Below are 54,715 nucleotides of genomic sequence, written 5' to 3'. Positions count from 1 at the left end.
TGATTTGGCTGTTTTTATTTTTTTCATATATATATGTGTATATATATATATATATACATATACATATATATATATATGAATATATATATATATACACTGTTTATGAGTTTTGTTTTCATGTTCTGCCGAAGGAAATTTTTGTGGCTCAAAGGAAGCCCAGACATACTTTTCAATGCAAGCCAGGCTTGTTATGCTCTTTTCAGTGAGTGTGACCTGCACGCTCCCGCCTGGAGCTTCATCACGTCACACTCCCCCCGCTGCTGGCGCTGCTTAGCGGTCGAAAACAGTTGATTAAAACCTTTATCTTATTTCCAATTCTCCTCTCCCAGTATCACGCCGGCCCACTTGCAATTAGTTTGATTGACATCTTGCCGTGTGTGCACTCGCGCGCATTTCTGTGTGTGAACGTGAAAGGAGCCCCTGGCGAAGTATGCGGGCTGCCACTGAAGCACGGTGCTCTGCTCCTCCCAAGGAGTTACACACCTTTGTCAAATGGCCTGTGGCAATTCCCTGTCAGGGTGTGTTGGTCGAGCCCGCTGCGATGCTCTTGACAAACCAACACTTTGGAGTAGTTCAAGGATGTTTTTGTGGGCCCAGACGTCAGTGGCCACATGTGACTGATGCTTTTTGTAACTCCATGCACTTCCCACTGCCCTTTCTCCATCATTGTGGTGCTTCATGTTTGTGTTCGGACCGTCTCCTCCATTGGTGTGTGGAGCAATCTGGCAGCCAATAAGATCCTGTCAGGGTTCTGTCCAGGAACAAGTCCCTACAGTAGTTCGGGTCATTCAGAGACTGGATAGTTTAAGTGGCAGCATCTCCAGGCAGCTCATTTTAAAAGAAGTTCTCTCCGGATGCTCATCCTAGGTCATTGCTGTTTTGATCAAATGGCTAATGATAAGATTTGGCCAAAATAAGCTAAACTCCCCCCCCAAAAGGGATAATCCAAATTACCTCAAAAGGATATTTGCTGCCATTTTTCTCAAACCCGTCCATCCTCTCATAGATCAGTGAGGAACTCTGGGATTTGTTCATGGACTGGGACCTGGCCTGCATCGTTGTACTGAGAACATCTCGGTCCCATTCACTTCCAATGGCACAAAGATGGCCTTAGCATGAAGGTGTTTTCAGAGACACTCAGCCCAGGCCTGTCTTTGCATACTGTACATACTGGTGCTGTGGCCTCGGCAGGGGGAGAAATGGAGGTGCTATATTCCCATGCAGTGCTGTTTCTCCCATGTGTCCTCTGATCATACTAACTCCATTTTGTACACTATGTTATGCTGTAGAACATGAAAATAAAAACACCCTGCCTCAAGTCAAGTGTCCCGACACAAGTTAGTGAGGGGGTTCCTTCTCCTGCTCCCTCCTCAGTGATGGTTTTATTTTGGTGACTTGCACTGTTTCCTCAGTTTTGGGGTTCACGTCTGTAGATAAGAGCAAAAGGAAGAATTGCATAGAATATGAAATGAGTTCATTTGTGGTAGGAGCAATTTAATACGTCCGAACATGGGAATACTTTCAGTAAATCCCAAATAACAAAAAAAATCCAACATTCAAATTAAGCTCAACAGTTCATTCCTCAACTTGGAAGCAGCAGTTGACTCGAGGTCCATTTATTTGATTGTCCTGGAGCTTTTTGACCATATTGTACAGTCTTCATCAGCAAAGTTTATGAGTTTTCCTCGAACTATAGATGGATCAAACTTTCCATGATTCTGTCATTTCAGAACAACTAGGCAAATTTAATCTGCTGAAGTATCAGTAAAATATACTGAAAGTACCAAAAGTAAAAGTACTCATTACGCAGAACGACCCCTTTCACAATAATATATTTCATTATATATTATTGGATTATTGCTGCACATTGTTGCAACTGTTAAACATGGGGCTAATCTGAACTACGTCAGCAGCTGGGTAGCTAAATCAGTTCATTATAATTCATTAGTTGAAAATATTTTATATCGCTAATATGAATCTGCAAAGTAACCTAGTTACTTTCCACCACTGCTGATGAAGACCATGCAATTCGGTCTAAAGCTCCAGAGGGAGTGACTAAATAGGCCCTGAGTTGAAATTTGTTTTGTCAACTAACATCCACATTGTTTTGAATGTTGCATATTGTACATTAAACATGACAAGCTACTAATAGTGACATAGTCACCCGTAGTTGGATTTCTGCTCAAACATTTGCAAAAGTGAAAGAAATGAAATCATCTTCGCCGATATGAGAGTCCTGCACGTCTAAAACACGTTGTAGAAATTGGATAATTGACTTCCTTTTTGGCAAAACTGGCAGACAAAGCGGGATCATGACACTCATCATTTTACTCCCAAATTGACACCCTAATGGTGCCAAACATGCCATATGGTATCATGCTCCTGATCTGATCATCTAGTTTATTCATATTAGAGCAGAACTGAGCTCTCGGCCCTGAAACCTGCGGGGAGCCAGCAGCGAAACATGAGCTCAGGAACGGGCCGCCATTATAAACATGTTCGCACAGCAGAATTAAAACTGTGGCATCAAAGAGCCACAATAGGCGGTCTTGTTGCTCTAGTGAGGGTGATATGAATACTTATGAGGACTTTTTTTTCTGTCAAATGGAGCAGCAGTGGCTGGTGTGGCTTTTGTTCTCTGGTGTGTTTACCCCCTCTGCTGCCGCCTATTAAAGGGCTGAGCATTCAGCCGTGATTTATAAGCTGAGTAAAACAAGATAGCATTATTCTGCTTACGGACGGTATAAAAATCAGCTCTTGTGAGTTATGAGGGATCCTTGATGTATATGTCCTAACACACAAGACACACACACACGCACACACATTATGTCCATGCACGCTTGTCCAGCATAGCTACTGAGCAGTGATGGCTTTAACAGCAGTTCATGTGTTGACAGTTTTATAAGAATTCCTGCTTTATGTACCTGATCCTTACTGAGATCAATATTTTATACATGACAAGACTTGTTTGTGACAAGAGGCTGACACTTATTATACCTTATATCACCCAAGTAGAGTCAATATATGCTACAATATATACGGATTAAGCTGCAGTACAGTATATCTAAGCTACAGTATCAGTGTATCAGTATATTGATGTGATATCCCTGACTTTAATACTCTCAAAATTCCTTCTTATTTCCGTTTTTATTTTCACCGTCAGCTCAAGTTAAAGTGACGGGTTGTGCCTTTAGTCAGGAGTCGTCGTCCCCCCCCCACACACCTTTGTAGTTGCAGACCACCCACTTCTAGCAGGCAATAGAACTTGTGAGCAGATGCCCACAGGGTTGTTTTCTGCCCCACTGACCTGCAGCTCCCTCACACAGCCCCTCCTGTGTTCTGCAGACATACCACTCTACAGGCTGACAGCAGGCGGCGCTCTGTGGAGTCAGAAGTGTAATTAGACTTATTTTAAATTGTACTTAAAAGTACAGAAAATTGACCGTGCACAGTTGAGTGCGCCTGAGTAGTCATGGCATTGCCTTGCATGACCCGAAGTATAGATTGCGTAGCAGTGTGTCTGTGAAGTGTCCAGATCCTATCAACTCTAGGGCTAGTTTCCGTGGCAACCGTACTGACAGGCAGGTTTATGCGCCTCTGCTCCTAGCCACTGCCAGTGCCGGGGCGGGGCGATGTTGTCAATAAAAAGAGGAGGAGCCCTCCCTCCATCCTTCTTTCATTCATTCAGGAATGTGGAGGAGGAGGAGGAGGAGGGTTGAACAGAGGGTGAAATGGCTTCTGCAAACACTCGAGGTTTTCCTCTCAAACACTAATGATTAAAAAGACATGAAGTGTGTGTGTGTGTGTGTGTGTGTGTGTGTGTGTGTGTGTGTGTGTGTGTGTGTGTGTTTCCAGGAGCTGCTTCACCCTGGCTATGGTTATCTTAGGAGTCCTGAATGTGCCTTGATGAGCGTAGAGTTTCTAGAGTGGACCTCAGCAGTCGCCACATTATGTGTAGAAACTCTGCGTGGAGGTGCGTTGCTGTGATATGCAGGGCCACAGCAACGATGAAGGAATGTCTCTGGTGCTGGCTAGTCTGAGTTCTGCTTTCTTTACTTATAATTCAAAGATTTGTGATACAAAGAAATGTCCTGTGAGTTGCGTTCAAAGGCCCCTTTGGCCCTTTCTTGGTTTGAGAAAGATGTTGCAATGTCTAAGAGTGACTTTTTTACTCTTTGCTGTAAACTATTTTTTGATCCAAACTTACGATGATAATGTGTTTCGGTGTGTTTTTTCTGTCTGTTGTTTTTCCCTCTCTTTGTTTTCCCAAACATGACTCCTCTCTCCCTTTCGTACAAGGGCTTGTAGATAAATGTATGTCGATGTGAAGAATCGCTGTTGTGGTGCAATCTAGAAATGTTTGGGAAATCAAGGATGCCTCTTTCAGCAAACAGCATGTGAAACAGTCGCTGAGATGATCCATTTTTAGTGCGGAGCTGCTACGTGATTTCCACAGGAACCTGAAAAGGCCTCACTTGCTTTTTGTGTGAATAATAATAATGTGTTTTAACAGGCAGACAGAGAGAAGAAAAACACTCTCATCAGCCTGAATTCTATTATTGGATTTGAATATTAATTGACTAAACCTTAAAGAAAGTGTGCCACTCATTATTTCAGGGTATTTGTTCCACAGCTCCTTCAGTTTTAACTTGAATATGCAACAGAGAGAGGCGACCGGCCCCTCTCTTTAAACTGGACCATCTCATTGGCTGTTTTATCTGATTACAATCATGTAGACCTCAAGAACTCAATGACTGTCGCACTGGATTTTTACACTTTTTTCAAACGGTATATAAACTATATGCTCTGGTCTAACTGTATTTTTAATACTGCATGTGCATGCAAATAAGGAAATTATGGAGTATATGACTTTATATAAATGTGCTCTATTTGTGCTGTGGCGTCCATGACAGGGGTTGAGAGCAGCCGGGGTTGCCTCTTTCATTTTCTTCCATAAAGCCTGCGTCTCAGAGTGAGTGTTGCAGTGAGATGAAGTGTGAAGTCTCAGTTGCTCTTCCTCCACCCGCAGCACTAACCCTCTGATAGCTCGACTGAAAACACACTGAGAGCTTTAAAAAAGATATTTTCCATCTGTTTGTGATGGGAGGAGGCCGACCTCATGTGTCCTTGTTAAATATTAGGAGACACATGTAAGTGTGTATAGCAGTTTATACCACATACAGTGCAATACTTAAACTTTATTGTTACCTGTCACCCCCCCAACTGGCTCAAGAGGTAACTGCAAGGCCACTAACGGTGGACACAGTGATTATTTAAAAAAGCATTTCCCTAAATCATTTAGCATTTTAGCACTCTAGCATTTTAAATAGCTTGTGTATACGTGCACAAAGACGTCCCCTCGACAGTGGCTGCTCTCCACCCTGACGTGGCTGGTACAGTATGTTGCGTTTTATATCCTTTTGAAGCCTCTAAATGTTAATGTTTGAATATGTGTTTTCCGAACTGTAAACTAAATCGTAGATGCAACACATTGTCCTTGTCCAGATCTGTTCATGGACAGTGCATCAGGTGACACAGTTTGTGTTGTGAATTGTTAACACTACCTTGTCTGACATAAAAAAATGGGGTGGGGGGGGTGGAGGTGGAGTTGTGCCGAGGTGAAGCCGTGCTCATGGATGTTATATCATGAACGGAGGTCAGTTCAGCTCTGGGTTCAGTGTCAAAAGTATTGAGGAAACAGGTGGAGATTGACAGCGTGTGTGTGTGTGTGTGTGTGTGTGTGCGTGCGTGCGTGCGTGCGTGCGTGTGTGCTTAAATGTAAGGCTACAGCCAGCAGCCGCCTGAACAGTCGGTACAGAACAAGAAGGAAGTATGAAAGCTGTTTGAAATATTTCTTTACACAATGTAAGATCATTATAAATCTGTAAATTGATGGATCTCATCTCTCTCCCTTTTTCCACAATTGGGATAAAAAGCAGATGTTGGCCGGTACCAGCCAATGCTTCCTGCCAAACCAAATATTCTGCATCCCCTAAAATTTGTCTCCTCCAATCAGCATCATTTACATCACAGCTCTGATCCAGAAACAACAACCCTGCAGAAGAGAGTGTTTCATTTTAGTGAAGGTTGATTATGACACAAGAGTGCAGTGATATCTCAAACACTCTAAACAGGAATACTTCCTCCCGAAGCCTCTCCGTGCCTCTCCGCTTGTTTTCTGTTTACGTGGGGCAACTCAGTCTGGGAACCGGTTTAAATCTACGGGATGAGCTCCAGCATGAGTCCCGCAGGCCTACTTCCTCTGGGTCGTCAGGAGTAACCGTATGTTTTCATGGCTGCAGGATGAATGAGACAGCGTTTATCATTCTGTGCTGAAAGGGTTGAAGATGGGGTTGGGCTGATAGAGGAAATTAGGTCAGACAGTTTTGGGAGGTGCAAGCTGTTTCAAAGTTGGCAAGGCCCCCCCCCCTCTCTTTTCAGTCCACCTTTAAGCATCAAGCAAATGCAACACTTACATCAGTCTGCATCATCCTTCAAGGTCAATTTAGTAGGAAAGCATTTGAATATGCGACTAAACATCTCATCTGCAAACACTTGTCACCTGTTTTATCTTTCATGGAAACCTTTAAGGCAGGATGTCTGCTGATATTACACAACTCAGACCCCTCCACACACACACACAGACACACACAGTATGAGTGAAAGAGGTGTTAAAGCCAACAGTGTTAGATCATGTCATCGGGGTGATATGTGCTCACGCTGCTCAACATATGTCCCTGTGGTTTCAGGTCTCATCCTGTGATGATGAGAGGAGCTCGCTGGTGGAGGCCGCTCGCGTCTCGCCAGGCCGCTGCTCCGAACTAATATCAACTGTGTGTGTGTGTGTGTGTGTGTGTGTGTGTGTGTGTGTGTGTGTGTGTGTGTGTGTGTGTGTGTGTGTGTGTGCGCAGTATGAGATGATGGAGTGTGTGTTTCCACTGACCGCCCGAGGTATGTCCCATCTGCTCAGTGTAGCATTTACACCTCCTCCTGTTTGTCTGTTTGTGAGAGGAAAGTGTGAGCACAAAAGCTCACCGTGGGCGTGTGTGTGTGTGTGTGTGTGTGTGTGTGTGTGTGTGTGTGTGTGTGTGTGCGCGCGCGCGCCCACCTCTACCCCCTGATCAAGCCATTCCTGCGGCCATAAATGCACAAGCTGTCATACCTCACGCACTATCAACTAGTACATTGACATAACATTATAAAAACTCCCTCCTGCTGCTTTTCACACCAGCCAACGCCTGTGTGCTTCATTGTCATAAACACTGGCATCTTCAGAGCCCTCACCCTCCATCACATGACCAAAATGAAAAGTAAGTGAAGGGATTTATGATGCTTAACGTGAGGTCACATTACATTTGGTTTAAGCTCACTGACATTTTACATGGTGCAGTGATTGTGGTGATACTTTATGCACGTGCTGTGAGCAGGTTGAGGTGCAGAGGAGTCAGGGCATCAGTGAGTCAAGCTCACCAAAGATGTTTGGTGTTTTGGTGTTTAGTGGAGCAAGGGGAGCTGTTAATGTGTACGTGCGTATCCAAGTCATTGAATAATTGATGAGGGCGATGAGAAACGGCACATGTACAAAGGCTCCATCTGTGACCTCAGTTGATAAGAATCAGTGTTGAAATTGGCAGCTTCCCTTCACTGTGAGGGCGCAGCAGGTTTAAAGCGGGGGGGGGGCAACAAGCAATATAGCTTTTCACATCTGAAAACTCAAAACAGAGAGATTTCTGCAGTGGCTACAGCAGGGTCTGGCTTTGAGAAAGCCAACAATTAGAAAGCAAACTGACTCTGTCTGTTTGCTCCACAGCAGAAATCTCTCAAATGTCTCCATGTCAGTGGTCACAAGACCTGTTTTTCACCAGGGCCATAATCTGACCCGCTGGAGAGGAAAGAGGAAGAAACAAGAAGCAATTGTTGAAAAATACTCTCTTGCATGATCTGTGTCTCCCTGTCCCTCACAAAGAGTTAAAACTTTCAATTAATACTTTGACATTTTGGGAAACGTGCTTCTTTTCTTTCTGAACAGAGAGTTTGACTGGAAGATTGATCAAGTCTGGACGTTAAATATGAAGCTGTAGCCAACAACTGGTTAGCTTTGCGTAGCATACAGACTGGAAGCAGCCTGGCTCTGTTCAAAGTTCAGAAAACTGTCTGCCAACATGTCGAAACTGGACTTTTGTTTGAGCTGAGAGTTAGTTGAGCAGATTGATTCCACTCTCATGTTTGTTCACTAGCTGGCTAGCTTACCTTATGTTGTTTTCACACTTTGATTTTTGACAGATTAAACAAACAAGATAAACTAGTTTTGCAATTTTGATTGGTTGATTTTTCATCTTCGACAGAGCTAACGGTCTCCTAGCTGTTTCCAGTCTTACACTAAGCTAAGCTAAGCTAAGCTAACTGACTGCTTGTTGTAGCTTCATATATTTAATGTACAAACCTGACAACACATGACTCATAAGCGTAGTTCCCAAACCGTGAAACTATTTCTTTAAAGGGTACATCAAAATGCGTACACTTTCACTATATGCAGCAAGTAAGTCATTTGAGACAGTATCTGAAGGTTTTTCTTTATTTGCCTTCTGAGCTCACACATACAAAGCCATGTTTGAACTGAATGTTCTCTTTCTGCACATTTAAAACTAGTCCTGCTTCATCATAATACACACAAACAGTTGTCAGTGTCAAACACTGAGTTTATATAATGGCAAAGTAACTCAACACACCACACAAAGCACTTGCAATATGTAACTGCTCTGTCACAAACAGTATACTCCTATCGCACCAATGATGTTTTGTTATAGTCTTTTACACAATATTATCAAATGAATTCTATGAATATATGATGATTTTTCTACAAGAAGAATCGATGCACACTGACTGTTAACTCCTGTACCAGTTTTTTTTTTCTTTTCTTTTCTTACCCGATCTCTGTGTGTAGAAACTGCCATCGTTCTTGTTGTAAATGGTGTTTACTGACAAATTGCGTTCTGGTGCTGTTGTTGTTTGACTCGGTGTACAGTTTAGACCTCCTCCAGAGTGATCTGTGCGACTGGAACACTCTGGAGGCATCTGGTTATAACTGAATAAAGATTTTTTGGCAGCTGTTTGTTAGCTGCTGTCACTGTGTCTTTTCTCATCTCCGCTGAGTGCAAAGAACAAGGCTGTCATAACATTTAGTGTCAAAACAAACACACAAAAGTTACTCAAATTACGAGCATGATGAGTTACTGTCCCCAGCGATGGAATGTAACTAAGTACATTTATGCAAGTGAAGTATCTAAGGACAATTTCAATTTACTTGTGTTTTAGTTTCTAAATTTTCTGCTAGTCTAAACTTCTTCATTACATTTCTGAGGCAAATGTACATTTTACTGCATTAAATTGACATAACAGTGACACAGATTCAGATTTGAAATTAAAAATTGGCAAGTAGATAAAATATGAATCATTGTAACATATTAAACTACACAACCATGTATAAAGAGGTATATTATGTTTTTATGACTTCTACTACTTCTTTTATGCCTTACTATATTATGATGTTTTTTTTTTGTTTTTTTTACATTTTTATACCTTACTATACTATAGTTTTTTATGCCTTACTATACTATGATTTTTAATGCCTTGTTAAACTATGAAGTTTTTATGCTTTACTATATTATGACATTTACATGCCTTACTATACTATGACCTTTTTATGCCTTAGGCCCACTATACTTAAGCAATATTACACGAGGGAGTGTTGTACTGAATATCAGCACGGCTGTGATTCAGTCATAGATGACCACAGCCGTGTTGATATTCAGTACAACATTGCACAACCTCGAGTGTGATATTACTTTTATACAAGCCTACTTCTACAAGCGCCATATTAGTTGAATAAGCAACAACAGATGCGATATGATTTATTTGTTCACTTTGTCATTTATTTGGCAACATCAACACAAACAGTTCCGCAACTGGACCGTTGCTAGCAACCATGGATGTATGCTAGCAACACATGAAAATTGTCCTGACCTGCACAGTGCACACTAACTTGCTACTTTGTCTGTTACTTCAGGTGTGCGCTGAAGTATGCAGGTTTCTTCTCTTCATCCTCTTCTGACGACCATTCATCATTTAATTGTTGTGTAAATGTTGTTTCTGGAAAAATATATTCATCTATGCAACGTTTTACAATCTAAGATAGTTACACGTAGTTAAAAGTCCCAGTGCTCTTGTATTCTGTATCAGCACTCATGGAAAACCCCTCGTCAAATCAGATGACATTTTTCATACCTTATTATACTAAGACGTTTTAATGCCTTACGATAAAAATACGTTTTTTTTTGTTTTTTTTTGCCGTTTTTGTTTTTTTTTTTTTTGCCGTTTTTGTTATGTTTTTATGCCTTACTATACTATGACGATTTTAAGCCTTATACTATGACATACCATACTATGACATTATGACTTTTGTAGTAAATATCCAGTCAGAGATTACATAAATAAATAAAGATAATAATAATAATAATAGTAATAATAATAATAACAATGCAAAGAGCAAAGATAACACAACATAACAGAAATTCCTCATGTGAAATGACCCAAACTGTTTAAACTCTGGCAGAAAATGTTATGTTTATGTTGGAACCGTCACACCGTCAGGAACTGCACTTTTAGCTCCTCTTGGAAGGCAGCTTCTCCAGATATCTATTAAGTATAATAGCTGCCAGCTCTTAACTATGAGTCACTTCAGCCTTGATACTGAGAGAAATATAGTCATCATGTGCAGCTTGTATTCTTGGCTGCCCTCTTGTGTTCAAACTAGACAGTGCAGTTGAGGGAGGTTTAGTTTTGCCCTCAACCAGTTGCAGTTTTAACCACAGTCATTCAGTATAATCCCCTTTTTAAATACCCTGAAGGGTAATTTCCATATTAAACACACTGACACACTGAAAAATGCCACATCTTTCCATATCATAAACTACACAGTGGTATGTTGCACCTGAGGAACTCCCCTTGCAGTAAAAAAAATAACTGCCATTTTCCCCCCCTAACACAAACACAAAGACAGATAACACGGAGTCAGGTTACTTCAGAGGTATTTTTAATTAGATCCTAAATCCACTATTCGAAATAAGAACCCAACAAATAAGTGTGTATGTGTGTGTTATGTGTATGACTAATTACAAATAAAATCCCTATGGCTGAGATAAAAAGCCATAATGAAGTTTCTCAGTGATCTGGGTCATGGCTGGAAAGTGACATTACATGAGGACATGAGATACTGTATTACTGTTGAAACCCCACTGCTGCAAACAAAACATTGACGATTTGCTTCACTAATGGTTAACAAGACTGCTGTTGAGAGAGCTGATCCACATTCATGTTTAGCCAGTCGTCCACCAGCAGGGGAAGACTTGTACCAGGCCGATCATGCCCCAGCAGAGAGGAATGTCCCCCGTTTGGCTCTGTTTGACCTTCAAGTTTTATTTAACATCCATCAGTAGCCCCGTGCAACTAGACTAGTGTGTGGTGAGAGTAACTGTTCAGTAGTTTTATAGTGTCTCGGATATAATTGTATGAAGCAACATGAGATTGTAATGCCAGCTCAAGAAAATTGTGATTGATAGTAACATTGATATTACCTCATTCATACATTTAACATTTAGAAAAGGGGTTTGGTCTCTATGAAAGCAGCTTTTCCAGCAAATACTGTATATAATCCTGCGGTTTGCCAAGACTCTATCAAAAGAAGCAGATTTTGATCATTTTATGCAATATCCCAGAAACTTCTTAAAACAGTTTAACAGGGGAAAAAAGAAAAAAACTTGTATATTATTTGGTGTAAACTACTGTACTATATTATTATCCTGTATCAGTGTACAGAGTAACATCCAGTGGAGTATTCTCTTGGCCTTGGGGGAGGCTAGGTGTTAGCTCCCTCACAGAAACAATGGACAAGTGTTTAAATATTGATACTGGCTCAGGAAGAGACACATTTATTTCACTCTCACCTCGGGTCAAGGCTGAACCTTGACTGTGTGTTTGCGCTGCCTCTGTTCTCATGATCTTGGCTGTTTTCCTGTTAACTAAGTGTGGAGATTATTTTCTGTCAGGGTCTTAACAGGGGAAAAACGGGATGCTTTTTATTCTGAAATGCTTGTATTTTGAAGTCTGTTGGGAGCTCAGTAGTAGTTCAATACTGTGGGTTACATTTCACATATTGTTGTACTTATATGACACAAAAAGGCATACATTTATAATCTGAACACAGTGTTAGACTACTTTATGATTGTGTGGTGTCCTAAAATTAATACAGTTAAGAAAATGGAAGTCTTGATGGCCCCACAAAAGTAACCATAGTAAACCAAGAATAGCCCCAAAATGGTGGCACAAAACAAGGGCTTATAATAAAATCCAACATATAATAATAAAGGGCCATGCAGAAGCAATAAGCCAACAACTGCAAAGTAAAGTTTTTAAGAGTAAATCCTTCTCTAATCAAGTTTGTAAGTGTAATTCCTTCTATATTTGTGCGGTTTTCTAGACTCAAACAAACAAAATGTGAAAATGTGTTACTTAGATATAAAGAAAAAAAAATAGGAGAACATTTGGCATCTGAGTTTTTCTGGTTAGACAAAGGCGGAAAATAAGGAGTGAAGGAGGAAAATGAAAAGGAGAAAATGAAAGTCATACAGCATGGAGGATTTCTCCCACAGTGAGCCAGAATGGACTCAAAAATATACGACTGGCACGAGACCACATGCCTGCACCCATCCCAAGCTTTCCAGTTAACTAGTGAGCACACGTGTCAGACAAAAAGACCAGACAATTAGATCACAAAGACTGGGGTAAGTCATTTGTTTCCAATAAAAGGAGACTGGCACAAGGAGTTTAAGGGGTGAGAATTGATGGTCCAGAGGTTAGGGAGTCAAGTGAGGAGGGGTGGGGTGGGTGGAGGGGTTGGGGTGGGCGGGGGTGGGGGGGGGTGCGGTAGGTAGGTCTCAGTGCATCAGTGTCTCCTGGGTGGGCAAGTCTTCTGGCTGACTGAGCAAAGACTCAGTGGTTTGGCTGCTGGGTTCCTGGTCACCGGGGTCACTGGTGGACGCTGCTGGAGTCATCTTGGTCTGAAGGAAAGGAAAAAGAAAACAGGAGGAAAAATAATAGTTATTTATAGTTATCGTTGGTCTCGCCACGTGTGGCCACAGTGATTGCTGTTCAACAAAAGTTATAAAATCCTGCCTCATATGTTGCTTAAAAATCAATTCAAAAATCCCTATTTTCACTGACAACCATCTGTGACCTCTGGGAATATTTGATAAAGCTATGAATAGAAATATTATATATGGACCAACACATATATATATATATATATATATATATATATATAAATACTCATTGAAAGGGAGCTGTTTATAATCTGTTACCTTCAAAGTCTCCACTTTCTCCTCAAATGACTTGAAAGTTGGTGCGTTCCTGTGAAAGGCAAGAGAGAAAGACATAAAAGAGTAGGTGACAAGATCACAGATAGAGCAACACCGACTGAATTTATCAGACACGCTTGCACAAAAGTTTTGGAAAGTTAAGAGGTCATGTTATCTGATACTCGGCACAGACAATGCAGGATTTTCTAAACTGACCCCATTCCATTATGTTCTATTGACAAGGTGCTAAAAAGGTGTTGATTTCATAAAAACAGAATCAAGAGAAAGCAGAATGAAAAGGATGAGAGGAGAAAACAGTCAACATATTTCCCCCACGATCAGTTTTCAGCATCTTGAGAAGTTGCGTTTGATTCATGCTACTTCACTTCGAAAAATCCATATTTCCAAAGAACAGAGCCTTTTTGGTTCCTCAGAAACACAGATAGATATTCACATTTTGTGATATTTCTGTTGGACAATAATTCACTGGTTTGCACGAATTTCATGCTTCGAAGGGATAATCTCAAATAGAGCAGAAACATTTTTCAGAAACTATTTTTATTGTTTATTTTTAAGTATTTTTTTAACTATCGAATATGACATTTATCTACGATATCATTGTATTTGATCTTTTTTTTTAAGACCATACATCTAATTATGTAATTAATCAGAAGATTAATCGATAATGAAGATAATCAGTCATTGCCGCTCTAATCTCTCACAAGACCTATACCTCATCAAAATTACTAAAATCCAGAGAAATTAAGATGAAAAAGTCAGTGGTGTGCAGTCACACTTCAAACCAGTAAAGTTTGCTGGGCAGAAAACAAACCCGAGCAGCTAATAATCAATGGCGACATTTATCTCAGTATTTTCGACAAGATTTTTGCAAGACCTGACAAAACTACTGTTTGACTCTGAAGGATTATTAAAGCTGCAGCTTCACTGATAGCTGATAAAGTGGCTCATAGAAGTCATCGTTGTTGGTGTCCTCAAGCTACACACTTAGACCTTTTTTATGCAAAACACGTGTTATTCTACAACATGAAAATACAGAGCTGAAGGTAAACAACTTTTACTTTTCTACAAGAAGCAAACAGATATTGTGCAGCTTTTGCCTCTTTCATGTTTGATTCAACATGTGTGTAACTTGTGTGCTGTGCCAGTCACATTAACACAAACTAGCTTTGGTCTCCTTACCTCATAGCAGGCATACTAGCTGAGTGTTGTAATGAGCGCATGCTATCCGACAGCATTATGGAAAAGAAAGGGGGCATTAGTGGTGGTCTTAGCATAGTAAAGACAGTTTTACACAGAACAAACCAGAGACGGAAACACATTTGTAGGCACAACAAACAGTACAAACCCTCATTTATTCTGTTATATGGTAAAAGAGCAAGTATTCTACCAAGTGTATAAATCCTATAAATCCCGCTTTATCCTATTAAGATCGATTGTGTATTAACACAGTGGGTATGTGCTAATCCTTTGTATTATGGGGGAATATCTTGTCATCGAACAAACACACACACACATAACAACCACAGTACATGTACATACACATAAGCACACACTACCCCTTTGACCCCTGTCAGGACCCCCCCACACCCCCCTCAACCAGCTCTGTGTTGTAGCTCATCTGTGAGGCTGCATTTCTCAGCACACTGCAGCTTTCAGGGGCCTAATAATCTTGTTTGCAGCTCAGTAATCCAGAGAGAGGAAGGATGACAGGGGAGAAGACAGATTATGATCTTGGGGGGGGGGGGGGGTTGGGTTAGTTTTAAAGCCTAGTTATACCAGGAAATATTAACACATTATTGTGTTGTTACATATTACATGTCCTTGGCACTGTGAAGCTGAATAACAATTCAGTAGATGTATGGCTTTCAACATATATGCATTCTTTTAATTAGAAGAAGATAATAGAGAAAGCTGATGGCTGTGAAATGTAATGTCATGAAGATGAACAATTAAATCCTAATTTTTTTGGCATTTCAAAAATGTCAAACTATTCCTTTAATTTCAAAGTTGGGCATCTGAATCCTATTAAAATGAGTATTGTTAAGTGTTTAGTGTTATCAAATTATCTCTGAACAAAGCCAAATACAAAGTTGATGGCACAGACAGGAATGCTGCGGGTTAAAAAAAACAGGCAAGAAAGAGTTATATTATATAGCTACATGTGAGTGAAAGAAAAAAATGTCATGTCCTTTAGCATACGCTGTTACATCAACCTGTTCATGTCTTTCCTAGACGATATGATCATGCCACATCTGAGAAGCTGTGTGGAAAAAGCAATTTTTGAGCAATTTTTAGGAAATAAATCACTGGTTGCTTCTTAATTGAGCTGCAAAATCATGAACGGATGAACAATGGATACTTTCCTTTCTCAGAGATTCAGTGCTTCAAAGAAACATGATTTTTAAAGTTACTGGATATGTAGTCCCATTAATGTCTCCTCTCAGACTCACCTAACATCCTCGAGCTTCCGGCTGATGGCGGAGCCCACATTGGAAAAAGCTGCCGTGGCCTTCAGACTCGCCTGAGAGAGCGTTTCAGATGTCCTCTTATAGCTGAAAGAGAGAAGGGGAGACAGAGAGAATGAGGGAGAAGGGACGGGCAGGAAAAAGAGAGGATATGAGAGTGATGAAAAGAGACTGAGAGATCAAAGACTGGAGACAGGCATCAAGGTCAGAGCTAAATCTTTGTGTCGTTTTCATTTTAAAAACCCTGAGAGCATCAGAATGCTGCTCATTTCCTGTAGTGTAAATCCAGTACGAGTTTCACCCAGGCCACAGACAGCCTGTCAGACGCACTGACATCTTTTTCGTCGGTGTTCAGATGAGAAAGTACCTTCTCAACGCTGCTGACAGTTAACCATGTTTTCAGGGCATTCAGACGCAGAAACAATCTCATTATCAAACTGTGGTGGGCGAGTACTTACGCGGTGGAGGTGGTGACCTCCTGCCAGGTTTTGGTGATGTTCTGCTTCAACTCATTGAGAGGTGTGATGCCCAGCTTCCTCTTAATGTCTGCCAACTCCTTCTCCTTGGCCGCCAGCACCTGGGTCAGAGTTCGGATCTCATCCTCTACCTGGACACACACAGATACGCACACACATAAAACTATAACTCGTCATATTTGAAGTTTTGAATGTACATCAACCCCTTTTTCTCAGTTAAAGGATAAATCTGGGGCTATTCTATATTCTTCTTCGATCCCATACACCCTGTCCAGCTGCTATAAGCACTACCTAACACATGAAATCTCAACCATCTGCCCAAACAGCACAATTTTCTCCTGTTTGAGTAGTGCTGGTTAAAACTTAAGTGCTAAGCTGATTTAGGAAATTAATTTGCCTATATATATATAACTATATATTTGTTACCCACACGGACTAATGCATTGCAGATTTGAGTGTTTTCATGGGATTTGTTGACATGAAGTATAATATACAATAACCTGTCTGCCTTATCCTTCAACAAATCTCAACACCTGAAACAAGCTAAATGGTTGGATCATATATGGGAAGCCACAAAATGTAAAAAGCAAAACTGTATGTCAGCTTAGCCTTGTTTGAATTGAAAAGTCCCCCAAGGCCCCGCAGAAAAACTGCAATTCAAGTGATGCACATATACTGTAGTAATAATTCTAACCATTCTCCACTATATACAAGGAAAGCTCTGTCCAAGTACAATCAGTCATGTCCAACACCTGATCTTGACTCTTTGAACCATGGCTTGTTTAATCCCTGATCCCTCCTGACCTTGACCAACTCTTCCTGCAGCTCCTGCCGCTCTTCCTCTGTCATGGCAGGTGGAGGGGGGGAGGGACCGACGGACGTCACTGCATCTTCTCCCACCTCCGGGACTGAGTCCGGATGCTGCTGGAAACCTGGGAGGTAAAGTAAGAAAGATTTTAGATTCATCCATGCTTTTAACTTGGCAAGTCATGTGTATGTTTTTGAGTGTCTGAAGTGATATTTTTTTTAAATGACATGTTCACATGTAGGTGCCCATGTTTGCTGTGTGACAGCGAGGCTGATGTTGGTCGTCAAACTCAAGCTGTCTTCCTCTGGAGGATGAGGATGAAGAAATGCTGGTAGAAGCTGAATATGTTGAAGATATCAGCCAGTAAGACCAAAAAAAAAAATTAAGGATGATAAAATGAAGCTTTTCATGATCCAAAACACAAGCTTTCATTCTTAATGAGCAGCTGAATAAACACCATCTCCCTCTCACACACATGGTCATATTTTCACTTCACACACATTTACAGTATGCAGTGTACACACTTGTCTTTGATGTTGCCATCTCTGACAGAGCTGTGCCCAGTAGGAGCAGCAGTGCATCAATAATACAAAGAACTTTCTAGATGGAGACATCCTGGGCTCAGACAGCATGAGAACACAAGAGCAGAGGGGTTGTTAGGATCTGTCAGTCAAAAGGACAGCAGCGGGTGAGGATGTTTTGAGCTGGAATCAGGAGCCCCCCCCCCCCCCCCCCCCCCCCCGTCTCTGAGGTAATTTTTCTTTTTATCTAGTGTTTCCTTGTATTTCAAGGAGTAAAAGTCAAAATATAGAAACAAAGACAAAAACAGGAGAGTACTTAAAAAAAAGGAAAAAGAGAAACCCCAGGAGCTGAATAAAACAATAAAAGAGGAGGGAGACAAAAAAGGAACTGGTGGCGAATACGTTTCTGGCGTATACTGTGCTTTTATCTCAGCAGGAAAGGAAGCAGAACTATGATGTAAATTGAGAAGAGAGACAAAACAGAACAGAAAGCAGAGTTTATGAAATCATAGGCCTTGTAAAAGCCATTGAAATGCTGGTGTGATCGTAAAAAAAAAAAGTTACTAACCTCAGCCATAAAAATAGTATAACTACTACTGGGCCTGCTAGCAGTTTGTTAAGAAACATTTCGAATATGCACAGAATGTCCAAAAATATGCATAGCATTTTTATCACTGACAGCATAGAACTACAGCTTCATAGATTCCTCCTGGCCACATAGTTTCTTCCTGCTCACATAGTCAGAAACACCAAAGTAGGCATTTACAAACATTAAAGTAATTGACTGAAACTATGTTTCCACCACATCATTCCCAAGTATGCAACAGTAAGTCAACACCAGGGTTGAAAAGTCCTTTGCACATGTAGCCACACCCAGCAGTGATGTCACGGTGTACTGACACACCCTGTAGTACACTTCTACATCAATGCAAGTTCAACTTGGAGGTTAGCTGAAACAAAAATATTAGCTGGTGCTAAGGTGTTCTTTAGAGATCCATACTGTATTTCACCTGTATAACTTAATGTATGTATTTGTTTTTTTTCATGTTGAGGATGTTTTAACATAATTTGATCAAAGGAAAGGCCACTTGAAATCTATTCTGATACAAACCCCATATCCTCTCCTCCCACCTCATTCCACACACTAGGAACCCATCCTTTCTTCCATGTCACACACCAGTACTTCCAGTACTTTAAAAACATTTTAGCTGAGACAGATGTTGGTGAGGGCAGAGATACAAAAATTACAAGAACCTAGCGATATACACTCCCACGAAGACTACACTGGAATTTCCGCACAACTGTCTGGAGAGCTGCTGATGAATGTTTCTCAGCCTTCCAATCACATAGTTTTATCATAAGCTGAGAGCTGGACTGTGCCAATACTACTAAATAATTTTACAGAGGAAATAGAGGTGGGCATTACAGTAATTTAGGTGAGAAGAAATACAGAGGAAATTCTCTTTTCAGACCTCAGCCCTAAAACCACCCCCACAGTTGAAGTGTTAGACTTCATCTGCCCTCAAGCACTTTTCGCCTCATCTATCTCTCTGTCTTGTCTTACATTTGCCTTCTCTTCCAATTACTGGTGACACAGCAGTGCCGCATGATCACACGCACACACAAACACACACACACAAACACACACACACACACACACACACACACACACACACACACACACACACACACACACACACACACACACACACACTATACAGGCACACCTGCTTACAGAGAAAGAATTGTGTAATGGACACTTACCCTTATAATGGCTGTGCCTCTGTCATTAAAAGGTCTTATCTCCCTCCATATGAAACAGAACTACATTCTTTTATTTTGACGATCTATATTATGCTGCTCAGGGACTGAGTTTCTATGTGATAAGCTTCAAACAAAGGATTTTGTAAATACAGTGAAAGTCGAACACCGCCTGGGGGTGAGAAGAACAGGTTGTCTGCTGTGTAAAATTCTGTATTACATAGCTCCAGGCAGTGATGTGAGATCTGTATGTCTGAGTGTGGATGTTGCTCTGCATGAGTTAATGTATGCCTTGAAGCTGAGTTTCCATCACTACGTGTTCAGAGCGAGGGAGAAAAAAAACAAAGGGAGAGAGAAAGAGAGAAGTTTGGCTTGCTGCACCAAACTGAATATCCACCCACATTACTGCCCTTCCCCTCTGATTGAGCTCATTTCCTTTTAACATGTTCTACCCCATGACAACCTAAGCCTCTGTAGTTGTCAAATCTATCACAACTTAGAGAAGCAAGGTTTAAATCTGAAGCATGCCTGAAAAGAACAGCATTTTAAAAGACCTGCCAAACTGCCAGCACATAATTATTTGTTTTTGTGACAAGTCACTAGAAACGCCCTGCTTTTGTTAAGGTCCACTGAACTAAGGTAGCCTAATCATTTGGTAACTGCATTACAGTTACTGCTTTGTTATTGTGACTAAGCCTGGTTTGTTATCTATAAGCAGCAGAAAGAAATGTGGACTTGATAGATTAATTTCTTTAGTCTGGAAGCTGATATAAATTGTGTGGGTATAATACAATCACATTACATTGTTATATGTGTAAAAATACAAAATATAGACATATGCATAATCTGATCTACATTGAACATCCACACAACACAGCTAAAAAATTAAAGCTTTTTCATTTTCTGATGCGGCCTGGCAGACACTTCAAAGGCTACAAAGCACTCTGCACAAACAGAAAGTCACACTGGAATTGTTACGAAGACATTTCTGGATCTCTTCAATCCAAATGATAATGACATTAAGTTTCTTCTGATGTGCTGTTCTAAGTTTTATTATTGGATCAAACTTTGTTTGTGAGACAAAAGCGCAAGAGCTGAGACAGTCTGACGGAGAAACTCCACCATGGTCTAACATGTGATCCTGAGATACTGTACAGTATAATCATAAATAATAATATCTGGACTTATTCAACAGATCATAATGTGACAGAAATGTGAAGGTGGCTGAAATAGATGTGAAGAGTTTCAATGAAATTACAAAGTGGATATTATGTGGTCACTAATTTTTGAGAATGCATAAACAACATAGTACAGAGCAGTATGAGCTTTAGTGCAATCTATAAACATGTCACTCAACTCTCCTCCAGTTCACCATGATTTATTCACCAAATGTTTTTGCCTATCTTTTTATCCATAAATATTAGGACATTAAAGACACTGAAGTATACCATGTTTTAAAAACTGAGTAAGAACCCCCTGATAAAGGCAAGACAGCCAAAAACATTTGGTGAGTAAAGCAATAAATCAATTAAATAATCACAATAAAGCCATAGCAAGACATCGAATCTCATTTACTGGTACGATCATTTTCTAAATAACAAAAAATAGACTAGAAGTCTGAAAACTAAATGAAAGTAAACTGAAAATTGGCAAAAGTTCCTGTCACACACCACCACCAATTATCACTTGTTCCCTCCCCCTTCCAGTTTGTGCTCCCCCAAATTCTTCCCGTCCAATGAACCAAACCCATGTTTTGTCTAGCGCGCGCGCATGCTCGCGCTCACATGCTCGCGCTCACATGCTCGCGCTCACTCACTCACACACACACACACACACACACACACACACACACAACCCAGCTTTTCCCTTTCCTCCTTGTGATACCTCTGGTTTTGACAGCTGGCGAGCTGGGTGGCGTGTCACTGTAGGCCGGGGAGAGGTAGAGGTAGCTGGTGTTGACTCCTTGTTCAAAGTCAAACGGAGAGTGGTATTCCTCCAGAGGCTCCATGTTGACAGCTTGTCGTGTGCTGCTGGTCAGAGCGACTACCACCTCCCTGCCACCACCACTACCTAAGTAAAACCAGCCAAGTGCTGATTGTCTGCATGTGATCCAGGCGCGTGCTGGCCGTCTGCGTCTCCTTGTTTACAGCGCCCTGGAGTCTTGTGTGACAGCAACACACTCAATGACCAAGTGCGTGTATGAACGTGGGAGGAGGTTTTGTATCGGCTTTCAGGTGGTCAGAAGGTCAGAGTGAGCCAGTTTTCTATTTTCCATTTCTGCAGCAGGCCAAGGCGCTGTAAACCCTCTGCTCCTTTCTTGCTGTTAATAAGTTACCTGTCCCTTCAAGCAGCTGTTGCAGCAGGTACACACACTGTTGCTACACACACACTCCCATCTTCCTCTCCACTGTAATCCCAAAGTACAATTTTCAGTTTATCTTTCAAACATCCATTTGCGTAATCAGTGCCGTTCTCAGATGCTAGCCACTGTTAGCAGAGCTAGTGCTGCAGTGATATTGCGTGATAGTCCAGTTTCAATACTCTCAGGTCTCTCTGTCAATTCCCTCCCTCCCTCACTCAATTTCCGTCACCAAGTCTGTCATCCAAGTAGGAAATAAAAGAGGTCCCATTTGTGTGGGCTGGTCACATGATGTATGCGTGTGGGGGGGGGGGGGGGGGGGGGGGCATTAGATGGAAAGCATAATCTGCAGTGTCCCAGATTACGGCAAAGCGCTAATCCAGAGAGGCCAGTCCATCTTGGAGCAGCAGTAATGCTAGTCAGATAGAATGGAGGGGAGAGGATGCCAGAGGCTACACTTGCTATTGTGTATTAGAGGGAAAGTGCTCTATGTGGTAAAAAGAACATGTGCACGTGGCACTGTGTGTGTTTGCGTGTTCATAGTTGGGCTGCAACTAATGATTATTTTCTTCATCAATCAGTCAGATATCTATTTTGTTGAGTAATCAATCCATATATACAATGTCATTAAAAAAATCCCATTACAGTTTCTAAAACAAAAAGAGATCTATTCAAATTGGTAATATTCAAATCTGTACTAAAATAACCACCCACAAACTACAGTAGTAGCATGAAAGAAGTAGATGCAATAATAATATGCATAATAATGCATTCAATATCATAACTGATCTCAGAACTGGGGAAGCTGAGTCAAGGGCAGTTTGACAAACACACTTGTGTGTAGCTATTCACCCATGAAAGATCCCAGGATTATCCACAATGCACATGCGCAAACATCCGATATATGCAGCTCCTCCCTGCTTGATAAAGCAGAATCTTTGTCAATGGGACACAGCCATGTCCACAAAAATAAACTGAAACTGTAGATACAAATAATAATTGACTATTTTTAGTTTTAAAAGTTCAAATACTTGCCTTGCTTGTCCTGACAGCATGCCACTGGTTTAATGTAATAAGAGACAATGAAAACTAACAAATATATAGTTTTGACATTATCATCACAGCACAAGGACACAGATTTACTCAGATGTAAGCTTTTAAAAGGTAGATTCTTGATCTATATATGAAATGCAGTAGTTCTCATGACATGTCACATTAAAGTGCTTAAAGGAAAGGAATGAGGCTGGAATTCAAACTTCACAAAGTAAGAGAATGAATATAAGAATAAGTCCTGCCACATTTCATTCAAAGACATTTCTAGAGTGTCAATAGATAGCAGCATGCCAATGTGTGCAAGCACCTGCTGATACTCTCAAGGCTGCAGTGAAATGGGAAAGCAGCCTGGTGATATTCCCGCAGTAATTTTATGACTCAATGTCCTCAAAGAGCTTGAGAGCTTTGAAGGAGAAGATAGAAAAGAGAAATCGGGTTACTATTACGAGTAAGAGAACCACTGAAATTCAGATGTTAAATTGTCCTACGATAATGTGACACCTAAAGAGAGAGTCAAGCCAGAAACAAGACACAGAGTTTGCTCTGGTGACAAATGACCACTGGAAATGAAGTGGTAAGGATGAGAAAGTCATCATAGAAAACACCCACAAATTCACTGTCCACAAACTCAATATTCATAGTCAATGTACAGCAATTTTTTGACCTGCAGGGTCAGACTATGGCCTTCACTCTACATTGCTAAACATGCAGCTAATCCTCACAAATATTGATTCAAATGTCAAAAGAAAAACAAAAAGAGTACATCAGTACACGACACGCCAGTAAAAAAATATTCACAACTAATAAGTCCATTTTAAAACTAATGTCGATGGACCGTGTTCTGTACACTGAGTTCAGGCCTCCTCAGCCAACATTCCTCTGTTGTTTGGAGCCAGACGAGAATGTTTATGCGATCTTCTCTAGGAAATACCTAGCACTAAAAGAGGCAGATAGCACACTATCCTGGAAGTATTGAAGCACAGTAGGAAAGATTCCACAACCACCCATGTCAAAGGGAAGAGAATAGAGATTTCATCTTTCTACTAAAGCTATGTTAAAGCTAAGTTCTCTAAAATAAATTAAGTTACTCATTTATATATACAGATTGATGGAAATAACAATGTTCTGCAGAACTGCAATTTAACTTTGCACATCAACACACAATTCATTATCTATAAAGACACAGTATTATGCAGCATTTCAGTGATATGAAAATATCATTGCTGCGCAGCCTGCACATTTAAATTCATATTCTTCGGAACTGTTAAAGGGTCTACTTGATGTCCACACCAACTGAACCCAACTGAAACACACATATTCATCTGGAATTCTCAAATATTTCAGTGAATCTTTCAAAGAAGATATGTGACCAAGTAATTGCTCTGTAGTTTTAATGTATATGACAAAATGATCCTTCAAATGACTGATATATATAATAGCAGTAACATTAGTGCCACACAAACAGACTATAAATGAGGAATATGAATCTAACGTCAAGGCCTACTGTGTGTGCGACAGCCCTGTACAATGAAAGTTAGAGGCTGTGGGTCATGCAAGGCTAATTAATCTAACTGTACTGCGCCATGATCTGTAGAGTCAGGCTCTATTGCACTGTGCATTCATTCAGCCAGATCACCCCAGGAAGTGACATGCATACAGTCACTCATCGCAAACTATCAAGTGCCATTATACACACATGCACTAAAATAGGTCTAAATCAAGGACAATAAATCCTTACAAGCTTCTCTCCTCTCTCTCACTCCTAAGATGGTCTTTTGATTCATTTTTGTTCAGAAGCTTCAACCTTGTGCAACATTATTGCTCTGAGGCTGAAGTAATCTGAGATGAAGTAATATATAGGCCAAAAGTTTATTAACAATGGAGATAAATTAAATGATGTGAGGTGGAATAAATGCGCAACATTTCCACCTTGAACAGGCAGTGTAAAAGGGGCTACTGACTCATGAGAGATATTGGTAATGCTTAATTTGGGTAAATTATTAAATGTTAATGTAATATATTAATAAAAAATCATTTAATGTCACAATTTGCTTTGAAAACAATCTCTGACCAAAACTCCAATTTCAGCATGCTCTTGAACCAGATTGTTTCATAAATTTGATTTATAAACCAAAACAGATAAGAACAGAAAAACCAACCCTTGGCTCCCGTCCACTCAGACTGTAACCAGGAACAAACAGCTATTTTCAAGTGGCTAATGAAGCACAGCATGGGATCAATTACCTTCCTATTCATGGCATACCCTGTCACATGATTAGCCTAAAACAAGAGTCATGAGACATGGATGACTGGATGCAACGAGCGTGCCCACACACTTGCCATGAGATGTGCATCATGGGAAAACTGAGGTGAAGGGCAAAGAGTGGCTTCAACTCAGATGGAACAAAACCAGTGTCATGTCCTCATCTCACTTCTACATCATTATTAACAACCTCAGTCTTCATCTCACAAATGTGTTTCTTTCCAATCTGGACTCTCTGTAGGCAGGCATCTAGATAAAAGCTGATTAAAGGAATACTTTGACATTTTGGTAAATACCCTTACTGGTTTTATTGCCAAAAGTTAAACAAGAAATTCAATACAATTCTCATGTCTGTATAGTAAATAAGAGACTACTGCCAGCAGCTGGTTAGCTTATCTTAAAGATAAAGACTGGAAACTTCTTTAAACACAATGTTTGACATCTGCAAACTCACCCCAAATGTAAGTAATATAAATGTAAATGTAAATTTAAATGTAGGGGAAGTTTCCCTAATAGTATGTGCAGAGTCCCCCAACTGTCACATCATGGCTGAATGAGTCTACATAGTTCTCTTTCAATTACATAAAAAAACAGATTCAAGTTAAGTAGACACTGTTTCACTATATTACAAGAATTTTTAAAAAGGGTTATAATACAGTAGGATCTATTTTGTTTCAATCACATCTCAGCCATGCTCATTTTGCCTGGATTTAAGGTTTGGACAGCCTTGTTTCAAAAATATTTATGTTAAAAAACAACTGAGTTGAGGGGCAAACAGCAGACATCTCATAAAAAAGGAGCATTGTAAAACTATCTTCAGTGATGTGTGTGAGACAACAATGGAGGGATGTAGAAAATGGGGCCAGAAATTCCAGTCTCAGTTACAACAGTGTTCAGCAAAGAACCTGTAGGTCTCATTTATCAACACCTGGTGCATCTTTTAAAAAAAAGAGTGGATTTAGGACTGATTTCTACACTCACTATGTTCCATTTGACAGTGAGGCCCAACGTTTCTCTCAACAGTGTCATGTTGGGAGATACTCTTTGGGGCCAGAGCTACCAGACAGGTGAGAGCACAGTTTGGCCAAATCTCACAGTTGAATGAAAAATTCTCCATGAAGAAGCACCAAAAGCATGTTGATTCAATTTCCACTATTATATAAGTTTTATTTTTACTCAAAGTTTTTATTAACAAAGACTATAAAAGACTAATTTAGACTGGCTTTTCAAACATTTTACACAAACATTGACACTTTGCATTGTAATCTATATCTCAATGCTGTGCTGTGAACCCAGTAAGACGAGCATAGTGCAACATACGTAAAACATGCAATTCTGCTGACACTAGTGTTTGGAGCCAGCATGCAAGAAAGGCTAAAGTTCAATAAATGATCTGCATTGAACCCTTTAAGAGCTCCTTTCAAATGACTTGTGACAGCCATGACTGTTGTCAAAGATGTACAGCGAGGTCCAAAAGTCTGAGGCCACGTTTGGGAAAGTGGTCTCAGACCTCACTATATTTCTAGGTGAACTCAGTAATGGTTTTGGCAAACAGACATTCCCTTCCAACAATTAGACAAGCCAAAGACAATTGCTGACTTGTATTACACTTACAATGCTGAAACACTTTAACAAACAGTATTTAACATGTATTATGACAAATCAAGACAAATAAATATGTGCATAGTTGCTGCAATACTTTACAGTGCAATTGTCAATGAATTTACATAAGTATGCTTTTGCAGAAAGTAAACCAGTTCCATTTACTATAAGACATTTTTTTAGAAACATTAACAATGTGCTATAGTCACAGCTATAGTCATAGCCAAATATTTCAAAATTTATTATAGTTAAATCAGACCTTAAAACAGTGCTGGGTGAAAAATCAATACTTTTATTCATCATCTCTTATTCTGTCTTATTCTCATCTCGAGATAGGACCACAAGTCTAATCTCAAAGTGAAAGATTACTGTACTGTTACTGGATTTCTGTCAAAGTATTATTTTGTTCTAGTAAAACAAATGTCTAACTTGAACAAGTCAGCTGTACATACATGGTTGGGGGATGTTGTCTGTGACAGCTGAAAGCATCTAGTTGTGCCTCATTGAAATCTAATAAGGCAAAAATGTTGGCCACTACTCATGATCAATCTCATTAGACAACCAAGTTGAAAAACAAGATGGACTGGTAAGCCTGACTGTCACATTTTTGAACATCTGATTTGAGCCAAATTCATAAGCTTCTATCAGGAAAGCTTAAAGTTCCAGAAACAGGCAACATCCAAACAGACAAACGTTACAGATCAGGCATGACTTTTTTGCTATATTCTACTTTGTGTCATTTTCTGGAGTAAGATATTCTGGAGTATTTCAGGGGAATATTTAGTAAAAACTTTTTGGGCAATTTACAAAAACACTCTTGAACGTATGTTACTGGCAACTGTTCTGGAATACTCTATCCACAAATATTCAAATATCACAAATGCTTACAAATCAGTTCATGAAAAGTTCATCAATATATCACTTGGTGAAGGTGTGTGCTAGTCCCCAAAGATCACCTACAGTGCCAGACACTATACTAAAAAGTGAGAACTACTGAAGCAAAGGAATTCCCACTCAAGCAAGAATGGACCCATATGATCTAAAATCACCACTGGAAACTCCATTCAACTACAGGGGAAATCAAGCACAAAGAAAGAGCTGTTTCTTATCAAAACAGTCATCTAAACACACACACATACACAATCAAAATAGAGCAGACTCCACTCCCCTGACAGCTCCTTTGAGAAGCACCAGTCACAACATTCAATATACACACTGACCTCCCTCCTGCTAAAACCTACTAACTGAGCTCCTCTTCATCCTTTCATTTAATGTTATGTTTCACCTGTAATATTGACAAAAGATTGTGGAGAAACACTAAACACCAATTGGAATAAACTGATTAAACAAAAAAAAAGATTTTAAAAAGGTAAGATCATCGTGTAATGATATAATGTGATATAATGATATAGTGATATAGTAATGATATAGTGCCTTTTAAGTTTCAAATGCTGGTGACTGTGTAGGCTGATACCCAACAGCTTACAGTGACAGGGAAAAAATTAAGAAGAATGCAGGTACTGATGGGGACAGGATACAGCTACCATTGATACCTGCATAAAAGTATGACTCAGTGTAAAGAACTTCACTGCCTGTTTTCATGACAGTGTGACAATGAAAAGAGAACTCATCAGTTCCTATGATGATATTTAAATAGATACAATTACAACTAGGAAGGATCAAAATTGACTTCTGCTGACAGAAGAACTAAACTAACCTACACATTTGCTTTTTGTCTGACATTTTTATTTGTATTTCATATAGCAACCATTTCATAATTGTGCTGTTTCACTTGATGCAGCAACAAATGAGATGTATTGTGATTTTGATGAATACCAACCAGCAGCACTATCAAAAAGTATGTCCTTAACAGAAATCTGACATTTGCCATCTTTCTAACTGTGTTTCCAGGGCCATATAAGGCAACTTACAGAGCAACAAAAAGACAAGATATTTGCAGCCTGAACTGTCGGTGCATCAGTTGCAGACACACAGCGGAAAATAGTGTAATGTGGTAAGGGAAAACCTTAAAAGCATATACAAAGCACAGGAAACCTGCACTTCCAAAGAGGAACCATGGTCACAAGACAAGTTCACCCTCACGAACAGTGACTATGAAATTATTCACTTAAAAATACTATCAATATGAAATACTTCTCAACCAAATGAAACAAAACCAAACATTATGTGCTTCATAAACTTAGAAATTTACTGCAGGGCAACTGTATTGCAAAGTATTTTTGTTACTGTGTCCAGCCCCATGTGATGCACCTTTCCCTTCCACATTATTTTTCACCTTGGACCAAAAAAATAAATAAAAAATAAATAAAAAAACATGCAAACATCAGGAAATTATATTTCTGAAAATTAAGGGAAGTAAGGTCAGAGCTGTGCCCTTTTTACCTTACATCCCCTTGAGGTGAACAAATAAATCTATTTTCATAAACTAAACTGAGTCTCACATACAAGCTTAATTTGTTGCAAATGTCGAGTTTTCTTGTAATGTGGCAAAAACACATGCACTTCCCTGAGAAGCAGCTGTCGCAATAAGTAAGTAAACCTGGGTAAGGACGAGAGACTGGTGTAGAGGAATGAGAGAGCAGATGGCTGCCTAGCAGGAATGGATATGTCCATGTAGGTGTAGGAGAGGACAGGAGGAAGGAATGGCTGGTAGAATGCATTTATAGCCTTTCCTGTGGTTCATACACTCACGTCCTCTTGATACATGTATAATATTAAAGTACTTGGCAGTCCCACACATGTGCTTTTAGCCCTGTTTGACCTCACTCAAAAATCTGACAGCCCTCCAATATAGACTGATACAAAAGAGGAATGTACTACTTTTAAACAAAACTTGTGCTGTCATTGTTCTGTTAAAAAAAGGCCAGAAATGTAGACAGTGTGACCTGACTGGAATAGGTGTAGTGGGTACATCTAGAAAACAAGTAGTAAGCTGTCAAATGGCTATAACCTATCTGCACAGGTTAGATTCTCAGTTACATAACAACCAAATCTAATAACCAAATCTAAGAACAATCCCAATACCAACTCATTAAGAAGTGTTTTCAAACCCACGTCACATGTACCTTCCAGTGCCTGTCAAACTTTTAGCCTTTTTAAATATACTGAAACATAAATGACAACTTCCTCGTTTATGTTTTACTGATGTAGCATTTTGACACACACTGTGCAATATTGAACTTCCGTATTGTTTTTGGTAAAACATTTTGGCACTGTATTAGTGTATGCCAAATTTAAATTTGCTTCCAAAAGCCCCGTCGCTATCTATCACAAAAATGCACTTTATTCGAGTTTGAAAAGTAGCATATGTTGTCACGGACAAACTTCAGTCACTGCGCAAAGTTAGCTAGTTTGCTAACTTTCATGTGACACAAAAGCAGTTTGAAAACATTATCGGTTACAACACTGGCGCAATTAAACATTTCAGCAAGTCAGTTACCTTTCTCTGCATCCTCCATTGTACGGCTGGGCGTTGTTTCTGGTAGTTTTATGTCCAGAGTCTGCAGGTTGTTCACTTGGCTGTTGCAGACCTTCCTGTTCTCTCACTCATGTTGCCAGGCAGCTCGCCGTGCGGGGTGGGGTTCGCTGTGACGTCAGCACGCAGCAGTGTAAACAGAAGAGAGCACGTGGATCAAGTTTGAAACCGTCAACAAGGCGCAGCTGCACAGCATCGACACTTTGTTACTAGTTTTTTTTTTTTTTTTAAGTACAACACATGCTATTTTACTCAGCTAAGATATACTTTAAACCAATTCCAAAAAGATATTGATCTAAACTTTACATTCTGTTATAGCTCCCCCAGAGACTGCTGTTCATTCATTTTGGAATAATTCTGTTTTTTATCAACAGCCGTATTTATGGACAGTTTATTTTGGAAGAATGCACTGTTTGGCATCCTAGATGACATAATAACACACACGTATAATTCTCAACTGTACATTACTAGTCTTCTTATTTGATTGGCTTAGCATCTTATTCATGAACGCAAATTTACAGTTAAAAAGGTAAACGCATTGCTTTCCACAAGGGCAATCAAGCAGTAGGCCTACATTGACTCTATGCACTTTTGAAAAAAAAAAAAAAAAAAGGCTAGGCCTATTAAAACTATTATTTTTTTTTTTTTTAAATTGCATCCTCCCAAACTCAAAAATGCTGTTTTTCCCCATTTGCAAACCATACGTGCATGGTCATTTTGTGATACAAGAAAACTATATCTGTTTATGTTAATATGTCTGTATTTCAATAAAGAAGGATGAGGGGAAAAAACCCACAAACCTAAACATGCATATTCCTATCTGTCATACCTCAGTTATACATAGTTTTATCTTATGATCTTTACTTCACACTTCATCCAAGTTCTACACATGTAAAAACAGCACAATAATGCAAGTTAAGTGATAAAGAGGTTTTTTGAGAATAATTACAGAAATCCTTGTTGAGATACAATCTGAATTAACATGTCATACAAAGATATGCTATGCTGCTGTCTGACCAGCTGTAATCATGTACTGAAGTTAGAGTAAAAGTGGGAAGAATGTTTGGAATGCAGCTTTTATATGCCTACAAAATTCATCAGTTGATCTAATACTGCTGAATATATTTTTGTTAATTTCACATCGCTGCACTTGCTTCCCAAATTCTGTTTCTATTCTATTTTTGTTTTGACAGTTGCCAATAACATATCCCTGGATTGAAGTAAAACAAGTGGGTATGAAATCAGTCCAAAAAAATTACTGAATTTTTTTAAATTTTCTTTCATAAGCATTGGAACTGGAAGACAATGTTATTTCACAGTGAACTGGACTGACGGGTTTTCTTCCTGCACTTACAGTCAAATCACCACCAGAGAAACAAATCTAGCAGGAATATAGTAAATGATTTATTACCAAGCTGATGGCATAATAGTGGCAGAAACTCAATCACAGATTTCTACAAAGCACACTCAATTATTTAATTCCTAAGAGAATAATTTGACATACACCATCCAATCCACTGCAGGGAAATTAAATTTGCCAGATTCATTCCATTTGTAATGTCAAGTTGATAACCAATGCTTATATGACCTGGAGAAATCATACATGCTATACCTTATAACCCCTTTGGAAATTTAATCATTTCAGTGGGATGTAGCCTACAACCCCCTATCTTTTTTGTACCCAAAACCTGGGTTAAAACCCACTCTTGTTCACATGCTGTGTGCAAAACCCTTAATTGGACAGGACTGAAACTATACACCCAACTATGTCAAGCATTACAAACACAGAGACAGAGAGAGAGAGAGAGAGAGAGAGAGAGAGAGAGATGTTCACATGAAAGAGTGCCACCTGCTGGACCTAACCTTGATGACAGTGAACAGAAACATAGACTGGAGATACATGTTGATATGTTAGAATACTGTACTCTAGGCTACAACATCTAACCAGTTTCTTGAGGATGCAAATTTCGCATCTGAATGATTGCACATCACAAGACTTTGTTGAACTCCTGTTTTTTTTTATCATCTTATAGCTGTTTATACCTTTTTATTTATTAATTCATGTATCCTAGGACAAGTAAATCAAATAAACCATAATATCATGGTGGCATACACTCTAGATTAACCTCATTTACTTTAGACAAAGAAAAGGGTTTTTCCTGTAATGGAGTGTTAATATTAATGTTATTAATGTAATGGAATATATATTAATAGGCAATTTAGACCACACACACACACACACACACACACACTTACACATTCCGACCACCACAACACACACAGAACACAACACTATTATATATATATCATAAGTATATATATACTTTATATGTTTACTACTCTCTTAACAAAATCGTTCTATCTATATTATACATTTTTTTAATATATAATTTAATGGTCTTTCTTTTATAAATAAAATTTCTTATAGAAGTTCTCATAGAATTCATGTAGTAATAATAAGTTAACCCCTTTCAGAAGAGGGGCTTAAGTGGGGCACGCAAGTTAGCATTTATGATCTGAGAAGACAAGCAAAGCCAAAAGATCAAAAGCATGCGGAAAATGGGTGCAGCCTTCAAACACAAAAGACCCCTTGCTGATCAACAGCACCCCCATCTTCCTTTAAAGCCGTCCCCTCCCTCTCCAACCCCCCCTTTCTCTGATCGAGGTGCATTGTGGGGAAGAAAGTCGTTGCCATTCGACCTCTGCGGGGCCTGCGCGGACGCAGCGAGAACCCTGAAATTCATTATGCGTTTAAAACCTTTATTTATTTCCGCATAACCTACATACTCTCACCGGGAGGGCCAAAGCGGTGAAAAGAAACGACGACGGTCCATCTCTTTCGGAAAATACATCGTTTGCAAATACATTATTTTTGTCGGAGAGGAATACTGTTGAGAAAGTGAAGATTCTATTATATATTAAGAAAAATGTCCGGTGAGAGAAACCGCAGGTCGTTGGCTTTCCGAGGAGGTGGATTAGCTGGGTTAACGGGTTCCAGCGGTATCGGTGGGGGGAACTGTAACAGCTGGGAGGCCCCGGCCTGTCAAGACCGACATTTTAACGGGAACAGGCCGGATCAAGAGGAGGACAGGGATCTGGGGGCGAAAGGACCATCGCAAAAGAGAGTGGAGGGCGCTGGGTCTGTCAGCGATAGCACGGAACCCGAGGCGGAGGAAGAAGAGGACCCGGAAGGGGGCAGCTCGGCAGCCGGGGACGGCGACGATCGTGTCGGTTCGGTGGAAGGGGAGGACGGGTCCAGGGAGGGGAGTAGCTTGACAGCGGGGAACGGTCCCACCAACGCCGACAGCCAGGAGTCGGGAAGCGGTGCGACGGGAGGCGAGACGGGATCCAGGAAATCAGGGGTAGAGATGAGACCGCAGACGTTGCTTCAGAAACACTCACTATTCCATGCTTCGTGGTTACAAGAATTTCCATGGCTCAAATTTTGCCAGGAGACGGGACTCATGTCCTGTTCTTGGTGTCACAACATTGCCACTAAAAACAGCGACGAGCTTGTCAAAGGCAGTCGCAACTACAAACGGGCCTTGCTGCTAAGACATCACCTGTCTTCTGAGCACGGGAGAAATGACCCCACCAAACAGGTAACGTTAGCTCACGTTCATGACGCTTTCGCTTATTTACCTGCGTCGCATTAAATGCCTGCCAAACTTTTGTCAAAACATATGTCACTGTCTGTTTTGTTTGTCACTTATAAAGGCAGTTTATATATGTATAACTTGTAAAACACAAATAAGGCGATAATAGGCTATTACCTAAGCTTCACAATCCCTTCTCCTGGCTAATTAGCTAGCATCAGCCTGCTAACCTGAGCTAACAACTAGCCTAGCTAACTAGCCGCTTGTAGCTTTGCCCTGTAGCCGGAGTTAGATGGCTAGTGACGGTACTGGAAAGTCCCTAGCGAGGCTAACGTCGACTAAGAGAGTTAGTGAATGGCAAAAATGCACCCAACCACTTCTCAGTGTGAGTGACACAAATCTCTCTGATTCAGTTAATGGCTAAAATGTGAGCGTCTATCAAGTGTCAAGTTAGACGCACAAACCTCCTCCAGTATGACACCTGCTAGCTACTGTCACACCGGAGGCTGTTCGTCATGCTGGGCGATGAATTGCATGTCACAAGTGTTAATTATTTTCCGCCGCCTCAAAAGTCATTAACATGTAATGGACAATAGTAGTGTTGTAGAGTTCTTTGTTTTAGATGCACACTGTACAGCAAACCCTTTTGTTGCATCAGCAGCTGTCTTGATTGCTAGCTTGCTAGAGGTCACACAATGGCAAGGGCTCGACCCTAGCAGCCTTTGGGGAACCGCACCCCTACCCAACCCCCGCCTTTGGCCTCTCATGCAGTTCTGCTGGCTCGCAGTCCTGTGACCTCTGGCGCATTTCTTCCTCCACCACCTCCTCCTCCCTTTGGGGAGCTAAATTAGAGGCATTGTGCTAGAATGACCCCCCAAAATCCATAGATGGTGTCATTTGCAGGGCTGGACAAGAGGAGAAGTAAATCATGTTGCGCAGAGCCTGACAGCTTGCCTGGCCCATATGCAATCTCTTGAAAAGGCTTGAATGAGGGAAATTGATGTCAGTAAATAGAATGACATGGCATCACCTGACCCTGTCATCCACATATTTCTGGATTAATGGTCTCTAGTGTTCTACCTTTGGGGCATATTTTATGATTAAGGCGCCATCCTGTATACACAAGACTGGAACCGTATTACTCCTCTTTATTTACTTGGCATATAAAGTCTTTCTGGTTAGTTTAAGCTTGAGGTAAAGTTGTTGACAATATGTTATATAGTGTATTATATTGAATGCTTTTAATTGGAAGCAACCAAGCCACCTTTATATTTGGTGATCGCTGTCTTTATTGATGTGCATGAGGTCTTTTTATTGGTTCATTATTTTTATTGCAGTGTCTGCAACATTTCTATGGTACTCTTTCAGTGACCCCATAAAAATGGGAAGTGCAAATTTGCCTGAATGATCAGGCAAGGACATTTCTCCCATTAATATTATATTAGGAAAAACTTACTGTTACTTACTGTTCCTTGTACGTTGCCACATCCAGCTTCATATCCTGACAATGGTCTGAGCTGTCAGGGGAATTAAGTGCGGGATGCTATTTGACTCTAATTTGTGACTGAAGAGGATTGCACTACTACATTTAGTTCCTTCCTTTGTACACGCAATCACTAATCAGAATGACTTAAAGTGATCCGCTAACTTGTACACATCTCTAATTGGTAAGGAGAGCAGTAGGAGTGGATTAGGGGCTTGGTGTGGTTTTTCCCTAGCAACAAGGACCCCAGACACTGTACTGAGAGGTTATCCAGGCCATTTCAAAATGGATAGAGCTGGGGAGATAAAGTACTGCTGCTGCATTACTGGAAACAATTTAATTCTGATATGTATTGAATTATTTTCTGCTGTTTATGATATTCTGATAAGGGGAATTATGGTGTTACGAGGCAACGTCTTGTTCTATTCACCCATTCCTGACGTTAGTCAGGCCTCTGCTGCATTCGTTAAAGCTAACTCGATTAGCCCCAGCACACCAGGGCAGCTGTGGTAAATGTGGGTCTCCTTGGAGAAGGGGGCCGTTGTCCTTAATTCTCTAGATGCCGTCTTGTGCTCAGATTGTTCCTTATGCTCACTGGTAAAAGGTTAAGATGAGGCAGAAGTATACCATTGGTTCTCTGTAATCAGGTATGAGATCACATATCTGGGACAGTTTCATTCTCAAGCAACATTTTTTTCCTTTTATATTCACAAACTGGTAAAAGGTTGTGATGAGACAAAAGTAGTCCATTCCCACACCTATTTTCATACAGTAGCTGTGCGCATGATGTGGGGCCACCAAACTTGTTATACCCACATTCATTGCCACAACTGTGGCTACTACAGCTGTAGTTCCTTATACAATGTAACACACAGAGGTATATTGCATAATTATTGCATAAAGTTAGTTTCAGCTCTCCATGGCCACTCTCTCCATACACTCCCTTCTCTCTCACCCCCTCGCGTGTTCTCTTGTCTGTCTTTTTGTGCTTTGTTTGAACATCAACAACAAATTAAATTCCTGTCTTTAATAGAGGCACCTGCTCACCAATATCTGACCTATGTTCAACCAGGACAGGAGAAGGATGTTGTAGTCAGATTAGATAATATGTGTGGAACCATTCTTTTCCATACTTTTACAGCCAAACAATTTTTTTACCTGCATCACTACGATAAGATAACACTAGTCTTTACTGACCCCCAAGGCGGAATTTCAGATATGGGGGGCCTATACAAGTAATTTTCACTCTCATTTTAGTTTAGACAAACACCACACTCATTGTTAAGAGTGAGTCTCCCCGCGTAGGGAAGGGGATCCACCCATTGCGGTCTGGTGTCTGCCAGATAGATGGGATGTTTATTGGGGGTCACAGGTCAAGGGAATGGGGTGGGGTGGAGCCAGAGGGAGAATTCTTCTCGTTGAATCCATCAGTGACTCTACCCTCCCCTCATTTTTTCCCCCCTCTTTGCCTCTTCTGTTGAGGCATTGTTAGGAGGCCGGGAGACACTCGGTGCAGCCCTCCCACACCTTGGGCCAAATGCACACTGCGGTATTGTTCTAGCATCTAGGGACAGACGGGTTGAGTGAGGAGAGGGGGATTGAGAGAAGGATACAGTTGATATAGAGAGGTAGGAAAGGACCGGTGGAGCTGGCCTCAGGGCTGGGCTGGCCAGGGGATTGGATTGAGGTGGGTGGGTGTAGATGAGAGAGGGGATGGAGGCAAACGTGTGTGTGTGTGTGTGTGTGTGTGTGTGTGTGTGTGTGTGTGTGTGTGTGTGTGTGTGTGTGTGTGTGTGTGTGTAAAAAGTAAACAAAAACTGGCTCCAGTGGGTCATTATGTTGCATGGGGACACTGCTGTATCACATGATCTGTTAGAGGTGTGTCTGAGTGTTTGGCATGGATCTGCTGGCCTTGGGGCTTTGTGGTTTGTTTGGGTTTGTGGTTTATTTTTGTTGAAGGACTCTATTCTCCAAGTTGCAGCAAATCTTGACTGTGTAGTCAGTGCATCAGTAAGCTTGAATTTATGACCATCTTGGTTTGCTTAATCCACCTGTAAATCAATTCTTATTGGACATTCACATAAGATTTGAAGCATCCATGTTTGACCTAGATCAAAGGATTCTTTTTCTCCAGCACCCTCTTGGATTCTCTTTCACTCTCTCACTGCCTTTCATTCTTCCACACCTACCATCTCTGGCTCAAATAAAAAAACCTAGCCACGTCATGACTGGGGTAGGTTGATATTGTCCCCACATTCTCTGTTGGCTCAGGCTGGTTTTGCCTCCAGCATCTGCTGTGCAGGGTTGGTCTGCTGGTTTCTTTAGCTCCCAGTTCACACGTGGCACATCTGGAGAAAGGATGATGCTGCTGATGAGGCCAGTATGGAGCAATTTATCCAGTACCAGGCTGTCCTAGCCTGATTCCAATAAGTGTGCTTACACACACACACACACACACACACACACACACACACAATTCATATCAGAACTGCCAGGCAAAGTCTTACCTCTCTGGCCCATTGCCTTGCTATGTATAATAGATAAAAGCTGTGGGGAGTCATGGGGTTTTGGGGGTGGGAAGGTTGGTTGGTTGAAATGATAAAAGGGGTCTACAAAACCTTGGCACTAGTAATCTGAGAACGCTTGTTTATTTATGGAATTTCTAATGCATTGGCTCCTTTTTTCTGTTTAACCCTCAATGTTTTCTGACTGTAAATGTAAATTTGAAGGTATTTTTGTTGCAGGATGCTAAATATAATTCATCATCCATTAGCAATACAAGTTAAAAGCTTGTTAGGGTTAAAACTTATCAAAAAGAGGAGAGTAGCAGACAAAAACAATGCAGCAGAAACTGTGCATGACCACCGGCAATCTAACTTGAAAGCATATCTAACTCGTCTTGTTGTGATAGCCCTCCTGCTCTTCACCACACCACACCAATGTATTCCATCAAAGTACTCAACAAGATGACCATGCCCCTCCAGAGGCTTTGATGTGTATATCATGGAATAATTTTTTCTCCCTCTCCTCCTCACCCACATACACCATGGCTCCTTTCTATGTTTGCAAGTGGGAGCTGCTGTGTAATAAGAGAGTGAGTGCTGAGCCCTTTCTCAAAGGCCCATAGTGAGTGGACAATGAGCCTCGGGCAGAACATGGGCTATTGTGAAGGCTAAAATGGGGTGACCCATCTCCCTCTCTCTACTGCGCTCACTTTTCGTCCCCCTCTGCTCCACATTTTCTCCTCTGTCCTTTTTCTCGAGGCTCAAGGTCTCACGCTCTCAATCTCTGCCTCATGCTCTCACTTGTTTTCTTTGTCTGTATTATTAAGCTTTTCTCTTTTATGCTCCAGCTATTTCACATCTTCTCACTTAGTTTTTATCAGCTCTATTTCTACTTTTTTGTCTCCATCAGAACTCCTCACTTTAGCTCTTGTCTCTTATTGTTTTCTCTTCTTCTATCCTCTCTTTTTATTTCTTCTAGCCTGAAAAGCACACCCACTTTTGCCCTCTCCATCTCCCTCATTCTGCCTTTTCATTTCATCCCATCTCTCCCCCTCCAGCTGTGGCAGAGGATGATAAGCCCCCCTATACTATACTGTGTGCCCAGGCTGCCCTGGACAAGAGCTGCAGTGTGGAGAGGGAGTAGGGGTGGGGGCTGGGTGGGGACCTCAGAGAAATGGATTTAATCTGAATTACTTGAGCTGAAACCCCAGCTGTGTGTGTGTGTGTGTGTGTGTGTGTGTGTGTGTGTGTGTGTGTGTGTGTGTGTGTGTGTGTGTGTGTGTGTGTGTGTGTGTGTGTGTGTGTACGTGTACGTACACGTACACGTGTGTGTGTGTGTGTATGTGTGTGTGTAAGAGATGGTGGTGAGTGGGGGCAAAAATGCAGGGCTCGGGCGATGTGAATTATTCTGGATTAGGACATCTGCTGTGCAATTCTAAAATGAGCTAGAGATGTATGCTGCTGCATGTGTGTGCTCTGTGGAAACACTATAATATAGACTTGTACTCATTCTGGGTGGACATGCATATTTGATTTTTATTGGGCTGTGTATTTTGTCTCAGAGCATGTATACAATTGCCTCAAGCCAAACTATTTGGGTTATATGTGATGCCGTGTATTTGGTAAGCATATGTATGCACATGTGTGTATACTCCTGTCTCTTCTGCTCCGTACCAGTCTGGCCCTGTGCCCTGTTACGGGGGAGCAGGGGAGGGGGAGTGGGGCTGTTACAGGGTAGTTCTATGCTTCTGCCAGTTCCCCTCCCAGCCTACAGTCAGGTTGTGTCCTGCTTTGGACACTTGTCAGTCCTCCTGCAGGCCGAATTATGGCCTGTATTACATTCAGTTTCAAAGTTAAAGAGAGGAAGAATATTACTGTATGGAAGCCAAATGTGTGAGAAATCTTGAATCTTGCAAAACTTTCCAATCACCAAAATTGGAGTGTGTTGATTAATTATGAAAAAATAACCAGCTAGCTTAGTCTACATGAATTCTACAACCAAGATGTTCTCTATAGTTACTACAAATTAGGTGTAAGATTTTTCTCCTGGCAAAATGATAAAGTTAATTCCTCACTGTTCCTTTTAGAGGAAATAAAAGCCTCAAATGTTTTCCAACACACAGAAATAGCCACTGAGAGGAATCCTGATGTGATGGAGAGTTGTTTTAGATGTATGTGTCATAGATGCAGCATAAATAGAATTGGATAAAATATTCATCTATCTAAAACCAAAAGTATAAGGGTTTCATGGCAGTCCCAGTGGGCAAAGGTTTCTTTCAGGGTTCACCATTCTGAGAGTTTTTTCAGCAGTCATACAAGTAATACTTGATCAAAGAAGTAGTGATGCTAATTTCTCCACCAGTTGGAGCACAGCCACAGGATATGTTGTCTTTTAAGAACTTGATTCAATTAAAATTTTACCCCACTATCACTGTACCCTCTCTGCCTGCAGTTACAGAATGCAACAAGTCTGGACACGTTCTCTACGGTTGTCAAAATGCATTCTGGAAGATGTAGGGAATCGTAAAGTAAAATATATATGTATGGGTGAGCCACCTTGAGAAATTGTACACTCCTGAAAAGCAGTGAACACTGCAGTCTAATGTATTCGTAATGGTACAATATATGGGGTGGATTTCTCCTACTGTATAACAACAAAAGGTAAATACTATGCCTTTACATGTTAAATTACAGTCTCTCAAGTTTTATTGAACTGTTATCTTGCCTAACGCTATACTTTTTTGTGTTTTAGTAGTTGTGGGATAAAGAAAACAAATTGGTTGAAAGGCTATGTAAAACTACCCAGCCTAAAAGTAATGCACCTTTCATTGCCTCTTTCCCACCTTTCCCATAACAGAAGCCTGTCAAACCTGTTTCACCCCTAGGGCAGGTGCGCTGGTGTTACACTGGGAACCCCGTGTGTGTGTGTGTGTGTGTGTGTGTGTGTGAAGACAGAGTTACAGGGAAGTGTATTTATGCTTGCTTTTGCAAATGACCTGTTTGAGCATACAAACCCTGCAATAACTTTTATTTCTTCCTCTCTTTCACCAAAAGGAGACAATGAGGCCCTCTGACAACGCCAGCCCCTCCACTAACTGCTCAGAGGAAGATTACCGCAACAAGCCCAATGAGAACTCCTACTGTTACCAGCTTCTCCAGGAGCTGGACAAGCAACGCAAAAGTGGCATCCTCTGTGACGTCAACATAGTCGTCTCGGGCCAGGTGTTCCGCGCACACAAGAACATCCTAGTGGCGGGCAGCCGCTACTTCAAAACCCTCTACTGTCTGACCAAGAGTGAGGCCCAGGACCAGGCCACGGTCACGCACCTGGATGTTGCTGCTGTGCAGGGCTTCTCAGTTATCCTCGACTTTCTCTACTCCGGGAATCTACTGCTTACAAGCCAAAATGCCATTGAGGTGATGTCTGTTGCTAGTTACCTCCAGATGACAGAAGTTGTACAGTCGTGTAGGGCTTTTATAAAGGATGCACTGAATATCAGCATCAAGCAGGAGGCTCCAGATTCAGTGGTGGTGGACTACAACAAGAGGCAGATGGTGGCCAAAGAAGGACAGAGAAGGCTGGACCGGAAACCAAGCAACTTCTGGGCCACAAGCATCCTGTCAAAGCTGTCGATCAAGGCCAGCAACAACCAAGGAAAAGAAGCAATGGAAGAAGAAGAAGATGAAAGCGGCAGGGTGAAGGAGGAGACCAGCGATATAGAGGTGACAGTGGTCGGGAATGAGGGCTGTGCCCTGGTGACCCCTGGAGCCTCTGGTAGCTGGACCCACCACAACGAGAACTCCTCTGATTCAGCAGAGACCAATGAAACACGGGCAGCCAGTGGCCAGGCGCAGGTCTTCGTCTGGAACGAGCCTGCCACAGGTGGAGCTGCAGCAGCACCCGCAGCAATAAAACGTGAGGCACCAGATGCTGCGGCTGGAAGCGGTCGGAGGAAAAAACAGACCACAACACGGCGTTTTGTCTACAACTTCCCACCAGAGCCTGAAGAGGGATTTGATGAGGGGATGTTCATCCAGCCCTCAGCCTCCTACCCCAGAGAGGACTTCTCCTCCCTCTCTGAAAATGCAGGTAAGATGCACATTTGCACCTTAAACACACCTCACACAGACACCACTCCCAGTTCTTTCCCACATAATATATATATAGCTTCACTGTTAAGTCATAAATTTCTTATTACTTACACTGAATACTCTCAGAAAGTGAAATGTAGAGACTCCTTTTTATGGTAGAGTGATACATATAGTATTATTGTGACATATGATCACATGAATGTTTACATGTATGATGTGAAATAGATATTTTCCTGTTGGAAAGCTCTGTTAAAACATTATATAACATTCAGCTTTGCATGTTGAAGAAGCCTATAAAGCATAATGCTCAACAACATGCCCAGGTTCAAAGAGCAGCAACATTAAAAGAGGAGGTGCTAGTAATGTATTATGATAACCAATCCTGACAAACCTTCCTGCTAAAGGAATCGTAAATGTTGTAAGAGAAGGGCAGTGATGATGAACAATCGGCTAACCCTTTTTGTGGTCCTGTGGCTTAAAAGTTGAAATTTACCAATATTAGTCTCCCCTGCTCACCCCTTTTTCTAACTGTCTGCATCTTTACAGATGCATTGTGATTATGTCTTTAAACCTGGTCTAAAACTACTGCAAGTTGGAGACACAATAACCAGTCAGTGAGCATCAGTAGCTCTGTCTGCCTTATGCCCCACTAACTCCCGATTGGCATCAGTTTAACCTCTGAATCATTAAACTACTGTCAAATTCAAGAACAAAATGATGCTCACACAGTCTGCACCATTACATCACATGTAAGTATTAGTATTCTGTACAAAATTGAATGCGTATTTCCCCCAAATTTCATATTTGATACCCCAAGAAATATGTATTAGTATAGATAAGATAGATAAATAAAATTCTATAAGTTTGAAATATTGCCTCCACGCAGCGCATGTGATTGCTTGCGGTCTTTTAGCTTCTAAAATTTTGCATCATTTTAATCTAGTACTGAAACTCACTGTTCTTACTTGGGAGCAGCATTGCCTCATTTATATGAATGATCTATCACCACTTTATCAACAATGTCCCAGCCATGATCTTCCAATGCAATTCAGTGCATAGAAGCTCAGCGGCGGCTGCGTGATGTGGGAAATGCTGGCATGATCACTGGCTTTCACAAAAATTATTGATCACAGCCCAAAAAGTATGGATTTTAAGCTTTCAATTAACATCCTGCTGTTGCGCCTAACAGCAGGGATATTTGCTTATCAAGCTTTTAACCTGCCTCACATAGCCAACAAGTAACTCACTCCCAGCTGAGCGCTCCACTAATCACTCCAGAGTAGGGGGCTTTCGAAAGTTACGCCCACCTGTCGTGCTCAGCACAGAGATGTATTGCCACGTCGCTGCTGAAACTTGCTCTAAAGAAAAGATGAAACATGATTGATTCAGATTGGCATTTCATGTTCTACAGTAGAAAATTGTAAAATACTGTAATATACTAAAAGAGCGCTGGAGAGAGAGTTGAAAGTATAATTTGTCCTATCCCTCATTAACTTTAAACCAACACTATATGGTTGGCAAAAAAATCCCTTCAAGCTTTTTAAGTGGCTTTCACTCATTCTTACTTGATAAAACTTTTGCTCTCCTTTCCGCTCCCTCTCTCTGTCTGTTTACTGTTTGATACCTTACTCTTTCTATCTCTTAATCTATCCATTGCTCTATCCATCCTAACCACATACAGTGCACCGCTTTTAGTAATCTCTTCTCTCAGCTCCAGCCTTTTCCTTCTGTTGGCCCCATTAAGCATGGCACTCCATGTAACCATAATGATATGACATATTAAGTGGAGTGGTATGGATTGGGGGTGGTGTATGTAGAAAAAGAGAGAGAACTACATTTTGTGTGTGTGTGTGAGACAGAAGCCCTCCCTAATGCAGGATAATGAGGAAAGCAGGGGAAACATTTCTTCCCCCAGGCCTCCCTAAATGCGCTTGAATGCTCTTAGTGCCTCCAGCTCCTCCTAGGGCTCTTTTTAATGTGTGCACGAAGTGATTCTGGGTGTTGTAATAGCCTGAAGAGACACTCACTTAAAGAGTTTGTCTGCATGTGTGCTAACTCTCCAACCTTCTTTTCATGTGTCTGTTGTTTAGCTCTACATCTCTACCACCTTTCCAAATAAAGATATGTTTGAGACGTTGAGTAGGTTGTTAGTCACAGTAAAAGGTTTCAAAGCAGCTGTTTACCCTTAAATTATAACAAAAGTCCATTTACCCTAAACAATACAATTCATTCATACAGTATATAGCAACAGTTTAAATATAGATTTGTGAATATTAAGTCTCTGAAAGGGCTTAAAGTTATAAAGATTTATATGTAGACAGGCTCACCTAGAATAACTTTCTCCCAGTCTTGACCGTCAGTCGCTTATTGCTTTATTCAGAAACACTGCAAGTCTGTAACTGATGGACGCTCTATTGTCTAACATGTGGGAGAGGTGGTGTCCAGAGAATTTGAGGCTGAAACGTGCAACAAATTATCCTGATGTTCTTTGATGTCAGGGTGAAAGGATGAGCTTCTACCCATTTCTTTCTAGTAGAAATAAACAAGTGGCCTATTTATAAATTAAATGTAAAAGTTTCGTCCCTGGACAGATTATCAGCAATGTCATACTGTATACAGCGTTTTCAGTTCCCATTGTAAGATGAGTGCCTTCCTAATGTTTTCTCAGTTCCTTTTAGGGGGAATTGTTCCCTATAGTGTTTCCTGAAGATGATGGTGAAGTTCAGAAATGGCATGGGGTTTTGTTGCATTAATACTAATATATTATTTGAGATTACTGACAAGATTTACTTTGTCTATCTATTGTTACATGGGGAGAAAGGCAGAGAGAACGATAGTTTGTTGTTCTGTTGCATGTGTATAGTCAGAGCACGTAAAAGCCATATTAATGCCATGTACATGAAAAGATGGTCCAGTAACATTTATGGATAGAAAGTCATTTGTCGAAGGTTTCAGTTTGTGTTGGTGTTTCCCACAATCTCTCCCTGCTGTCCAGGCTTCATCAGTCTTATATTACATACAATGCTCATTTGTTTTGGCTCACTCTGAATGTGTGCATCACATGATGGCAAAATTTTAGTTATGCTTTACAAAGCAAAAATGATAACGTGTATGTCTGTCTGGGGGTTATTAGATTATCCTGTTAAGTTGTTAATATATAAAGTGATGCACAGGACACTAGGAAGGATTTACCAATTTGCTCATGGCCATTACTTGGCACCAAAAACTCATCTTTTGGATATGAGATGGGCTTTAAAATGGACAACCCTCTTGCACCATTAGTTTTCATTCGCTTGCATATTTCACTTTGAGCCTATGAACAGTTATCCACCAATACGGGCTGTCCCAGTTTCCCACACTGATGTCACATTTGGCTTTCATTTTGCCTCAGTTTGATCTGTGTGGTCATGCTCCATTGGTGCTGCTCTTCCTGTTGCTTTATCACTTTCATAATATGTGCTTGTTTTTAAACTAACAATTATCATCTTTATTGATTCATCTGCTGATTATAGATTATTAATCTAGTCTTTAAAATGCCAGAAAACAGCCTGCCACAATTTCCTGCAGTCCAAGGTGATTTTTTCATATGTCTGGTTTCGTTCAACCACCAGCCCAAACCCAATAGATATTCAGTATACAAAATATAAAACATGCAACCATGAAATATATGGCATTTTGGTGGAAAAAAGTTATTATTATAGTGCAGATTTATTTTGTCGCTTGAATATTCAATTAATCAATTAAATGTTTCAGCGCTAAAAAAGCTGCACCACATTAGCTCTAATGATATGAAATCTTAAAACGGCTAATCACCATCATCCAATCATCATCTTTTTTCTTTTCCCAAGTGGTGGCTATCTAATTTTAAAAAGGAAAAACTACTGATAATGATTTACTAAAAAAAAAAAAAAAAAAAAAAACTGCAGAGATAGACATTTTACAGAGTCACAGGAAGGCTAGTGTTGTGGAAAATTAGAATAGTTGAAAGTAAAGGGTGGTTTCAACTCTCCAAGTACTTTGCCATTGCCGTCTCCTCTTACCACACTGAGCCCACAACCAACACTCACTCATGGCCCATAAATTCTTGAGTCTTCTCCAAACAACACTGTTGGATTGTTTAAAGGGTGGGTGCTGCACACAGAGCAGGTGAAACGCATTTGCATACACACCAGTCTCTGTTAAAGCGTGCACGCAAACACACACCCATGCACATTAAAACCCAGCCTCCAACCCCACCCCACCCCCCATCCCTGAGAGGTGCAAAGCTGCCAGGGGCAGTCCCCTCTCTCCCTAATCCACTCTAATGCACTGGGGCTGTCCTCACTATTCCAAATATTGACCCAGGGAGAATAGACACACACACTCACAGGGGCGTGTCTTTAATGGACTCTAAGCGCTGATGCTGGAAGAACCGGACACGCATGCACGCAAACACAGGTGCTCACATACAAAAGCTGAGCGTAAGCTGAGCTGGTGTGAGGGCTCGACTCTGTCATTCTCTAATTAACCCCTCCCTCCCTGCTGGAGCCCTAGTTACACCGTTGGGTTGTTGCTCTGGCCTGAGGATCACACTGCTTTACATATAGTATGGACCTGTGTGTGTGTGTGTTTGCCTTTGCCTGTGTTGTTAACTGAAACTTCTATTGTTTCATGTGGGAGGGGGGTTTAGTTGTGTACACAAGGCGTTGTTAGGTGTGCAACCCCCAGACTCTCAACCACCTCTCATCTCTCTTTCTCCCTCTCATTTCTCTTGCCCCCTTCCCCTTTCCCAGAGCTGGCCAATCAGATCCAGTATAGCATCATCCAAGACTTACAGCAAGGGGAGTCCTGGGAGAATGGTAAGACGCCGTACTCTCTAGACTACCACAAAAAAACCCAGCACAGGCTAATTCAGTGAAATTTAAAAAATTAAAATGCGTCTTTTCAAATTGAGTGTGGGCAGTCCATTCAGTAGGCTTCCTTTTAATAAGAGAGCACCCCATTTCTAATGAAGGACTCATGTTCAACCAGTGTTTTAAATGTGTACTTGATCTGCATGAGCCTTTTACACAAAGTAACTGTGTATCTGTGTAATCCCCATGGCGGTTTATTTATATCATATTCATTTATATCGGCCAAATTCACACATTTGTCTCGTATGGAAGGTGGGGAGGCCAGTGTATCATAGAAGTAGGTGGCCATTGTCCACAGTACACTAGACTGTGAGTCTCTAAGCATGTTTTGAGTATGTTCACAACTTTCAAAGTGAAGTGAAAGAAAATTTAAAAACACCTTATTTTTTTTGATAGACATTATTTTCCAATGATGCACTGCAGAAAGGCGATGGAAGATGCTCACAGCTGGAAAAAAATTTAAAAACTAATTGTGGATGGTGGAAAAACAGCTGCGTAAACACAACAGGAAACAAAAAATAACTATTAAAAACATTTTAGATCTCTGTTTGTAATGTTTAGTTGGCACCTCCTGTTAGTATAAAATGTTAAGTATGTATGTGTTATTGCAAAATCTGTGTACCAAGACAATTAGTACTATATATAGTACATACTCTATACATTTAGTATGTAGTATAGAATTGGGACACACTGTTAGACTTATGTTTTGCAGGTACAGTATTTATAATAGTAGCTCTCCCTTTTGCAGGACGGACATGAAAAAAGTTTATTGTCCCACTTCATCAGCTGTGTGCAGGAGCACAACTGAGTTGTAATCTGTCCAGAGCCTGCTGAATTTCACTTCCTGTAGACAAAAGGTTCACTACAACGGATAGCATAGTTAATTTAATGATAATGTAATTATCCAAAATTAAATTAGTTCCTAAAAGCACCATGGACAGGATAAAATGGGTACAGAAAATGAGTGGATAGATGGAGAGTGCTACACCTGCTGTATATGCCAGCCAACCATTGTGAGGACAACGAGATGCCCATATTTTATATGACTTAGTTTCAGTTCAGTTGTACCTGTTCAAGACTATATTTATTGTCTGCTCTGCATGTATGTATAGGTGACAGTGAAAGCTCAAAACCACACATGGTGCTCCTCTGCTGTTTATAACACACACACACACACGCGCGCATGCAGAGTGAAAACACAGGTGACCTGCTTCTCATCAACCCTCTTCCCTCCTCCCCCTAGCAACCTACCCTGACAACGCCTCTGTTGTGTGCTCCATGGCTCAAACAAAAGGCAGGCCCTGTTACCCCACTCTCTCAACAGTGAAGACTAGCACTCTGTTTGGAGCCTTTTCAAAATCAATAGATTGCTTATTTATTTTTAAGCCCAGCTGTCCTCTGTTGCTTGTTAGCATTTCCCAAGAGGGATAATGAAGAAAGTGCTTATGTGAGGACATCTTGATTTCTTTCTTTTACACACTGAAATAAAAAAAAAAAAACGCATTTATACCATCGCCTCCAGTTGTACAGAGGGGTTGAGCAAATCATTGCACTGTGCACAGCTCTAAAATGAAATAAGGATTTAGCCGTTTGAAATAGTAAAATATTTTCGGTTCATTATGAAACTGTGACAGGACTAATTAGACTGTGGCAGAGGATGTCATTTGAGTAGGCGGTCCTACAATGTGGCCCAGGACACATTTGTGTTCATACTGCTAAAAGGATGTGGCCATGTGGCCCAGACCTCCGCAGAATGTGGTCTGAGTGATCGTATCTCAAATATGTCCTCAATGCAACTGGGGTTCGTTCCCACCTGCACTTAGAGCTGTCCACTTGGGATCGGATCAGCCGAGATGGACGTTAATGCCAGGTCTGAACAGGGCCTATGAGACTGAGTCATTAGATTATTAGTTGTAACTCTCTTAAATTGCAATAGACATAATTCCAGTTGGGATCTCAACCATTACATTGCAAATGATGATCTTACTCCAAACATTATGTGCATTATTATGTTCATGTAGTACGACAGATCCATGTTGCTGCTTTAAATTCACTGCTAATGTGACTCCGTATCCTTTCTAACATTGCCATGGTGAGACCTCCAACATCATTTAAATTGAGCTGCAGACAAGCACCAGTTACTTAGCAACAGTGATGGAGCAGGATTGTGAAGATTACATGGCTGACACTGTAATCGGTTGCATTTCTGCAGTTTAACAAACTTCTATAGCTTCGATTAAATGAGCTTTCTGTGATACATAAAAGTTGGTGGATTGTATTTTCTCTAATGGTGACCGCATCGTAACTCCGTGATTTGATAAACAGGATATTGGTTCCTGACACACCCCTCTCTCATCAGAGGATCTATAGATGTAAATGTAGCTTTTAAGATAATTGCCTTGTTCCATCTCAAGTTCATCAGTATGTCCAGTCAAATTAAAACTTCAGCCAAAAAACAAACCATAGTCTCTTGCTGACCTTTGGCTGCATCTCCATATTTGTGTTACTCTCTGTCTCTGCCCAGGCGAATCCTCACACCTAGCCCTCAATAAGCTCAAGTGCCCCCACTGTAACTACATCGCCAAGCACCGGCGCACGCTCAAGAGGCACCTGATCATCCACTCGGGCGTGCGCTCCTTCAGCTGCGACATCTGTGGCAAGCTGTTCACCCGCCGCGAGCACGTAAAGAGACATTCCCTGGTGAGTCTGCATATGTACACCCACAGTATCATCTCTTCCTCTCTTGTAACACCGTGTGATGTGTCTCCACCATCTTCTATCAAGTACTACAGTGTTCTGGCCGCTCTCACATCATTACTCTTCATGTCCTTGGTGTTTGTCTGGTTGATTTTGCTCAAGGCAGTGAATATAAAATTATATTTTTAAAACTAGAAGTTTCTGGCATTGTATTATCTCATTCTAATGCATGGAGTATCTTAGGGTCTCTCACAAAGTGGTACAAAACGACAGGATTTGTGAGACTGTCCCACATTACTTGTTTAAAAATAAGAAGGCTTAGTAAATCATTGTACTAACAGCACATTTTGAAAGAACAAACTAAATATTAATGTAATCTAAATGGTTTTAATGAGCTAAAGTAAACTCTTCGACTGTTAGATTTAGCTTAATGGAACAAAAGCTTTTTCTTTTATACCCAAGTTCCCATCGTAGAAAAAAGACAAAACTGCATTTGTTCTTCACTATTATTTAAATGAATAGATTGACATTTTGGGAAATGGACTTATTTTCGTTCTTGCTGAGATTTACATGAGAAGATTTATACCACAGTAAATATATACAGTAAATATGAAGCTACCGCTAGCAGCTGGTTAGCCTAGCTCCCAAAAAATGTTCCTGTAAATGTCATATTGAGAAATGACCAGTGAATCCAAACCTCAAATGACAACTAAGCTGGCTCACTCCATCTCCTCGACCCCCTCCTTCTCTCTCCCCATTCCTCTTACAGGTGCACAAGAAGGACAAAAAGTACAAGTGCATGGTGTGCAAGAAGATCTTCATGCTTGCAGCCAGCGTTGGTATCCGCCACGGTTCGCGACGCTACGGTGTATGTGCAGACTGCGCCGACTCGCACCAGGCCACTCAGGAGGGCCTGGAGGGCATGGAGTTTCCTCGAGACGAAGACTTCGAAGGCGAGGAAGGGGAGGACCTGGAGGGGGAGGAGCCTACCGACAACGACCAATCAAATTGGGGTGAGGGCAACACTGGTGCTGCCCCGGAAAAGGACTAATTTTAACAAGCTTGAGAAACAAAATAAAAGTTGATGTTTAATATATATGTATACAAAAACTAGCTGGTAAACAATCAACTCCAAAGTGCTATCAAACCTTGAGGTTACTTAATTGTGCAAGTATATGACAAAGAGATGGATTTAAAAAAAAAAAAAGCTTTGGTAGAGTGGGAACTCTAGAAGATGTACAGATTTTATTATTGTTAAAATGTGTCCAACTCTGGGCCCCGAGCCCACAAGAGAAAGATTCTAACGACGAATAATATGATAAATCAGGTTTTTGGTGATGTATTTTTATTTCCTGTTTTTCGGGGGAGAGTTGGGCAGGGTGATGATGTAGTTTTTGAGTTGGGGTAGGCCAATCATCTAAAAAAAAAAAAAAGAAATGTTAATTATTTAATTTATGAAGAGAGGTTATTATGGTCTTATCAGATGCTATAATTTTTATTTCTGTTGTTTTTGTCTGCAGCGGGCGCAGTAATGGCTGTTGCTTGTGCGCAATCTGAGAGAATATTGCTTGATGCTTGTAGAAGTACACAGAAGAAGAGCGTTATTGCCGACAGGAAGATTTTTAACTTGCTCTGTAGATCTTGTTTAGATGCGCTAAATATTATATTATTCTTTTCTTTTTTTTCTTTCCCTGCACTAATCTTGGAACCAAAAAATCTGTTTTGTGACTCTAATGTATCACAGCCATATTTATGATTAATTTAAGAGGGTTGTGATATTATGCCAAACAGACCGCACACCAAGATTTAGCAGGAAACAAAAACTACTGAATACGCTTAAAAAAGAAAAAAGACAACGTGAGGTTTTTTGTTAAGGGGGAAAAAAGATGAATTAAAAAAAAAAAAAAGCGAAAGTACAAGGGGAAATGTTATTGCTAGCTTTATACAAATCACGGCGTCACAGTAACACTTTATTACTATTAAAGAAAAGCATCTGACTTTCACTTAAAGCTTGAATTTTGCCAAATGACGAAACGTTTGGTGCTGTAATGCTTGTTGCAGAATACTGGACCTACAGGCTATATATGATGTTTATAATCATAAAGCTTAAACTGACTCAGTTATACATATGTAATCAGCTTAAACTATAGAACACTGTTGTGCTACGGCGACTATCAGGTATGCTTTGCCATTGTTTTTAAGCTTTTTATTTTATTTAATGCACACACACACATACACACATACCATTTTTGTAGAACTACCGGCAGTACTTGTAATTGACGTTTTGAGGACCTAAGTGGACATCAATACCTTTATACGTTTGTTTATATTTGGTACTGAGTTATATAGTAAATACAGTATATATATTTTGAATCACTTGAACGTTGGTTGTGAGGGAGAAGTGTGCAGAAAATCATGATGTGTGATGTTTTAACTCTGAAAGAACTCCATTTTTCATGTGTAAAAGGTATACAAAATGTCATCTGTTTAATTTGATGTAAGTTTGTTTTTATTTTTTTTTTTTAGGTCTGCCAGGTAGAAAAACACTTTGTTCCACAAAAAGTGAAGCTCTATGGCGCCTCATAGACATGCACTTACTTTTGCGTTCATGAAAATAATTTTCTTTTTGTTTGTTTTTCTTGCTTCCCCAAAAGCGGGTCTGAATGGAACTATATAAAAACTGTTGTGTCTTTCTTCCAATGCGCAACTTTTTTAGACATTTTTGTTTTGTTATTTAATATTATATATTGACTCCAAAATGCAATCAAGACTGTTAATTTCTATTTGTCCAACCAAAATTGTTGTTTTTAATTATTGTTGAAATATAATGTATGAGAAAAGCCAGGTGAAAACTTGCTTAGTGTAGAAAATCCTTGCTCGTGTCTGTAATTGTTGAGATTTTTAAATGTTTTTATGCTACAGAATCATTCACTTTACCCTAGATACATATTTTGTTTAATTTTCCTTTCCACAGATGTTTCCTTTCTCTTTTAGTTTTTTCATTAAGCACATATTTTCTAAAGAAACACGGATTGCTTGCGGGTTAAAATCTTGGAACAGCAGTATCTGTTCATATGCAGTGGAGTATACAGCATGTACTGAAGTGCTAATGATACAGACGATGTGTAACTTCCCTTTACTCTCAGTGGAAGAAGATATATTTTAAGTCATAGAGATATTCATCCTCTTGGTGTCACTTTTACCTTCAAATCACTGTGGGAGGGGTTGTATTACGGATATATATATATATATGTGGAGAATATATGAGATAAATATATATATAAATATATATATATATGAAGAATATATTATTTAAATAGTGGATTTACTTAATGGAACACATTGACAGTCAGCTACAAACCGCCTGATGTGGTGGTTTATTTCCGTGAACTTTAACCTTCCGCTTTCTTGCTCTCTCTCTGTTCACATTGTGTGCTTGTTCATCACACCATCCTGTTGTCTTGTTTGTTCTTTTGATACTATTTACCATCCTACTGATTTTACTGTAATGAATGAAACTCAAAAACTATGATGTATCATTTTAGATTTTATGCTGTATTTGTTATATGGACAAAAGAAAAAAAAAAACACGAAAAACGAAGCAAAAACACTACAGATGTAAAGCAGAGGTTTTTTTTCCCCAGCTGTATTTTTTTACGCTGTTGCAGAAGGTTGTATTTTTCAATTTCTCGAACTTTAACAGTGATGCAAAACTCGGGCCGCGCCTCAGTGCCCTCCGAACACAAAGCAAATTCAGGTTACTCTTTTTACGTTTTTATCAAAGGTTTTCAAAGATGGAACTACATTCTCCTCTTTTCTCTCTGAATTGTACTACTGTTCCTCTCTATACTACATTTTAAGAATAAAACTTTGATATTGCTTTAACCTTTTTGTGTGATCATTTTCCTGTAGAAGGATGTTTGCTCTTATGATGATGGGCTGAACAAACCTATTTCTGTTTGGAAAAATGAAACCAAGATCCATCTGTTCAAAGCCTTGAGCATCACATTTTCTTTGTAAAGAAAAAAGAGATACACCTCAGACTATGAAGCAGTTCTTGATTAGGTTTAACGTTTATGTATACATAAAACTACGCTGTACACAGGTTTTGATGACACCAAGTATCAAGAGTAAATGATTTTATATGGCATTATTAGTTAGTGAGATGTAAATAGTCAGAGCTATGTCATGTACATGTACAGTTAAATGGTTTAGCCCTGTGGTTCTTAACCTAGGGGTCGGCCCTCCTCATGGTTCACAAGATAAATCTGAGGGGTCATGAGAAGATTAATGGTGATGGTTTTTTTGACATATCAGAATAAATTTGTCTGTGGGCCTTAAACAGTTATTTAAAATATGAAATGTGTCTTTTTTTTGGAGCTGCTAACAACTCATAGACATCAATGTAATATAGGGGCTTTAACTATACGCTGTTTTTTATACGGTGACACCAGCTAAAAAGGTTGGGAGCTCTTTAGCATTACATTATTGTATTAAAATCAAAAATCTTGATGTGAAAATTAACTAGTAATTATAGCCTTCAAATAAATGTAGTGGAGTAAAAAGTATGATATTTCCCTCGGAAATGTAGTGAAGCATAAGTAGAATGAATCAGGAAATGGAGTTATTCAAGTACCTCAAAACTGTACTTAAGTATAGTACTTGTACTTTATCTACTTAGTTACTTTCCACCACACAGGGACTCACTACAGACAGATTTAAAAAAGAGTGGTCAAAGCTGAAGAAGTAGCAGCTGAGATATGCTGATTCCACACATCTAATCTGCTAAAAACTGATCTCCCAAGTCAAACCTGAGATTATCTAACTATTGGCATGTTCAGGGTTATTTTTTCAAACGAAAAGAAAGACACAGCAGACATTACATATCATGAGTAGTACTCATTATGATGAGTTAACTGAACTTCATCTGTAAAACCTGTGGTGTGCCCAGTCGTCTGTAAACAACGGCTCGCTCAGTGACACAGACACAGCTCACTCTGAAGACACCTATGGTTAGCGAGATAACAACAGGGTGACGCTCAGCAGGCAGGCAGAGTACTCATTCCTGGTGATGAGATGATATTTTCAGAGCTTTACTGAAATGCTGCACAGCTTCAGGTCAGGTCAGAAGATAGTGCGGTTTGTGCTCTGTTAGAAAAAACACCACTGGTGGCAGATGATCTTGTTCCCTTCAGTGATCCAACAAGCTCTGAT

The 54,715-nt window shown here is 40.4% G+C and overlaps 2 protein-coding genes across 5 annotated transcripts; one reads left to right on the top strand and one right to left on the bottom strand.

Moving 5' to 3' along the window:
- Positions 1-12,977: 12,977 nt before the first annotated feature.
- tpd52 (tumor protein D52) lies at positions 12,978-30,325 on the bottom strand. 3 transcript variants are annotated; one of them, XM_022747341.1, is made up of 7 exons: positions 30,202-30,325; positions 17,179-17,306; positions 16,357-16,505; positions 15,884-15,985; positions 14,613-14,654; positions 13,416-13,464; positions 12,978-13,115 (listed from the first exon to the last, which is right to left on the bottom strand). In XM_022747341.1, exons 1-7 carry the CDS (start codon positions 30,218-30,220, stop codon positions 12,993-12,995), a joined length of 612 nt encoding a protein of 203 aa, XP_022603062.1. In that variant the 5' UTR covers positions 30,221-30,325; the 3' UTR covers positions 12,978-12,992. The 3 variants fall into 3 exon arrangements, with proteins under 3 accessions (XP_022603062.1, XP_022603060.1, XP_022603061.1); XM_022747339.1 differs by lacking the exon at positions 30,202-30,325 and adding an exon at positions 21,349-21,763; XM_022747340.1 differs by lacking the exons at positions 14,613-14,654; positions 30,202-30,325 and adding an exon at positions 21,349-21,762.
- A 2,632-nt stretch (positions 30,326-32,957) lies between these two features.
- zbtb10 (zinc finger and BTB domain containing 10) lies at positions 32,958-53,386 on the top strand. 2 transcript variants are annotated; one of them, XM_022747474.1, is made up of 5 exons: positions 32,958-33,839; positions 40,875-41,910; positions 46,685-46,750; positions 49,329-49,504; positions 50,271-53,386. In XM_022747474.1, exons 1-5 carry the CDS (start codon positions 33,165-33,167, stop codon positions 50,550-50,552), a joined length of 2,235 nt encoding a protein of 744 aa, XP_022603195.1. In that variant the 5' UTR covers positions 32,958-33,164; the 3' UTR covers positions 50,553-53,386. The 2 variants fall into 2 exon arrangements, with proteins under 2 accessions (XP_022603195.1, XP_022603196.1); XM_022747475.1 differs by lacking the exon at positions 46,685-46,750.
- Positions 53,387-54,715: the final 1,329 nt, after the last annotated feature.

This window comes from Seriola dumerili, unplaced genomic scaffold (genome assembly GCF_002260705.1).
Source record: "Seriola dumerili isolate Sdu_G_001 unplaced genomic scaffold, Sdu_1.0 BDQW01000110.1, whole genome shotgun sequence".
NCBI lineage: Eukaryota > Metazoa > Chordata > Actinopteri > Carangiformes > Carangidae > Seriola > Seriola dumerili.
Note: the sequence above shows the minus strand (reverse complement) of the source record. Positions and strands in the feature narration are given on the sequence as shown.

What these genes read in the sequence shown, in the direction of transcription:
- tpd52 (XM_022747339.1), bottom strand. Translation starts at nt 21,472, where the DNA reads ATGGAGCCTCTGGAGGAATACCACTCTCCGTTTGACTTTGAACAAGGA. An exon ending in GCCAGCTGTCAAAACCAGAG is followed by an intron (nt 17,307 to 21,348) that starts GTATCACAAGGA and finishes TTTACCTCCCAG; the next exon opens with GTTTCCAGCAGCATCCGGAC. An exon ending in GAGGTCACCACCTCCACCGC is followed by an intron (nt 15,986 to 16,356) that starts GTAAGTACTCGC and finishes TCTCTCTTTCAG; the next exon opens with CTATAAGAGGACATCTGAAA.
- zbtb10 (XM_022747474.1), top strand. Translation starts at nt 33,165, where the DNA reads ATGTCCGGTGAGAGAAACCGCAGGTCGTTGGCTTTCCGAGGAGGTGGA. An exon ending in GAAATGACCCCACCAAACAG is followed by an intron (nt 33,840 to 40,874) that starts GTAACGTTAGCT and finishes TTTCACCAAAAG; the next exon opens with GAGACAATGAGGCCCTCTGA. An exon ending in CTCCCTCTCTGAAAATGCAG is followed by an intron (nt 41,911 to 46,684) that starts GTAAGATGCACA and finishes CCCCTTTCCCAG; the next exon opens with AGCTGGCCAATCAGATCCAG.